Here is a 72089-nt window from a genome sequence, read left to right on the forward strand (position 1 = left end):
TCTGTTTGTCCTTAGGATAATTTAGGTTAAGTAGTGTGTAAGTATAGGGACTGATGACCTTAGCAGTTAAGTCCCATAAGATTTCACGCACATTTGAACCCATTTTTGAGACTGTTATAATGGTAAATATAACATCATTCAGTTTTTAACAAGTTCCTGAACATGGGCTTTCCATGGCAACTTACCATGGCAGCTGTCGAAACACCTAGGAATTTAAATTTTTTCAGTAACTAATACGCAATTCTGTGCATTCCAAATGTCACTTTTAATAGAATTGCGTGTTAGACACCGTATAAACAGAGTTTTACTGTGATTTAGCATCAGTTTATTTTGTACTAGCCAAAATGTTTTGTCTTGACTTTCATTATTTGATACATTGCCTACGTTGCACACAACATTCTTCACTACCAAGCTAGAGTCATCAGCAAGCAGAAATATTTTAGAATCACATGCTGTATCAAAAGGCATATAATTCAATATTTATAAGAAAAATTACCGTCCCCAGCACCCGAGCCCTGAGACACTCCCCACTGAATCGCCCCTCAGTCAAACGCTACCTCGTAGCCGCTCTCATTACAATGGAGGTCTCTTTGCTCTCTGTTCTTAAGGAAAGAGAAGAACCAATAGTGAGTCACCAACTGTGATTTATTTCTCTTTTTGCGTAGCGTCCAACTCTTGCAGTAATATTGTGAGATCAAAAGAATCAAACAGTTCAGCTAAATCAAAGAAGACACCTAATATTCGCAACTTTTTGTTGAATCGTCCAGTGCCTCACAGAGAAAAGATAATTTAGCGTTCTCAGTAGCTCAACCGCTTGATAAATCGGCTATTAAATCTCTTGTAAGGCCAAATTGTATGTTTGACAGTAAATTATGCGAATCTAAATGATCAATTTTTCGGAACACTGAATTCAGATTTTACGCCATCTGTCTGTCATCTGTTTCGATGCCAGCATAGTCACTGAGCGGGTGAATAGCTGATTTTGTTCCACTTCTGCAAACACTGATTGAACAGAAAGAGGCCTATATTGTCTCTATTATCCCCATTTTTGCAGAAATCAATTTCACTACTGAGGACTTCAGTCGTAAAATTGCAAATGTGTCTAAGCACTGGCGCAGTGGCACAGTGGCACAGTGCTTTGGCATTGTGCCCATGAGAGTCTTTGCTCTTCAACAATTCAGGAATCCACCCAAGTCTCCCCCTTGTATTATGTGTATTTCTCGTGTATTTCTCGTAGCGTCTTGGAAAGCCACTTTATAAGAGAGTAATACGATTTTCCGTAGAAACTAAGTTTTTACTTTATTCACCGGCTATATTCAGAAACTAATCTTTAAAATCTGTAAATATATCCCATAATTAACACTATATGAACTCTGCATGATTTGACATGAAAGTGAATAAACACAAAACCCCAACCACCACTTAATAAATAGCAGTTTAGAACAATCCTAGAGAATCCATAGAACAGGAAAGAAAACGTCAAGGTCGCAGAAATTAGAAAGATTGCCGTATTCCTGCAAGATATAGAAATTCACCATGCAACAAACTTCGAATTTGATTGAATGAACAAATGATTTTAAGAGTTGTCATTTTACTAATTTGTTGCTGTGGTATCTAATGCTGAAAGCACCTCCCAATTTTGGTGGTAGATATTTACACAGCACCGCATTAATTAAACGCGATCTAGGAAGCGCCTGTGTGTGAACTATGTGACATCGCAAAAATGCAGTAACAGGTTGAAAGCGTGACATAATTAATTTTCAGACTCCAAAGGATTCGTAGATTAGTCTGAAAATAGAAGTGACAGAATCAGACAATATTAATTAAGTGGGAGACATCTCATTAAGATTTTAAAAACATTTATCTCGTCCCATAGTGTGTCTCGTAGCTTTTTGTCATGACTGTATCTACAATAAATGTTATGTTTCATCTCAAGACCACGTTTTCTGTTGCACTTATGCGTGTAGTACTACTGCTGTTTATATTTAGCCTCAACTACACAATCGTTGCCTCATGTGTCTTCTGTCATTATTAACTTTCGGTATTTATTTTTTGAACAAAGTTAATGTACACAGGAAAAGAGCTGTTTCTAAAAACAAAATTCTGTATATGGGTAAGGAAATTCAACTGGAACTATCATCGTTCCCCAGAAAAGTAAAGGTGTCCTCAACACAAAAATTGGTCCGCAGTGATTTCGAAAGTTTGTCACCACTAGAGGTCGCACCCTATTTTTCCTCTACACTCCCTGAGGAAAGGGTCAGTCAATCAGTCAGAGGTTTCGTTTACAAACAAATAGATTTTTTCGTGTTCCTTGGATCGGATACGCCATGCCTCGATATGACGTGAAGCGTATCAACAGGCGCATCCATACGTTAAATTTTCTATGTGAACATGTAGCAACACGCTGAATATTTACATAAATGAATATTTTAAATTATTAACCTACAACAAAATTTGAAAAGTGTAACCCAACTATGTAATCAGAAATACATCTGTGTAGAGGAAGGAGGTCAATCAGAATTGATTTCAATTTGTTTTTGAAACTTCCGTTGTGTGGGAGTACCTTTAATCCACAAGCGAATTCATATGTTTTTATGGTTGAATTCATTGTTCCTTTCTGTGTAAGAGTAAGGACGCCATACAGATTCATAGTAAGAAGGAAATGCAATTCATCAGCGAAAGTTGTGGCTCATAAAACACTCGTTCGACCAATCCTTTATTGTTTCGTATAGATCGTTGGCATGCAGGATTAATAGGAACTATGGAGAAGATGAAACGAAGAGCGGCCCATTTGGACGCGGGATCATTTACTCGGTTTGGGAGAGTTATGGAAAACTTAAATAAACGCTACAAGAGAGGCATTGTCTTTACTGTCGAAAGCAGGGACTGCATATACTACGATCTCCAGCAGTAAAACTATTTCGCAATACTGAATTCCGTGTTTAGTCCCTCTGTCTGTCATCACTGAGCGAGTCAGTATCTGATTTTGATCAACCAAGTAATTTCTTAGCATTTCTGATTTCTTAGCTTTTTTACTTAAATCGTTTGGAAAATTTTCCTTCAGTCCTTCGTGCGTCCCTCTCCTAGCTCTAATTCTGGTTTCATTTAGCTCTTGTTTGTGTATTAGGCTTTGACTTAAATAGGAGATAAATCTCTCCTTGCTTTTACAGCAACTTGTAACACTGCATTTGACTGACGACACGTCTTTTCCATCGCTCACATACTTGTCTAAGGAATATTGCACAATACTTAGAATTTTTCCCTATTTGTGTTCTACATCTTCGTCAGAGTTGTATATATGATTCTGACTGTGTTATTTGCATCCGGTCACTTTTGCTAGCAAAAAATATTTTCGTACCTTTGTTTACATTCCTTGTAACACATGTAATAAATGATATTATCACAACCTTATGATCACTGATTCCCTCCTCGACATTAACACATTCGAAAAGTTCGCCACTTTCAGTTACTCGGAGGTAAGACGTTACCCTAACGCTTTGATTCTATAACTATCGGTTCGAATTGATTTACAGACAAGACGTTCGAAATAATTGCACACGAAACCATTTCTCTAGCACCAATTTCATGACTCTTATTCTGTCAATATCATGTTCAGGAAGTCCGCATCCGGTAGCTTAGCGTGTACGGTCGGAAGGTTAGCTGCCCTCTGTAATAAAAAACTGAGTTAATGGATGAACGATAAATTTTAACAAGCATCATGGGACGTCCGCCCCAAACAAATACAAGGAACACTAATGAACAAAACGAGAGTAAAAGAAAAAAAAAAAAAAAGTGGTCAGCGCGACAGAATGTCAATCCTAAGCGCCCGCGTTCGATTCCCGGCTGGGTCGGAGATTTTCTCCGCTGTAGGACTGTTGTGTTGTCCTAATCATCATCATTGCATCCCCATCGACGCGCAAGTCTCCGAAGTGGCGTCAAATCGAAAGACTTGCACCCGGCGAACGGTCTACCCGTCGGGAGGCCCTAGTCACATTTACATTTTATGTTCAGGAAACCTCCTCGTGATATTCTCCAAGTCCCCTCTGAAGCGCTCTGCGAGTACAGTTCCTCACGCAGTCGTGTTTGAAAGCATTCGATTCCCAAATTTGACTCACTTTAGGAATCTGTAATAATATTACTAGACATTATGAATTAATACTCAAAGGAATTACAGACATTGGCTGCGAGTGGGCACTGATTAAAATCAATGGGCTGGGTCAGAGATTTTCTCCGCAAAGGGACTGGGTGTTGTCCTCATTAGAATTCTATCATCATCAGTGGAAGGCAACGGGAAACCATCACTGGAATCACTTCCTTAGACGCTCATGCGGTGGGCCTCTCTGGCGGGGCTTCCCCCATGACAACACCTGCCGTAAGGCAGAACACAATATTTTAATAACTGCTTATAGTATTTTTGTTATGTGATATAGCACCACACAGTGGTGCTTTCCGAATGTACATGGTGTTTAAAAATATGTGTCACATATTCTTACAAATTGTAGTATTGGTCAAAACTAAAATTTAAATTATATGTACAGAAACCAGCACCCCTGTTGAGAAGTGGCCGTTTTACTTGTAACAAATGAGGCCGGATTCAAAAGAGATGGTATGGTAAATTACCACAATATGCATGTATGAGCAGATGCAAATCCTCGAGCGGTCAAGGATGTGCGGCACCAAAGTAGTTCCAGTATCGGCGAATGAACGGGTAATATAGGTAACAGTCTCATAGATCCATACACAAAAAATAATTGCTGAAAGAAAAAGGTTGTCGTATTATGCACGACGCGATACCACAACATTTTCTAAGGATCCTGCGGCACTACCCCACCGTAACGTTTTATGGACGATAGATTGATCTAGGAGGTCCCCTAGCATGCTCTCCCCCCTCCCCCCCCCCCTCTCCCCGCTCTCTCTCTCTCTCTCTCTCTCTCTCTCTCTCTCTCTCTCTCTCTCGCAGACGACAAAAAAAATGGCTCTGAGCACTATGGGACTTAACATCTGAGGAGTCCCCTAGAACTTAGAACTACTTAAACCTAACTAACCTAAAGACATCACACAACACCCAGTCATTACGAGGCAGAGAAAATCCCTGACGCCGCCGGGAATCGAACCCGGGCGCGGGAAGCAAGAACGCTACCGCACGCCCAGGAGCTGCGGACCGCAGACGATAGACCTGACTCCTGCTGTGGGGATATTTAAAGGCATCAGTGTATGCCAAACCATCGACAGTTCACAGACGTTACAGAGCGTGTGACCAATGTATGTGACACAATCCGAATGGAGCCAGGTGTATTTGAAAGAGTAGGTGATTCACCGCGAAAAAGGGCTGACGGATGTCGAAAGTTGTGTAGTAACTTACTTCACAGTATCTACTTCTACGTAACAGACTGATGGAAAGGAGGGGACAGATTGGCCCATATCCCAATAGGTACTGGTTTCCGGATGCGTTATTATATGACCTTTTGTTCTAGCTTTGATCACGGAACATATGACCCCTTTTTAGCGTTCTATATGTTTGTTCCGCGCAACATTATCAATATTAATGTATTTACCTGTCATAATGAGAATGTTTCTCTAACATTCCTCTCTTCCACTGTAGAGATACTCTAAAAATTCTTCCAAACAAAATACGCTACGTTCATCACATTATTATGTGTTTAAGCACGACAAATTACGCAGTGGTGTTTGCAGAATAAGTTGCATCATTACTGACGACATTTTAAATACCTTTTTAGCAGTTTACGTCGTAAAATAGATTTAGTCACGATCAACGTAGCGGATTTTATCCAGTTGCTGCAGAACAAATCGGAACGGTTATTTCACGCCTGAAACAAATTAGTCGACCAGAAAAATTCCAGTGTACAAGGTCTTTTTTTTTTATTCTTCCTCGGTTAGCGCATTATTCGGACAGTTATTCGCAGCAACATATAGCAACTGTAACCGCTGCTGTGTGCGTGCGAGTACGTCGTCGCCTTCATTAAGCGCGAAGTTATCCTAATTGGACTCTGCCGAACCGAAATTTGGTGGTGCTCGTACATACACGTAGCACTAAACGAAAGTTGGAATTCTCATTCTACACGGAACAATATCAACGGCTAACGAGGAGCTGCTGCAAACTGCGTACCATTTTTTTGCCGCGTTTCACGTAATACGAATGCGGTAGCAACTTTTCCACAAGCAGTGGTAGCTGAATTGCGTTTCACACTAACAAAAGCTTTAAAAGCTCTCCTACAACGTTCCCTGTTAAAGAAATTCATCCGCACTCGCTCCCGTCTCGAAAATAACCTCGTCGTCACTTTGAAAGTGATTGTCACGCGCTGGCTTTTTCATCCGAGGAGGAGGAGGAAGCAAAAGTAACAGAGCGCTATGTCAGTGGAATATGCGAGAAGAGCCAAAATTTTGTGACCCTGTGCGCTTCTGTAGCTTGTGTAGGTCGGGTGAATAGCTACAGCTGGGACTGGGGTCTCTGTCGTCTCTCCTCCTAAGAGTCTGAATTAATACAATTGTTGGAAAAGGGAAGAAATGGCTTTGTAACATGTACCAACTGTCACTGGTCTTTAGCAGAGTATTCGACTGCTGATTTTGTCCCAGGCGTTAGACTCCGTTTCTTACAGCAGGAGTTTGGTGTTTGGTCTCCAAGTAGAGAACTGATTAACAATAATTATGTGAATAAAAACTTTTTAATATCAACGTTTTTAAAACAGACTAAAAATTATAAAATTATTATTCCTGGGCCCATACAGAGTCCTAACCCCATACCCACAGTTCTGAATTTGTGCTTGTGAATTTTTTACAGACATGAAAATGCTTGTAGAATTCAAAACAGAAAACGTGAGGCGCATGCAATATATTATAGTAAGGAGGTGAACGATTCATGCATCAGTTATATGTCCCAAGCGCCTCACGTTTCTTGTTTGAAGTGCTACACGTATTATCATAAAACTAAATTCCGCCCGAACAGGCGCATAGGCGTCAGTGGATGCGGCTATGGAAGGGCATGTGGTCAGAACACCGCTCTCCCGGCCGTGTGTCAGTTTCCGAGGCCGGAGCCGCTATTTCTCAGTCAAATAGCTCCTCAGTTTGCCTGACAAGGGCAGAGTGCCCCAGCTGGCCAACAGCACTCGGCAGACCGGATAGTCACCCGTCCAAGTGCTAACGCAGCCTGACAGCGCTTAGCTTTGGTGATCTGACGGGAACCGGTGTTACCGCTGCGGTAAGGCCGTTGACACAGTTTCAACCCTACAAAAAATTCAAAATATTTGATAAGGTGAACATCTGGAACTGAGGAGCGCATTTATACACTACTGGCCATTGAAATTGCTACACCACGAAGGTGACGTGCTACAGACGCGAAATTTAACCGACAGGAGGACGATGCTGTGATATCCAAATGATAAGCTTTTCAGAGCATTCACACAAGGTTAGCGCCGGTGGCGACACCTACAACGTGCTGACATGGGGAAAGTTTCCAACCGATTTCTCATGCACAAACAGCAGTTGACCGGCGACGCCTGGTGAAACGTTGTTGCGATGCCTCGCGTAAGGATGAGAAATGCGTGCCATCACATTTCCGACTTTGATAAAGGTCGGATTGAACCCAATCGCGATTGCGGTTTATCGTATCGCGACATTGCTGCTCGCTTTGGTCGAGATCCAATGACTGTTAGCAGATATGGAATCGGTGGGTTCAGGAGGGTAATACGAAACGCCGTGCTGGATCCCAACGGCCTCGTATCACTAGCAGTCGAGGTGACAGGCATCTTATCCGCATGGATGTAACGGATCGTGCAGCCACGTCTCGATCCCTGAGTCAACCGATGGGGACGTTTGCAAGACAACAACCATCTGCACGAACAGTCCGACGACGTTTCCAGCAGCATGGACTATCAGCTCGGAAACCATGGCTGCGGTTATCCTTGACGCTGCATCACAGACAAGACCGCCTGCGAGGGTGTACCCAACGACGAACCTGGGTGCACGAATGGCAAATCGTCATTTTTTCGGATGAATCCTGGTTCTGTTTACAGCATCATGATGGTCGCATCCGTGTTTGGCGACATCGCGGTGAACGCACATTGGAAGCGTGTATTCGTCATCGCCATACTGGCGTATCACCCGGCGTGATGATCTGGGGTGCCATTGGTTAAATGTCTCGGTCATGTCTTGTTCGCGTTGACGGAACTTTGAACAGTGGACGTTACATTTCAGATGTTTTACGACTTGTGGCTCTACCCTTCATTCGATCCCTGCGAAACCCTACATTTCAGCAGGATAATACACGACCGCATGTTGCAGGTCCTGTACGGACCTTTCTGGATACAGAAAATGTTCGACTGCTGCCCTGGCCAGCACATTCTCCAGATCTCTCACCACTTGAAAACGTCTGGTCAATACGCCAGTCACTAGTCTTGATGAACTGTGGTATCGTATTGCAGCTGCATGGACAGCTGTACCTGTAGACGCCATCCAAGCTCTGTTTGACTCAATGCCCAGGCGTATCAAGACCGTTATTACGGCCAGAGGTGGTTTCTCTGGGTACTGATTTCTCGGGATCTATAAACCCAAATTGCGAAAAATATAACCACATGTCAGTTCTAGTATAATATATTTGTCCAATGAATACCCGTTTATCATCTGCATTTCTTCTTGTGTAGCAATTTTAATGGCAGTAGTGTAGAATAAAAATAAAAATCCGCTTCCGTTTCCAGAATTTTTTAAAATTATTCCACGGCTGCTTTATCTTCAGGTGAAAATTACTGGCAACTAAAGCGGATTTTTATTTATATTCTATAAATATTAAAACTTAACAAGTAAAAATTTCCAGTATTATCTGCATACCGGCAGGAATCTGTATCGGGCTAGGAAAAATTATTTTATACTTTTTGTTCCGTTTATAAAAAGTGTTTTATTCAAAATATTTTTACTTAAATAATTATGTCCTATGTTTTAGTCGTGTGTGTATCAAATTTTTCAGTCGATGTCAAACATTTTGATGAGATTACAAGAAAGACATGCGGTAACTTTCAGGATTACTTCAGATTCTGTTCACCTGAGTCAGCTTATACGAGGGATATTCACTAAGTAGATCAGATACGTCCTGAAATGGAAACGATAGTGTACATACGATGAAGGTTTGCACAGATCCGTTGGTAAGTGTCTCTAGTACCGTTGTCGATCTAGTCAGGTCGCTCTTTTCTGAGCTCACAGTGAGCACGCAAAGAGGCCTAGAAGAATAGTGCTTCCTGCCAAGCACTGTTGCACGTTGAGAGGATTCCCCTGACTTCGTGCAGCGTAACTGTCATGTATTTCTTTCTCCGTGACGGTTCTCGGCCGCACTTTGCAGGGGCAATGAGGACGTTCCAGCTGCGTTTTCGATGGGAGGTGTTTGATCACCGATCATACAGTTCAGACTTGGCTCCCTCTGATGTTCATGTCTGCTCACACGCTGGCTAGGAAGACAACTTTTTGGCACAGACAACAAACTGCAGATCGGCGTAGAGAAGTTGCGTAAAAAACAGGCGGCTGCCTTCTATGAGGAGCATATTTGAATGTTGGTACAACGCTAAGACAAATGTCTCAATCGGAGAGACGACTATGCAGAGAAGTAGATGGAAGGATTGGAAGGTGTAGCAAACTGTTGCATACGAGGTGTAGAAGTCTGTAAACGGAATTTCTCTGTGGATTGTGCTAGCCGTCAGTGTAGGGCCTTTGACACCTATTCCGCAGCGCCATCTGCTTCCTGTAACAGCTGACGACGAATGTCAGCACATCGTAACTCAAGTTCCATGCATCGGTATGTGTTTCAAACCCGCAAACATGTCGTGTTTTGTGCAGACCAATTACGATTTGCGAACAACATTAGTTTTCTGTTATCGGTTGAAGAAAACTGCCTCAGAATAGCATCGAATGCTTGTCGAAGCTTTCGGCAAACATGCCCTTTGGAAAACAGTGTTTAGAGTGGCTCAAAATGGCTCTAAGCACTATGGAACATAACATCTGAGGTTATCAGTCCCCTAAACTTAGAACTACTTAAGCCTAACTAACCTAAGGACATCACACACATCCATGCCCGAGGCAGGATTCGAACCTGCGACCGTAGCGGTCACGCGGTTCCAGACTGTAGCGCCTAGAACCGCTCGGCCACTCCGGCCGGCGTGTTTAGAGTGATTCAAAAAATTCAAAAGTGGTGATTCTGATGTGAGAAACGACGAGCGCGGGAAACCACCAAAAAAATTCGAAAACAATGAATTGGAGGCTTTATTGGATGAAGATGATATTCAAACTCAACCGAAATTTGTGGAACAATTGAATGTGACGGAGAAAGCTGTTTCCTCATCGGTTGAAATCTATGGGAAAGGTGAAGAAAGTGGGAAAATTGGTTCCGCATGAACTGAATGTCTTCGCCTTTTTGCAGCTTCATCAATGATTCGAAATAACGACATCAGCGGCGTTTCTATAGTAAATAAACGGGGAATGCCAAAATTATCCTACCCTCACCAACCGATGATCCTCTATATAAACAATATTTCGGTAGGACCACTTGCAAAAAATGGTTCAAATGGTTCTGAGCACTATGGGACTTAACAGCTATGGTCATCAGTCCCCTAGAACTTAGAACTAGTTAAACCTAACTAACCTAAGGACATCACACAACACCCAGTCATCACGAGGCAGAGAAAATCCCTGACCCCGCCGGGAATCGAACCCGGGCGCGGGAAGCGAGAACGCTACCGCACTACCACGAGCTGCGGACAGGGCACTTGCAACGTAAGCCCTCATTTCTTAGATGTATTCCAATCTCTGTTTTCCTCTACAGATTTTACCCTCTACAGCTCCCTCTAGTACCATGGAAGCTATTCCCGAAAGTCTTAACAGATGTCCTATCATCTTGTTAGTATTTTCCATAAACTCCTTTCCTCCCCGATTCTGCGCAAAACTTCCTCATTCCTAACCGTATTAGTCCACTTAATTTTCAATAATCATCTGTAGCACCACATCTCGAATGCTTCGATTTCTGTTCCGGTTTTCTCACAGTCCACATTTCACTACCATACAATGCTGCGCTTCAAACGTACAATCTCAGAAACTTACTTCTCAATTTAAGCTTTATGTTTGATACTAGTACACTTCTCTTGGCTGGGAATGCCCTTTTCTTTAGTGATAGCCTGGTTTTAATGTTCTACTTGCTCCGTCCGTCATTGGTTATTTTGCTGCTTAGTTAGTAGAATTCAATACCTTCATCTTCGTCGGGACCATCAATTCTGATACTAAGTTTCTCGCTGTTCTCATTTCTGCTACATCACTTTCGTATTTCTTCGATTTGCTCTCAATCGGTATTCTGTACACAGTAGAACGTTCTTTCCGTTCAGCAGATCATGTAATTCTTCTTCACTTTCGCTGACGATGGCACTGTCATCAGCGAATCGTGTCATTGATATCCTTTCACCTACAGTTTTAATTCCAGTCCTGAACCTTTGTTTTATTTCAATCATCGCTTCTTCCATGTATAGAGTGAACAATAGGGGCGAGAAATTACGTCCCTGTCTTACTCCCTTTTTAATTCGAGTACTTCGTTCTTGGTCTTCCACTCTTATTATTCCATCTTGGCCTTTGTACATGTTGCATACTACCCGGGTCTTCCTATAGATTACCCCTATTTTTCTGAGAATTTCGAACATCTTGCACCATTTGACACTGTCAAACGCTTACCTGGAAAAATTAGTTCAGTAGTATTAATTAATGAAGATTGGCGATTTGTCAGTCAATCAATCAACTGACCAATGTATATCCAATTTTATTGGAACTTAGAATCTGTGATCGGAATTAAAGGATAAAATTTAGTACCCTCTCTTCCTTGTGGTGAGGACTGGTCTAGACAGACGCTGTGCTTCGTTACGTCCGTCTTGTGCTTCACAAACCAGTGTGTTACACTGTACATAATGAGATCGAGCTTTGGCGTGGAGCAGAAACAGTCGCTCGGACAGTTTATCGCTACACGTCTTTACTGCTTCCCGTAGTCTCAGCAAGAGATTTTGGTAGTACACCCCGTGTGAGCAGAACCTGTTAGCACCACACCAAGGCATCACCTTGTCCGGTGATGGTTGAGTTTTCGACTTTTTCGGCGTTGATGAATCCATACCTCCACTCCTTGCTTTGCCCATTTCTCTGGACGTCATAGCAATACGTCCAGTATTTGTCCCTCGTGATCAGGCGGCTAAAGAGGTCACTTAGACTGTCCTGGGAGCTACAAGATCGCATGTCCTGTATTGGTAATTGTACACATGCCACTATGTGACATGTGGTGTAAGGTTTTTGATGTGGATTCCGTCCTAATGTAATTATGGAATGTTACGTCTGGTCTTGTATGTGTGAAAAATAAAAGATCTGATAATTAGAATATGTAATACGTGACATCACACATGTGCTTGAAAGTGACTTGTGGTAGAAATTAGCTAATCACACAAGTTCGATGAAGAATGTTTACATGACGTACTACAACGGACCATGTTTTCTTTTATAACATATGATAATTTTTTGGAATCTCAACCAAATATTCTGTAACCCACTGTGGTATAGGTATTTTATTCCTTCATCTCACAACAAATATATGTCACACCGTTCTTCATCCTTCTGTGTTCTCTTATTCCACATTTTCCCCCATTTAGGAATGATTCTAATTTCTGTGATGACCAGATAACGATCTGTGTGTAAATCACTTCCTCTATGTACTTTGGTATGTAACGAGAGGTTATAATTGAAGTGCAACTGCTCACAGAAGTCCGTTGTCGGCTGTAATTATCGTATGACAGCGAAACTTGGAAGATATTCCAGTGCGTTAATGCGGAACCGATTTACGCTGAAAAAATTAAGTTCCAGTTTTGGCTGTCAGGTCTAAATCTGGTGCTGTGAATGCAAGAAAGCCGAATAGAAATGTTTCACTATGTCGTTTATGAGGAACGGTATGTTGACAGAAAAGATCAAACAGGTGAGAAAGGTAAAACGTTGATTTTATTCTTAGCCCCTCCTTATAAAGTGAGCATCGGAGACGTAGAGGAGATGCTGTACACAGCCATACTTGCACGTGGTCACCAAAAGTGGAACTAATATTTCTCCGGCATTAGTCGGTTACTTACTAATAGATTAGGTCTGTACCAAGCTCCGCTGCCATACAGTAATTACTGCCCGCACTGGACGTCCGTGTGTAGTTGCACTTTAATTATAACCGCCTAGTACTGCATCTAGTCCCAAACTTTGATTAATATTTTTACATAATCAATACCTGACCGGTGTCCTCTTGCAGCCAATCCATATTTACGTATGTTCTTCTTCTTAAAAAGATGTCGGCGATTTTTAATTGGTTGTGGGTTTCAAATTTCTTCAATAATTTACAATTTTTATCCAATATTGGTTCACCTTGAGTTCCCATTACTTCTGCGATTGGTTTGTTCCCTACACAAGCATTCAGATTACCAGCCTCAACAATAAAATCGCTTCCGCGGATCTTACCCAATACGGATTGAAGAACTTCATAACACCGTTCTGATTCTTCCAGATCGTTCTCTCCTGGAGCATGTAAGGCATTTAAATACAAAATTCCTCTCTCTAGGTTTAATCTAATCGTTAAAATTATTTAATTTATTACGGAGTACCTTTGTTTCATTTTTCGTTTTTTTTTTATCAATTAACACAGCCACCCCTATTGCAGCTCTCTTCTGCCATAGTACTACGCCATTAGCCTAATACTTTTTCTTTTCAAATACAGTTACACAGACTTTTTTTCTTAGACATATCCCTTTTGTTTGCCATTTATGCCTCTCACATTCAGGGTTCCTAACTTAAATGAGTCTTTAGTTTCAAACCTCTTGTCCTTTGTTCTTGCCTTTTTCGTTACCGTAAGAACCGTCCTGCTGTTCTGAGGTACGTGCAGACACAGACCTCTTACTGTCGGTGTGTCATCGTGGTACCAGCAACGTATACTCGAACGAGTCGGTGGACTGGGCTTGTCGTAAGGAACGCCAGACACAGAAACAGTATCCTTGTGATTGCTAAGAAGCCCGTCCGATACATGGAGCTATGTGCAATCGTAATGGAATTCTGAGCCAATATGGGGCACCAGGATGTGCTTTGTGAACTCAAAGTGCAAATTTCCCTTTGGAACGTGATATTTGTAGTTGCTGTATGACGAGTACATTGGAAAATTCACATGGGAGGGCCTAGCACGGCAGTGGGGTAAAGGTCGAATCACCAGTGGTAGGTGCCGGCCTGGGTGACCGAGCGGTTCTAGGCGCTACAGTCTGGAACCGCGTGACCGCTACGGTCGCAGGTTCGACTCCTGCCTCGGGCATGGATGTGTGTGATGTCCTTAGGTTAGTTAGGTTTAAGTTGTTAAATAAGTTCTAGAGGACTGATGACCTCAGAAGTTAAGTCCCAAAGTGCTCAGAGCCATTTGAACCATTTTGAACCAGTGGTAGGTCGTTTTTATGGATGTTTATGAGACAATAAAGCGAAAGGGAAAAAAGGCAAAAAAAGTGTCATGGTGTGGGAGCATATGGGGGACGGTGCCATCGATGTTAGGCCAGTATGGAAGAGTTCAGAATGCAACAATAGATGATTCACAAGATAAGCTGCAAGGAGCAGGAAGTTGTGTGGTCTACCTGAAGCGGCGGAAAGCCCCTCGCCAGCGTTCACGATAGATAAGCTCTGACAATAATCATGATGATTACTGTTTTAGGCCGCTAAACGGCGAGATTATCAGCGTCCTCTTGGCATAGGGTAGAAGTAGCTGTCATCCAAGCTGTTCCATCCATTGCGAAGACAGATTACAGTTATTGTTATTGCAAGAGGTGGCATCTCCGTGTATTAATGTTTGTTTTTAGATAACTTTTCTGCTACCAGGCAGTATTTTCTTTTATTCACATTTTCTTTTATTCACATTTCACGAAGCGATTCCTATTTTCAAGTGTGTTTTCTTTTTGTACCATGCCCTTTTCGCGTAATGTTTTCGATGTTTGAGGTTCCGCTTTGTTTTCAGTTTACTGCAAATGCGAAATTTTTAGTTACTTACCGATTTTTAAAAGTAATTAACTGCCAAATTTGGAAGCACCTATACTTACAGTTTTCTTATGGTTCATTTTTGCACATCTCGCACATGTTAAACATCAAATACAACTTTCAGGGCACAATATACATCGACAATAAACTTACATAAACAAATAGTTTCAAAGATGTTTTTAGATGTAGCTAACAAAGATAATGTTATATGTCTGCCACAGAGTATGATACGCTTTTTTACAGACGGTATTTATCTTAACAGTATGGATTATAATTTGCTTACATCCATTTTACAATTGTGCTTATTTCTGTGTATTACTATTTTTAATTAAGTATACTGTCGAAGTAGAACGGACAAAATCAGACTCTGTGTACTAAATTTCGGACGCTGATATATTCCCAAATGTTTTATATGGTTAATCATGTGTTCTTCCAGTTATAGCATGTGAACATGATAAATAAAATTTCGTATTTTTGCTATTCTTCAATGTACTGCAGTTCAATGACCAGCACCGTATAGAACTTGTTCATAATTATGGGACACTTATAGATATGATTGGCAGAAAAAACAGATACAATATCGGGCTTCACTAAAAATAGCGAAGATCACAAGAAACGTAGCGCCTTCTGTTACAGGTTTTTTTAGTAACCGTGTAACTGAATGGTCGTCCAGTTCCAGTCGTAGATGTTACAAGAGAGTAGTTAGGCATCTCGATGTGGCTTACTGTCAAAATTCCGTCATCCTACTTTTCTAGTACGATGTAAGTGAGAGCTCAATGTGAAGCGCCGAAAAGAACTTGCTGTTGTCAACCTACAGTTGTGAGGACAGTTGTGCTTTGGGCAGAGGACTTGAGGACAATTGTTGTCTGTCAAAGTGATTCGTTTCAAGAAGGCCAGATATTTTCTTTTAATTAATGTTTTGCCTTTTGTAGTAAACAACCCAGCCATTACAAGTGCCTAGATTACGGACTACAGTTAAGTACAGATCTACTTTATACACATATAAAATTCAAAATTCCGTATTTTGTTCGTCACAGCTTTATCTCCGCTTCTCGAAGGTAACGTGCTATTGAACCATTGATTTTGAGGTTGTTATCACTCATTAATGTTTTGATATTTGTTGGAAAGAGGATCTTCACTTTTTCGAGGTATTCCCGCAGCTTATTTCGCTGTGGAGCATATTTGTAACATGCTAAAATGATACGGTCAAGGTCTTCAGGAGGTTCACTGCATGTGGGAGTGTCTGCCTATCCAGTCCCTTAAAGGCGTGCTTGAGGCTTGATGAGGGTGGTACTGAAACTTAAAATGGGATCGCGCCTACCCGTCATCACCGATTTCATAGAAATTTATGGGAGTTACATGGTCTGGCTAGGAATGAAAGTGGGAGCTTCAGATGGCTGAGCGCTTAGAAACGTAGCATTTTTTGTTTTGTTTTGTTTTTGTATGTCCATGCTTGTGATTGGAGGTCTGGGGTACTTCGGCCGTTCACTTATGTAATAAAATGAAATACCTACATCAGTCCTTATGATGCTATTTATTGTATGATTACCAATTTCGGTGCTTCAGTGCACCATCTTCAGGCCTTAGTTGATGCCGATGGGGTTAACATCATCCGTATACACCATGCATCAGTGGCCAAACTGGTTTTTGCAGACTATGTGTAATCTCAGTGTTGTCTCTCCAGTTAGTTGATGGTTCAATATTGCGGTTACAGGTAGCCTGGGAAAGCCAGTTATAGATGTTGGCCACCATCAGCTAAGGCATGAAGATGCTGCACTGAATCACCGGAACTGGTAGCCACATAGTAAATGGCATGGTAAGGACGGCTGTATGTGATTCATCTTCTTACAATAGCATTTTTTGTGAGAGTCGAGCCATGCGTGAGTCCTTTATGAGACTGCCGTTTCCAAGCAGCGGTGGGGCTGAGGAGACTGTAAAAATAGGTAATCTGAGGGTCGTGGATTGGAGTCCCTGTGAGGAAACCATTTTTTTTATTTTACTCTTTTTACCTTACTTCAGTTGCAAATAAACCGAAATAATGCTGAATATATCGTATTTATTAACATTAATAACAAGTTCGTGTAGACCGAGCGAGGTGGCGCAGTGGTTACCACACTGGACTCGCAATCGGGAGGACGACGGTTCAATCCCGCTTCCGGTCATCCTGATTTAGGTTTTCCGTGATTTCCCCAAATCGCTCCAGGCTAATGCCGGGATGGTTCCTTTGACAGGGCAGGGCCGACTTCCTTCCCCATCCTTCCCTAATCGTGTGAGACCGATGACCTCGCTGTTTGGTCTCTTCCACCAAACAACCCCAACCCCAACAAATGCGTGTAAAGCAAATGCCTAGGAAAATTTGTGTTAACAAACCAATTTCCAAGAAAGGATTTTACTTGCACCATCCACGGCGAATCTCAAATAACTTTCCAAGAAAGGGTTGTAAACAAGGCGTCCCCTCAATTGACATTCGTCGACGTCAATCGAAATACTCCTCTGAACGTGAGATATAATAAAGTACTTACATTCACGTATTCCCTTTCGAAGTTGCCAGCAGCTATCGATTATAACCGACCCTGGACTATCGAAGGGAAAAACTAGTTCTCATCTATATGGATACTCTGCAAATCACCCTGGAAAAGGGTTCACAGAACCACTTTCACAATAATTCATTATTATTCCAATCTCGAACAGCGCGCGATAAAAACGAACACCTGTATCTTTCCGTGACAATTCTGACTTCGCTTATTATATTATGACGATCGTTTCTCTCTCGGTAGGTTGCCGTCAGTAAAATTTTTTCCCTTCGGAGGAGAAAGTAGGTCACTGAAATTTCGAGAGAAGATTCCACCGCAACGAGAAACGCCTTTGTTTTATTGGTGTCCACCCCAAATCCTGTATCATGTCAGTGACACTCTCACCCCTATTTCGCAATAATGCGAAACTTGCTGCTGTTCTTTGAAAATTCTCGATGTACTCCGTTAGTTCTACCCTTTAAGGATCTCACACCGTGCGTGAATCTGTTACATTTTCTAAATGTTCTGCCAGTAAAACACAGTCTTTGGTTTGCCTTCCCCACAACATTTTCTGGGTGTTATTTCCAACTTAAATTGTTAGTAATTGTAATTCCTAGGTATGTAGTTGACTTTACAGCCTTTAGATTTGACTGATCTATCGTGTAATGGAAGTTTAACGGATTCCTTTTAGCACTCATCTGGATGACCTGACACTTTTCATTACTTAGGGCCAAATGCCAATTTTCCCTCCATTCAGATATCTATTCTAAATTTTTTTGCAGTTTGTTTTCATCTTATGATGAGTTTACTAGGCGATAAACGGCAGTACCACCTGCAAATAACCTAATATGGTTGCTCAGATTGTTTCCGAAGTCGTTTATAGAGGTAACGAACGGCAGATGGCCTAAAAACTGCCTTAGGGAACGCCAAAAATCTTTTCTCTTTTACTCGATGACTTTCCGTCATTTACTATGAATTGTGATCTCTCTGACTGAAAATCACGAATGCAGTCACGTAATTGAGACGATATTCCATAAGCACGCAATTTCGATACAAGCCGCTTGTGTGGTACGGTCTCAAAAGCCTTTTGGACATCTATAAATACGGAATCAATTTGAAATCCCTTGTCAATAGCACTCAGCACTTCGTGTGAATAAAGAGCTAGCTTTGTTTCACAAGAAATACGTTTTCTAAATCCGTGTTGTCAATAAACCGTTCTCTTCCAGGAAATCCATAATGTTCGAACGTAATATATGTTCCAAAGTTCTACTGCATATAGACGTTAACGATATGGGCCTGTAATTAAGCGAATTACTCCTACCACCTTTATTGGATACTGGTGTGACCGGCCGCGGTGGCCGTGCGGTTCTGGCGCTACAATCCGGAACCGCGGGACTGCTACGGTCGCAGGTTCGAATCCTGCCTCGGGCATGGGTGTGTGTGATGTCCTTAGGTTAGTTAGGTTTAAGTAGTTCTAAGTTCTAGGGGACTTATGACCTAAGATGTTGAGTCCCATAGTGCTCAGAGCCATTTGAACCATTTGAACTGGTGTGACTTGTGCTACTTTCCAATCTTTGGGTACGGATCTTTTGACGAGCGACCAGTTGTACATGATTGTTAAGTATGGAACTAATGCATCAGCATTCTCTGGAAGGAACCTGATTGGTATACAGTCTGGACCAGGTCACCTGATTTTGCTTAACTACTCCGAGGATATCTACTTCTAAGTTCTTCATGTCCGCAGTTGTTCTTGTTTCGAAATCTGAAATATTTACTTTTTTCCTTTTTGGCGAAGAAATTTCTGAAGTCTGTGTTTAGTTCAAATGGCTCTGAGCACTATGCGACTTAACTTCTGAGGTCATCAGTCGCCTAGAACTTAGAACTAATTAAACCTAACTAACCTAAGGACATCACACACATCCATGCCCGAGGCAGGATTCGAACCTGCGACCGTGGCCGTCGCTCGGTTCCAGACTGTAGCGCCTAGAACCGCACGGCCACTCCGGCCGGCTGTGTTTAGTAACTCTGCTTTCGAGGCATTGTCGTCGATAGTATTTCTATTGTTATCGCGTAGAGAAAGCGTCGGCTATGTCTTGCCGCTAGCATAACTTACATCCAACTAGAATCTCTTTGAATTTTTTGACAGGTTTCGAGACAAAGTTTTGTTGTGGAAACTATCATAAGCATCTCGCAATGACGTCCGCGCTAAATTTCTAGCTTCTGGCAAAGATCGACAATCTTGGAGATACTGCGTTCGTTTAAATTTGGTTTGATTTTTTCGTTGTTTCTGCAACAGTGTTCTGACTCACTTTGTGTACCAAGGGGGACCAGCTCCGTCGTTTGTTAATTAATTTTTTTTTTTTTTTGATCATCAGTCTACTGACTGGTTTGATGTGGCCCGCCACAAATTCCTTTCCAGTGCTAACCTCTTCATCTCAGAGTAGCACTTGCAACCTACGTCCTCAATTATTTGCTTGACGTATTCCAATCTCTGTCTTCCTCTACAGTTTTTGCCCGCTACAGCTACCTCTAGTACCATGGAAGTCATTCCCTCATGTCTTAGCAGATGTCCTATCATCCTGTCCCTTCTCCTTGTCAGTGTTTTCCACATATTCCTTTCCTCTCCGATTCTGCGTAGAACCTCCTCATTCCTTACCTTATCAGTCCACCTAACTTTCAACATTCGTCTATAGCATCACATCTCAAATGCTTCGATTCTCTTCTGTTCCGGTTTTCCCACAGTCCATGTTTCACTACCGTACAATGCTGTACTCCAGACTTGCATCCTCAGAAGTTTCTTCCTCAAATTAAGGCCGGTATTTGATATTAGTAGACTTCTCTTGGCCAGAAATGCCTTTTTTGCCATAGCGAGTCTGCTTTTGATGTCCTCCTTGCTCCGTCCGTCATTGGTTATTTTACTGCCTAGGTAGCAGAATTCTTAACTTCATTGACTTCGTGACCATCAATCCAGATGTTAAGTTTCTCGCTGTTCTCATCTCTACTACTCCTCATTATCTTCGTCTTTCTCCGATTTACTCTCAAACCATACTGTGTACTCATTAGACTGTTCATTCCGTTCAGCAGATCATTTAATTCTTCTTCACTTTCACTCAGGATAGCAATGTCATCAGCGAATCGTATCATTGATATCCTTTCACCTTGTATTTTAATTCCACTCCTGAACCTTTCTTTTATTTCCATCATTGCTTCCTCGATGTACAGATTGAAGAGTAGGGGCGAAAGGCTACAGCCTTGTCTTACACCCTTCTTAATACGAGCACTTTGTTCTTGATCGTCCACTCTTATTATTCCGTCTTGGTTGTTGTACATATTGTATATGACCCGTCTCTCCCTATAGCTTACCCCTACTTTTTTCAGAATCTCGAACAGCTTGCACCATTTTACACCGTCGAACGCTTTTTCCAGGTCGACAAATCCTATGAAAGTGTCTTGATTTTTCTTTAGCCTTACTTCCATTATTAGCCGTAACGTCAGAATTGCCTCTCTCGTCCCTTTACTTTTCCTAAAGCCAGACTGACCGTCACCTAGCGCATTCTCAATTTTCTTTTCCACTCTTCTGTATATTATTCTTGTAAGCAACTTCGATGCATGAGCTGTTAAGCTGATTGTGCGATAATTCTCGCACTTGTCAGCTCTTGCCGTCTTCGGAATTGTATGGATGATGCTTTTCCGAAAGTCAGATGGTATATCGTCAGACTCATATATTCTACACACCAACGTGAATAGTCGTTTTGTTGCCACTTCCCCCAATGATTTTAGAAATTCTGATGGAATGTTATCTATCCCTTCTGCCTTATTTGACCGTAAGTCTTCCAAAGCTCTATTAAATTCCGATTCTAATACTGGATCCCCTATCTCTTCCAAATCGACTCCTGTTTCTTCTTTTATCACATCAGACAAATCTTCACCCTCATAGAGGCTTTCAATGTATTCTTTCCACCTATCTGCTCTCTTCTCTCCATTTAACAGTGGAATTCCCGTTGCACTCTTAATGTTACCACCCTTGCTTTTAATGTCACCAAAGGTTGTTTTGACTTTCCTGTATGCTGAGTCTGTCCTTCCGACAATAATAATTTTTTCGATGTCTTCACATTTTTCCTGCAGCCATTTCGTCTTAGCTTCCTTGCACTTCCTATTTATTTCATTCCTCAGCGACTTGTATTTCTGTATTCCTGATTTTCCCGGAACATGTTTCTACTTCTTCTTTTCATCAATCAACTGAAGTATTTCTTCTGTTACCCATGGTTTCTTCGCAGCTACCTTCTTTGTACCTATGTTTTCCTCCCCAACTTCTGTGATGGCCCTTTTTAGAGATGTCCATTCCTCTTCAACTGTACTGCCTACTGCGCTTTCCCTTATTGCTGTATCTATAGCGTTAGAGAACCTCAAACGTATCTCGTCACTCCTTAGTACTTCCGTATCCCACTTCTTTGCGTATTGATTCTTCCTGACTTCAGCCTACTCTTCATCACTACTATATTGTGATCTGAGTCTATATCTGCTCCTGGGTACGCCTTACAATCCAGTATTTGATTTCGGAATCTCTGTCTGACCATTATGTAATCTAATTGAAATCTTCCCGTATCTCCCGGCCTTTTCCAAGTATACCTCCTCTTGTGATTCTTGAACAGGATATTCGCTATTACTAGCTGAAACTTGTTACAGAACTCAGTTAGTCTTTCTGCTCTTTCATTCCTTGTTCCAAGCCCATATTCTCCTGTAATCTTTTCTTCTACTCCTTCCCCTACAACTGCATTCCAGCCGCCCATGACTATTAGATTTTCGTCCCCCTTTACATACTGCATTACCCTTTCAATATCCTCATACACTTTCTCTATCTGTTCATCTTCAGCTTGCGACGTCGGCATGTATACCTGAACTATCGTTGTCGGTGTTGGTCTGCTGTCGATTCTGATTAGAACAACCCGGTCACTGAACTGTTCATAGTAACACACCCTTTGCCCTACCTTCCTATTCATAACGAGTCCTACACCTGTTATACCATTTTCTGCTGCTGTTGATATTACCCGATTCTCATCTGACCAGAAATCCTTGTCTTCCTTCCACTTCACTTCACTGACCCCTACTGTATCTAGATTAAGCCCTTGCATTTCCCTTTTCAGATTTTCTAGTTTCCCTACCACGTTCAAACTTCTGACATTCCATGCCCCGACTCGTAGAACGTTATCCTTTCGTTGATTATTCAATCTTTTTCTCATGGTAACCTCCCCCTTGGCAGTCCCCTCCCGGAGATCCGAATGGGGGACTATTCCGGAATCTTTTGCCAATGGAGAGATCATCATGACACTTCTTCAATTACAGGCCACATGTCCTGTGGATACACGTTACGTGTCTTTAATGCAGTGGTTTCCATTGCCTTCTGTATCCACATGTCGTTGATCATTGCTGATTCTTCAGCCTTAGGGGCAATTTCCCACCCCTAGGACAAGAGAGTGCCCTGAACCTCTATCCGCTCCTCCGCCCTCTTTGACAAGGCCGTTGGCAGAAAGACTCTGACTTCTTATACCGGAAGTCTTCGGCCGCCAATGCTGATTATTTATCAAAATTTAGGCAGTGGCGGGGATCGAACCCGGGACCGAAGACACGCTACCCCTAGACCACGGGAATAGTCACCTGAATCGCTATCGACACTGTTTCTTTGAATTCAAGCCACACCTGGTCGACACTTACACAGTTAATTTGGATGGAGTGGAGGTCGTCTCTCAGGAAGGCGTCAAGTGAATTATTATTTGCTTTTTTGAATAGGTATATTTTTCGTTTATTTTTGGAGTATTTTGGGGTTACAGTATTCAGTTCCGCTACGGCAACCCAGTGTTCACGAATCCCTGTATTCGCTTTGGTGTTCGTTATTAGCTCAGGATTATTTATTGCTATGAGGTCAAGTGCGTTTTTACAACCGTTTACCATTCGCGTGGGCTCATGAACTAACTGCTCGAAATAATTTTCAGAGATAGTATAATTTCGTAAGATGTTTTATGCGTATCTCCGGATTAAACATATTCTTTCGCCATAATACCAAGGGTAAATTAAAGCCGCCACCAACTTTAATTGTATGAGTCGGGCACGTGTTTGAAATCAAAGTCAAGTTTTCTTTGAACCTTTGAGCAGTTTTATCATCTGAATTGGGAAGTCGGTAAATAAATCCAATTATTATTTTATTCAGTTTGCCAAGAATGACTTTTGCCCATACTAACTTGCCCAAAATCCTCCCAGTCCACGCCACATAGTCCCTGCTACACATGCAGCCGCCTCCTGCGTATAGTGGACTCCTGACCTATTCAGTGAAATGCAGAAACGAACCACACTATGGCGGAAGTCGACGAATCTGCTACCTACAAGGTTGTAGATCAAATTGAGCTTCTGATTCAGACTCTCCACTCGGCTCTGAAGCAAAGGTCCTCGATCTATCTGTTCAACTACGCTGCAAATGGTGAGCTCTGCTTTCATTCGCGAGTAAGGCTGACATCCTTTAACAATTCCGTTAGCCGCTCGAAACCAGAGACAATCTGCTGCTGAGAATTCTTCCAGGTTGTGTGGCGGCATGACTCAGCACAACCAGGAGTACCTCCGAAGATGTCCAACACAGCCTTGGACGAAACGTCAGGGATAGAAGACTTCCATGGACCACAGCCATACAACCCAGAAGAATTCTCAGCAGCTGAAACATCTGGTCGTGGAAGCCTTCATTGTACGATCAGAGAGAATCTCTTCTGATCCACACATCATTGGTACTGGCGTGAGCCTTACCTTCAGTTGGCTGCATCCTGTGCTCTTCATGGTATCGGGAAGGAGCTTTTCCAGATCCAGAAGGACTCCACCTTTTATGCACACAGACTGCACACTGGTTTTCTTCCCCTCTGTGGCACCATGTCCCTAAGGGGTCCCCATAGCGCGCCTGACATGGGAGCTCCCAACTACCAATATTCCCACCCTCTATGATTGCCCAGATCTTGCAGGCTCAGAAGTTCCCTCTCAAATAAGACAAGCGATTGCATCTGGCTGAGATATAGTCTCAGCCACAGACAGCACCTGGAACCTGTGTGTCAGACTAACCAGGGAAGTCTTTCACTACCTGCACACCCTGAGGTGGGTGAGTGGTCAACCTCAATGCGATCAATAACTGGAGTGGTCATTGCTGCAGGCCAATCAGGGATCTCAGACGTGCTGGGCCAGCTGGAGTGGCCTAGCGGTTCTAGGCGCTACAGTTTGGAACTGCGCGACTGCTACGGTCGCAGGTTCGAATCCTGCCTCAGGCATGGACTTGTGTGATGTCCTTAGGTTAGTTAGCTTTAAGTAATTCTAAGTTCTAGGGGACTGATGACCTCAGAAGTTAATTCCCATGGTGGAAAAAAAACATGCTAGACGTATGTTGGATCCGCAAGGCCAACCCACAACAGTGATACCTATCCACTGCAGCTTCAAGATGCGTAACTGAAGACATCGCAGCCTGGAGCTGACAGCGAAGTGTCACTATCTCGGCTCGCATCTGCACACAGCTACCACAGTCTCTATCCATACTCAAGACCATGGAAAATTATACTACACAGACAAACGAGGACAATCGGCACACGCTTCAGAACTCTACCACAGACACTAAGGAAAAAGTATTAAATGTCTCCAATAAATTAGATTAATATGCAGAGATTCAAAAACTGAACTACTGAAGCACTCAGGTAAGACTAAATAATTCCCTCCTGATTAGGAACTTGTAATATGTCACAACAGAATATGAACACCATAAAACACTCATATACAGAACAGTATGCCATAACCCTTTCTGGAAAATTTTTGTCAACTCTCTACATATGCCTGCAAGGGAATACTGACTCTTTTGGATCGACGATTCAAAAAAAAAAAAAAAAAAAAAAAAAAAAAAAAAAAAAAAAAAAAAAAAAAAAAAGACGATGGATGAGTACGTGGCAAAATATACGAAAGTCTTCACTACTTAATAAAAGTCTAAGAAACTCACAATAGCCTTATACAAAACAATTTTGATATCATGAAGCCCTACATGCAGAAGAACAAATTTCTTCAGTCAGTTCACTCATGGAGAGGATAAACAAATCCACAACTACACTACGAGATTACTTTAAGTGGATTGCCATTGTGCAATATTAAAGTGATTCCCTGCAAATGCAGTCCACTATTGGAACCCTGCGATGTCTGTTTTTACGGCCAGATGATAAATTTGATCAAAAAGATTCAGAACTTCTCTTCTTTCATCACATCCCGAGAAAATTGCATCAAAATGCAATCCATTGTGCATCACCAGCTATTCTCGCCAATATCTAGTGTGGATTGCTACCAAACTGTTTGATGAGGGAAGACCTTTTATGAATATAAATCAAGTTTATTTTTCCATAGAAACTTTAAAACAGCCACGTAATAGTAAAAATGTGGCTTTATGACATGTACAAGATGCAGAGAAAGTTATTGCTTCCCCTGTATTACGAATTGGTATCACCTCAGCACGTGTAAACGATCACCTGTCAAATATTAAAACTAGCTCTGTATAGGAAGTACTCGTGGACGGCTTACAGTACCTTTCTGGAAACTTTGTTTGCAATATCTCATTTTTCTGTCCATTTCCCTTTCATTTTATGAAAATGTTAATGAATACAATATATAGAGCATTATTTCGGTTTATTTTGAGTATAAATAACGTTAAAAAGCAAATTAAACCTACAACCTGCGGATTACCGCACTGTACCCATTCCGCTGTGTCAACAGCGCCCTGGAAACCATGTGACTACAAATGTTTCATGCCTCACCCAACTTGCGCCAAAAATTCTATTTTTCTAAACGCTTAGCTATCCGGAGCTTCCACTTGTGTCAGTTCCATTTCTGGTCAGGCCCTCTATATATCAAGAATCTGGATGAAATCGGTGATGTCGAGTAGGCGCGATCCCCTTGTTAGATAAGTCTTTGGATTCAATGTGAGTGAAGGTACAGAGTCGAAAATTACTGGAGACCTGTTAAAAGAACCGTTCGTTTAAATTACATTAACGCCTTGTACTTCGCAGTTAGTCTTTTACTCCTTAAGTGTTTGATATATTTCGTGTTGTATCTGTACACCAGTGTGCTCAGTTATCTCTGCAAATTGAAGAGGCTTTCCATTTCAAGCTGATTTAATTTCTTCTTTTGTCGTTATTCTGTGAACGGAGGCTAGGCATTCCAGAAATGAGACATCAGAACATCAAAGGGAGATGATGATTCGCAGTTAGGAAAATACTTTGTCTCTCGGGGAGAGCTTTTCATAATGACGCTGGCGAGCCCTTTAATTCCAGTTCGTGGTGTTGAGTGAGATGGAGGAGGGGTGGCCTTCTAGCAGAATGAACGTGAATTTCTTTATTTAAGTGGCTAAACAAAGCGATCGAACGATTTAGAACGGATGGGGTGACTTTCTATTCACACCAGACAGTAGAGTTCGTTGCTCCCTGTCTCTGGCCTCCAGAAAGATTCACAATAGCTGTAGAGCCTACGTAATGCGGGAAGTTTTAAGAGGGCGGGGTGTCGTGAGGTCACGGCATGCTTTATGACTTTCGGCTGCCAGCCAGTACAGCGTCCGTCCATTAAGGTAACAAAGAGCGGGCCAGACAGCGAGACAAAGAATTTCCATCTCGGACCTAGGTCCGTCCGCTGCTGTGCCTTCTGCATCCAGTAGTTTTTCGCCAGGGAACAGAACTGTGAACTGGAGAGATCGTTATGTAAGTCTGCAGGCTTCCGTGGCCGTTGTCACTGAAGTTAAAATCTTCTGAGTTGTTAGGCCGCGTCATATTTCTTCAAATAATCGACGCTTTGGCCCCTCTGCTCTGATTTTCTTCAGGATCTTGTGATGTCCGCTGTAGTTGGACACTGTCAGCGTCTGTTTCTCTTCATGTCTTCGGTCGATCTACTTTAAATTAAATGGTGAATTCTATGAACAGTCTGACAGTCTTGCAATGGGGTCCCCCTTGTTGCCAGTAGCATATGGAACATTTTGAGCAATCGGCATTCAGTGGTGCTCCTTTGAAGCCTTGTTGTCGATCCCGCTAAGTGGATGACACATTTGGTATATGTATTAAGGCAGATCAGGATATCACGGGAAACATGTAGTCTTATGTCTGATGTCCCTGGATGGCTGCACACTTTGTCTTGGAATCCTAAGGAAGATCAAAGCAGAGGGGGCTGAAACACGCAGTGAAAAAATTTGAAGAATAATATTACGCAACCTAACGACTTGCACACACCACACACACACACACACACACACACACAGAGAGAGAGAGAGAGAGAGAGAGAGAGAGAAGAGAGAGAGAGAATGATACACAAACGATGAACAATGTAGTTTTGCGTCCAGAGCCTGGACAAGTCAAAAGTTACTCCTGTCCTAACGGTTTCGAGACTCCTGATATGCCACAGAGCTCTATATGTGAATGAACCTAAGTGTGAAGTCCTTTGATTATACACTCCTGGAAATTGAAATAAGAACACCGTGAATTCATTATCCCAGGAAGGGGAAACTTTATTGACACATTCCTGGGGTCAGATACATCACATGATCACACTGACAGAACCACAGGTACATAGACACAGGCAACAGAGCATGCACAATGTCGGCACTAGTACAGTGTATATCCACCTTTCGCAGCAATGCAGGCTGCTATTCTCCCATGGAGACGATCGTAGAGATGCTGGATGTAGTCCTGTGGAACGGCTTGCCATGCCATTTCCACCGGGCGCCTCAGTTGGACCAGCGTTCGTGCTGGGCGTGCAGACCGCGTGAGACGACGCTTCATCCAGTCCCAAACATGCTCAATGGGGGACAGATCCGGAGATCTTGCTGGCCAGGGTAGTTGACTTACACCTTCTAGAGCACGTTGGGTGGCACGGGATACATGCGGACGTGCATTGTCCTGTTGGAACAGCAAGTTCCCTTGCCGGTCTAGGAATGGTAGAACGATGGGTTCGATGACGGTTTGGATGTACCGTGCACTATTCAGTGTCCACTCGACGATCACCAGTGGTGTACGGCCAGTGTAGGAGATCGCTCCCCACACCATGATGCCGGGTGTTGGCCCTGTGTGCCTTGGTCGTATGCAGTCCTGATTGTGGCGCTCACCTGCACGGCGCCAAACACGCATACGACCATCATTGGCACCAAGGCAGAAGCGACTCTCATCGCTGAAGACGACACGTCTCCATTCGTCCCTCCATTCACGCCTGTCGCGACACCACTGGAGGCGGGCTGCACGATGTTGGGGCGTGAGCGGAAGACGGCTTAACGGTGTGCGGGACCGTAGCCCAGCTTCGTGGAGACGGTTGCGAATGGTCCTCGCCGATACCCCAGGAGCAACAGTGTCCCTAATTTGCTGGGAAGTGGCGGTGCGGTCCCCTACGGCACTGCGTAGGATCCTACGGTCTTGGCGTGCATCCGTGCGTCGCTGCGGTCCGGTCCCAGGTCGACGGGCACGTGCACCTTCCGCCGACCACTGGCGACAACATCGATGTACTGTGGAGACCTCATGCCCCACGTGTTGAGCAATGCGGCGGTACGTCCACCCGGCCTCCCGCATGCCCACTGAAGGCCCTCGCTCAAAGTCCGTCAACTGCACGTACGGTTCACGTCCACGCTGTCGCGGCATGCTACCAGTGTTAAAGACTGCGATGGAGCTCCGTATGCCACGGCAAACTGGCTGACACTGACAGCGGCGGTGCACAAATGCTGCGCAGCTAGCGCCATTCGACGGCCAACACCGCGGTTCCTGGTGTGTCCGCTGTGCCGTGCGTGTGATCATTGCTTGTACAGCACTCTCGCAGCGTCCGGAGCAAGTATGGTGGGTCTGACACACCGGTGTCAATGTGTTCTTTTTTCCATTTCCAGGAGTGTATAATGCAGACTTTCACAGTCTGTATTTACATCCTTTTATATTTTAGTAATATGGCCATTAAGCTTTAGTCTAAGACATTTTTTCGTTCGTCTTTCTAGCCTCTGAGGATGTCTCCAGCATTAGAATTTGAATTGTTAGGCACAGAAAAATGCCCTAGACATGTCTAAAGTCCTTATAACTAAAATCATCAAAACAAGCCTGTATTGCTCTATTAGATTTTATCCACCTCTGAATGCATATGTCACATTTATTGCACACATCTCCTGGTTGACCCTCCCCACCCCCACCCACAATCCATCTAATCCTCCTCCCTTTCTCTGTCACTTCCTCCCCCTATTGTTATCCATTCTTTCACTCTCCTCTCTCTGACCAACTACTCCTCCCTCCTCTCTCTGTCCATCTCCTCCACTTTCTGTCCATCTACTCCTCTCCCTCCCTCCCTGTCCACCCATTTCTCCCACCACTCTTTCTGTGTGTCCCTTCCTCCCCCTCTCTCTGTTTATATCCTCTTTCCCCCTCTCTCTGTCCATCTATTCCTTCCCCTTTCTTAGTCCACTTCCTAATTCACTCCCACTCCAATCGAAACTAGTGCTCTTTCCACACAATGACTGTTAGACGTACCAAGCTGAGATTATCGACATGAATCTAGAAGCTTTGAGATGTAGAAAACAAACCTACACATCCATCCATCGACCCACCCGCCAACCCGCCTACCTGCCCACCCACATGCTCACCCACCCACCCACCCACCCACCCACCCACCCACACACACACACACACACACACACACACACACACACACTCAAACACACACACACACATGTATACACTAGCGTTTTCCCCACAGCTTCACTAATGTGTGTGTTCAACACACTCAAAGAAAATACTTAGATAGTTTCTCACAATGCTCCTGATTATCCCGCTGAAACTTAGATAGATCATGTTCTTAATGCTCAATGGCTGGCCATCGCTATTTCATCTCTGCCATTCAACTGTGGGTAGTGCTGTGCTCAAGCACGACTCAAATAGCTCGAGTAGCTTATGTCAGAGCTCGAGAAACCCCATGCTTTCCTCAAGCTGTCGATCACCATGCCATCTGTTTGTGCTATGTCTACAATGCGTCTTTCTTTAATTAATATAATAGGTATTTTAATAATAGAAATAATAATGAACTATCGACATATATATGTTCTACTATGTATATTATATGAAAAAAAAACGGGAGCTAATAAATAAGTAAAAGATCACGCCAAGATTCAGGCCAATTCTCGATTTCTCTCTCATCCCACGATCTAGTGACATCTGTTGGTTTTATCTCGAAGATCCTTCCACTATAAATTATCTGCCTGATCACGATTACAGTCAGGTTATTATGATTTTTTCGTTTATTAGGCATTTAATTACTCATTAAATTTATTATTTGTTTCATATAGACTCTGCCATCTTGTTTTCGATTTCATTAAAAATTGCTAACTTTTTGTGCATTACTCCAAAATGTAGACACAGTTGGTATAGTTCATTTCCAACACAGATGGTAAATTATTATACTCTCTAATACACAAATAAAAAATTATCAATGTTTGTTACAAATTTGTTGAAATACAACAGGAGGTTGTACAGTGATTGGGTGTAATGCTTTATCTCCTATGTTTCATAACATTCAAATTTCAAGCACAATTGTACCTTGAAACTTCCTGGAACGTTAAAACTGTTTGCCAGACTGAGATTCGAATATGGGACCTTTAGCCCTTCGCAGGCAAGCACTCTAACGACTGAGATATCCAAGCACGACTCACGAGATGCGAGATAACACAGGATTCCACGTCTTGCTAAGAGGAAACCCATTGTCCCTGTTGATTAAATTATCAGACAACCTAATTTCAATCGCCTCTTTATAGACACTGTTCCAAAAACCGGAAATGTTGGCAACCACCACACTCTCCTCAAATTTCATATTGTGTCCCTCATATAGGGAGTGTTCTGCTATCGCCGATTTTTCCGGCTGTTGTAGCCTCGTATGACGGCGATGTTCCACACACCTGTCATGCACTGTGCGAATCGAACGGCCAATGTAAGCTTTCTCACATTGACACGGAATTTCGTACACACCGGGTTTCTAAACCCCGAATCATCTTTCACAGAGCCGAGCAGTGCCCTGATCTTAGAAGGTGGACGGAACACACTCTTAATATTAAAATTCCTTAAAATTCGTCCAATCTTAAACGATAAGCCTCCAGCATAGGGAAGAAAGGCCACACATCTATGTTCCTCTTCGTATACCTCCGCAGATGGTCCAAACTCCATAGCCCGACGAATCTGCTTCTCGGTGTATCCATTTTCCCTAAAAACAGTCATCAAATGCTCAAGTTCTTGGGTTAAGCTGTCTGGTACGGAGAGCATATGCCATTTCCGATGCAAAGTCCTAAGGACGCCATTGCGTTGGTGTGGTGGATGACAACTCTTAGGATGCAGATACCAATCTGTGTGTGTCAGCTTTCGGTGAACACTGTGTCCCAAAGTTGCATCTGGTTTTTTATAAACCACAACGTCTAAAAATGGAAACATCCCATCATTTTCAACCTCCATAGTAAATTTCATATGGGGATTAAGACAGTTGAAGTGGTCTAAAAATCTGTTAAGAGCATCACGTCCATGCGGCCAGACGAAGAAGGTATCGTCCACGTATCTCCAGAAGCACGTTGGTTGCAAAGCTGATGTCCTCAGTGCCATGTCCTCGAAGTCCTCCATAAATAAAGTAGCGACTATGGGTGACAAAGGACTACCCATAGCCATTCCGTCATTCTGTTCCAAAATGTTACCGTTAAATAAAAAATACGTGGAGGTCAGCACATGACGACAAAGCTTCACCAGCTCTTCAATGGCTTTCCTCTTAGCAAGACGTGGAATCCTGTATTATCTCGCATCAAAACTGAACGTTCTTCGGTGCGGCCTTGATTGCGATATATTGTTACCAGCAGTGTTTCACTAAGGGTGGCGCCACCTCCCTGTTTTGGAAGGCAGAAACCGTGATGGGCGGCGCATGCGCCGTGTACTGAACGGTGGCCTACATAGGACGTCGGTTTGCAACCTGGCGTCAGTTCTCAGCGGGACTCATCAGCAGAAGCAGCATTTTCCTGAAGATGGCGACCAGTTGGGTCGCCGAAATATCGAGTCAAGTTGATTTTACTGGGTGTCACTTCGGAATTGCACCAAAGACCTTTCGAATTCAAGTTATGTACTGACTACTATCTACAGACTAAGTGATCGAGCTTTTTTCTCTCCAGAGCGTTGTTAACAAATTTCAATTCCTACAGAGGAAAGCTTATGTCTAAAAAGTAAGTGAGCATAAGATGTGTTCCATAATTCTACAAATAACCGATGGTAGCCAGGCCTATAGCTATGACTTCCTTTCTTGGAACTGGGTTTGTTTCTCGCCTGCTTAAGGTGAATATTGTGCCTTAACCAGTTCTCCTGCTCGCTTGGTAGCTGGATAATAACTTATGAGAATATTGTCTCTTAGATATCAAGAGGAAAGAAAATTTGGAAATTTGTGGTAAGGTCTTACGGGATCAAACTGCTGAGTCATCGCCGGCCGGAGTGGCGAGCGACCGCTACGGTCGCAGGTTCGAATCCTGCCTCGTGCATGGATGTTTGTGATGTCCTTAGGTTAGTTAGGTTTAATTAGTTGTAAGTTCTAGGCGACTGATGACCTCAGAAGTTAAGTCGCATAGTGCTCAGAGCCATTTGAACTATTTTGCTGAGTCATCGGTCCCTAAGCTTACACATTACTTAATCTAACTTAAACTAACTTACGATAAGGACAACACACACACCCATGCCCGAGGGAGGAGTCGAACCTCCAACGGGAGAAGCTCTCAAGAGGAGACACAAAAAAAACACCGCGTCCAGTGAGGGGAAAAATAAGCGAAGCAAGTCTTACTGAACCATGAGTGACATAGACGAAACGGTTTGAGAAGTTAGGTGGTGAACGTAATTTCTGATGTGTTGTGACATTTACAAAAAAAATGTTAACCACTTAAACTGCTCTGCACCCTCTCATACGATGTCACACTGAGGTGACAAAAGTCGTAGGATACCTCCTGATATCGTGATGGACCTCCTTTTCCCAGGGGTAGTTCACCAGGTCGACGTGGCATGGACTCAAGTAGTTGTAAGTCCGCTGCAGAAATACTGAGCTATGTTGCCTCTGTAACCGTCCATATTTGCGGAAGTGTTCGCGGTGCAGGATTTTGTGCACGAACTGACCTCTCGATTATGTCCCATAAATATTCGATGCGATTCATGTGAGGCTATCCAGGTGACCAAATCATTCGCTCGTACTCTCCAGAATGCTCTTCAGACCAATCGCGAACCACTGTAGCCCGGTTACATGATTCACTGTCATCCTTAAAAATTCCTTCGTTGTTTGGAAACTTGAAGTCCATGAATGCCTCTAAGTAGCCGAACATAAGTATTTCCAGTCAACAATCGATGACACAGTACACGCCCTTATGGAGCCACCAGCAGCTTGCACTGTGCCTTATTGACAAGTTGAGTCCGTGTCTTCGTGGAGTCTGCGTCACACACGAACCCTAGCATTAGCTCTTACCAGCTGAAATCGGATCTCATCTGACCATCCGCCCTTACCAACTGAAATCGGGATTCATCTGTCCATGACCTGGCTTTCAAACAGATCTGAGGCTAACCGATATAGTGACCAGCCAACGGAGAGTTACTGCCAGCGATGTCGTGCTGTTAGCAAAGGCACTCGCGTGGGTCGTACGTCCCATGTTGATTTCTGCTGTTATTTCACGCGGTGTTGCTCTTGTCCGTTAGCGCTGACAACTCTGTGCACTCGGGAGGACGACGTTTCAAACCAGCGTCCGACCATCCTGATTTAGGTTTTCCGTGATTTTCCTATATCGCTTGAGGCAAATGGTTCCTCTGAAAGGTTACGATTTCCTTTCCCATCCTTCCCTAATCCTCCTCCTCCGCCAACTCTTCGTACCCTTCGCGAATGCCGCTGCTTTCGATCGTTAAGTGAAATCACGCTCTTGATACTGTGGATCTCGGAATACTGAATTCCCTTACGAGTTTCGACATGGAATGTCGCATACGTCTAGCTCCGGTTAGCATTCTGCGTTCAAAGTCTGTTACTTCCCATCGTGTGACCATAATCACGTCTGAAAAATTTTCATATGAATCACCTGATTACAAGTGACAGCTCTGGTAATGCACTGCCCTTTTGTACCTTGTGTATGTATTACTACCGTCATCTGTATACGTGTATTCTGCTGTCACATGAATTTAGTCACGTCAGTGTAGAGCTGTATACATTTACAAGTGAAGTGGCCACAATTCCTCATGCAACTAACGCCGGGCGTTGCACAACCATCCTAGAACGCATATGTGTCTTACTTAATTTCTTCCATTTTTTACAAGGACTCCGCATAAAAATGGCATATTTTACAACTACGTTCATGGAAAACCGTCAGTATCTCATGGCACAGTAGGCTTTCCTCGAAGATATTCTGTGAAGAATGCTTCCAAAAGGGCTAGCTAATAATCTACATCGACAGCTGTATCACTATATGAGGTGCATGGTACTGTTACTTCCTATCGTATTCGTATTACGGTTTCGTACCGTTCCATTGACACATGGTGCGCGGGAAAAGTCGTTGCATAAGTCTAATGTTGGCTTCGCGGTCCATACTCAGGGGGTTGTACCGTACCCCTAGCGTTCTCCCTTAATACTAGTTCTTAAAACTTTTGTAATTGAACTTCTCGCGATATAGTTGTTGTTAAAGCTTGTACCTGCTCAGGTTTTTCAGCAAAAAGATGACGCTCTCCAGTAAGCCAGAGTAACCTGTGGCTATTCGTGCTGCCTTTCTTCGTATATGTCAATAAGCTCTTTTAGTTCTTTTTGATGTGGGCACCACACACCTTAACAGTATTCTAGAATGGGTTGCAGGTGTGTTTTGTAAGCAATCTCCTTTCTACACTGAATGCATTTTTTCCACTATCTTAGCAATCAACCGAAGTCTCTCACCTGTTTTACCTATGTGCCGGTGTGGTCATTTCATTTCCTCTACTCCTTTAAATTGTTAAATCCTCGAGATTATATAAGCTGACTGATTCCAATTATGATTCATTAATATTTTAATGATAGTGTAAGAACACATAACATAGCAATAAGAATGAAGTAAACTCTTTCATTTGTTTTTGTTGTGGTCTTCAGTCCTGAGACTGGTTTGATGCAGCTCTCCATACTACTCTATCCTGTGCAAGCACCGAGCGAGGTGGCGCAGTGGTTAGCTCACTGGACTCGCATTCGGGAGGACGACGGTTCAATCCCGTCTCCGGCCATCCTGATTTAGGTTTTCCGTGATTTCCCTAAATCGCTTCAGGCAAATGCCGGGATGGTTCCTTTGAAAGGGCACGGCCGATTTCCTCCCACATCCTTCCCTCACCCGAGCTTGCGCTCCGTCTCTAATGACCTCGTTGTCGACGGGACGTTAAACACTAATCTCCTCCTCCTCCTGTGCAAGCCTCTTCATCTCCCAGTACCTACTGCAACCCACATCCATCTGAATCTGCTTAGTGTATTCATCTCTTGGTCTCCTTCTACGATTTTTACCCTCCACGCTGCCTTCCAATACTAAATTGATGATCCCTTGATGCCTCAGAACATGTCCTACCAACCGACCCCTTCTTCTAGTCAAGTTATGCCACAAACTCCTCCCAAATTCTATTTAATACCTCCTCATTAGTTATGTGATCTACCCATTTAATCTTCAGCATTCTTCTGTAGCACCACATTTCGAAAGCTTCTATTCTGTTCTTGTCCAAACTATTTATCGTCCATGTTTCCCTTGCATACGTGGCTACATTCCATACAAATACTTTCAGAAACGACTTCCTGACACTTAAATCTATACTCGATGTTAACAAATTTCTCTTCTTCAGAAATGATTTCCTTGCCAATGCCAGTCTACATTTTATATCCTCTCTACTTCGACCATCATCAGTTATTTTACTCCCCAAATAGCAAAACTCCTTTACTACTTTAAGTGTCTCATTTCCTAATCTAATTCCCTCAGCATCACCCGACTTAATTCGACTACATTCCATTTTGCTTTTGTTGATGTTCATCTTATATCCTCCTTTCAAGACACTGTCCATTCCGTTCAACTGCTCTTCCAAGTCCTCTGACAGAATTACAATGCCATCGGCGAACCTCAAAGTTCTTCTACATGGATTTTAATACCTACTTCGAATTTTTCTTTTGTTTCCTTTACTGCTTGCTCAATATACAGATTGAATAGCATCCTGGAGAGGCTACAACCCTGTCTCACTCCCTTCCCAACTAATGCTTCCCTTTCATATCCCTCGACTCTTATAACTGTCATCTGATTTCTGTACAAATTGTAAATAACCTTTCGCTCCCTGTATTTTACTCCTGCCACCTTCATAATTTGAAAGAGGGTATTCCAGACAACACTGTCAAATTGTTTCTCTGAGTCTACAAATGCTAGAAGCGTATGTTTGCCTTTCCTTAATCTAGCTTCTAAGATAAGTCGTAGGGTCAGTATTGCCTCACGTGTTCCAACATTTCTACGGAATCCGAACTGATCCTCGCCGAGGTCGGCTTCTATCAGTTTTTCCATTCGTCTGTAAAGAATTCGCATTAGTATTTTGCAGCTGTGACTTATTAAACTGATAGTTCGGTAATTTTCACGTATGTCAACACCTGCTTTCTTTGGGATTGGTATCATTATATTCCTCTTGAAGTCTGATGGAATTTCGCCTGTCTCGTACATCTTGCTCACCAGATGGTAGAGTTTTGTCAGGACTGGCTCTCCCAAGGCTGTCAGTAGTTCTAATGGAATGTTGTATACTCCCGGGGTCTTGTTTCGACTTAGGTCTTTCAGTGCTCTGTCAAACTCTTCACGCAGTACCATATCTCCCATTTCATCTTCATCTACATTCTCTTCCATTTCCATAATATTGTCCTCAAGGACATCGCCCCTGTATAGACCCTCTATATACTCCTTCCACCTTTCTGCTTTCCCTTCTTTGCTTAGAACTGGGTTTCCATCTGAGCTCTTGATATTCATGCAAGTGGTTCTCTTTTCTCCAAAGGTCTCTTTAATTTTCCCGTAGGCAGTATCTATCTTACCCCTAGTGAGATAAGCCTCTACATCCCTACATTTGTCCTCTAGCCATCCCTGCTTAGCCATTCTGCACTTCCTGTCGATCTCATTTTTGAGTCGTTTGTAATCCTTTTTGCCTGCTTCATTTACTGCATTTTTGTATTTTCTCCTTTCATCAATTAAATTCAGTATCTCTTCTGTTACCCAAGGATTTCTACGAGCCCTCGTCTTTTTACCTACTTGATCCTCTGCTGCCTTCACTATTTCATCCCTCAAAGCTACCCATTCTTCTTCTACTGTATTTCTTTCCTCCATTCGTGTCAGTTGTTCCCTTATGCTCTCCCTGAAACTCTGTACAATCTCTGGTTTAGTCAGTTTATCCAAGTCCCATCTCCTTAAATTCCCATCTTTTTGCAGTCCCTTATAACACCTTATTACTAATTTCCATAACATAGTAAGTCTAGATCCTGTCTGTTTCAACCTTTGTCAGGCCCTCTGTACCATCTACCTTTCTTTCCTTACACATCTTCATAAGTTGTGATCACATTTTTTCTGCACATTCAGTACCTACTCCAGTATACTTAGTTGGAACGTAAATCAATACGGCTTCTGTTCTACTACTTTCTGATAAATCTTAGTGACCCCATCCCCTAAGATAGTCTGTAGACAGTACGTCTCTTGACTGCCTAGACCTTCTTGGAAAAAAGGAAGCAAATACTAGCTTTTTACTTGAAGCACCAAATTGTGGCATCAAGCACAAAATTTTATGTAAATTGAAGGTGGAGGGAGGAAGAAAGGAAAGGGAAAGAACTAATGATATCAGCTGCATTGGGACTTTATGTAGAATCAACGACGATGATTGAAAATGTGTGCCGGTGCGGAACTCCAACCCAAGATCTCCTACTTACTAGGCATTAGGGTTAACCAATACGCTATCCAGACACAGCGTTAAACGCAAATGCGCGGACTACCTCGCACTCAAATTCCCAACTAGCGGCAGTTCCCACCCATGTTCCCCATGCTCGCTAATTTTAGTTTCTCGCTGGAGGTCCAATGTAAATGTGCATCCTCACCGAAGGTCGTGGATTCATTGCCCACTGAGGCGAATCTGTTACATGAATGCTTGGTGTCTGTTCTTTCTCATATGTCCTAAAGAACAGACAGCAAGCATTCATATAAATCACCTTCAATGTTATTTCATCCCTCTGTTCACAACTAGCAGTTTCGTTGTTTATTTTTACATATTTATTTCCACGAAACTTCAGTTTATATTCAAATTTGCTTATTCTGCTTTTAACTCTTCACATTAGAGCATTACATTTGTATCACAAAAACATAAACAACAAAGACGAGTTGAGAAACAATAGTCAATAATGCAGACACGCTAACAAACATCGAAACAATAATTCTCTCTTGCAAACGAAATAATAATATCTTTGAAACACAAATACTTGCTTTACTGTAGTCAACTCTTAACAAGATTGTGCAAAAGCGAGTGTGACACTTAGTTACCATGTGATACGAAAAGATTAGTAACTCACAACCTAAGGGGCAAATCTGAATAAAGAAGTGGCATTTTGTAGCTAAATAATAGGAGCATTAAGTTAGACTAAAGAAAAGGAAACATTTTTAATCCTCTTGGTGACTATGTCCTCTCAAGGACATTTTTACTTTGGCACCCGTATCCTGCCTGTAATTTAGTCAAAATTCACGAAGCTAGCAAAACAGAAATCGGGCATTGCGATTGGATTGAGGAAAGACATTGAAAAAGTTCAAGGACGTGCAGTTCATCATTAATTATCACGAAATAAGGCTAAGAATGTCAAGGATGTGTTAAAGATTTGAAGTGTCAAAAATTTAAACAGACACATTTTGTTTTGCAGTGCGATCTCTTCACGAAATTTCAGTCATCAAATTTCTCCTCCGAATGCTGTAGTATCTGTTTGACTTCCTATTACATAAAAAAATGACTATCGTGATGAGTTAAGAGTGGAACGGTAGAGAAATGGTCTAAAAGTGATTCTTTCGCCCTCGTAATTGTGAAATGCAAAGTAATCTCGTAAATGTAAATGTGTGGTCTCGTAAATGTAAATGTGTGGTTTAAAAATCGGTCACGTCCTTGTATTAAACCCTTTCGTACAGTGTAACAAACTGCCGCAAAGCGATACTGTTTTTTTGGAAGATACCAGTCTTTGCACTAGTTTGAAATCTTATCAGCATCTGACTGGATATTTGTGCAGATTTTTTACACACAGTACTTAATTGTGAAAAAGTGCACAGTGACACGCGTCTTCCCCCCTACATTGAAGGTCGTAGCTGTTAGTATATTTTATTCCTCGCTGTCTACCTCACGAGCTTTATTTTAGCTCCGAGTCTGATGAGATAAAGCTACCATTATTTGAGGGAAAGCGGATTGCAGCCGGGATTTTGGAGAGCTTGTCGAGATGTAGTCGGTTGCCTCGGGACTTGGGAGCCCATAATCAGCTCTGCCGAAACTCACTGTCCCTTTCAGGCAGCAGTCCGTCCGCGCCAGCAGCACAACACACCCACGGGCTTGTCTCCTATTCACTGCGTTATGTACGGCTCTCAATTAGGCACCCCGTAATCGCAGACGGCAAAACGGTTCTGCGCACGAATGTCATGTCGTATTACCGGCTATAGATAATATTACCGAGCATAGCACTGGTAATTATTCTGAGCGCCCGCTCATTATAACTCACGGGGATGCAGTGCATGCCCCCTTACACACCAAGGTCTGCCTGTGAGGTGCCATTTTTCTCTTTTCGCATAGGGAGAACTATTTGGAAACTCTCCTTTGATATTATTCTTTCGTTTTTGGATGTTTGTACAGTCTAAATGCAGATCTTTTCACTACACAAGAAAGATTGTAAATTTTATGTTTTTAGTTTTAAGATAAATGTTGAGAGCGAGATACTGACTCCCTTACATGCTTTTGTATTTCATAAAAACGCTAGACGCTGCACCAACTAAATCTGTGGGCTATCTTTGTCGTCCTGATGCAGAGATGACACACGGGAATGATCATGTCTGTAACTGCGCAGGCGAGATGGACTAATTTCACTGTAGTTCAGTGAGAGATGTATCTGCATTATGTTACATCGAACAATTTTAACTAAGAAATAGCCTATAGAGGAAGGAATGGTCTCAATTCATAGATGTGACAGGAACACTCATCTGAAGACACAAAAACTTCATGTGGGCGTATTCCTTATTCCGAATGGCAGCTGATGTTTAATTTATATTGTTATTTATTTTTATTTTATATTGTTATTTATGGAGATGAGGGCTTTATATGCAACTGGTTTGAATCGTACTTAATAGAACACAAAACGTAGTACCTTATAATTTAAATAATGTTGAAAAGATAATTTTTGTGACTGGAGAGAAATCCCAAAGGGAGTCTCTCAGGCTGCAATTTTAGTCTCACTCCTATTCGTATGGTAGAAAGACATCTCTAGCAAACAGACTGAGAGCAACGTGGTTGGTTGGGTTAGAATAAAACGGCAAAGACACATACGTCCACGCCACTAGCCCAAAAATAAATATACAGGGTGTTACAAAAAGGTACGGCCAAACTTTCAGGAAACATTTCTCACACACAAATAAAGAAAAGATGTTATGTGGACATGTGTCCGGAAACGCTTAATTTCCACGTTAGAGCTCATTTTAGTTTTGTCAGTATGTTCTTCCACCTACGCTCAATGGAGCACATTATCATGATTTCATACAGGATACCCTACCTGTGCTGTTAGAACATGTGCCTTTACAAGTACGACACAACATGTGGTTCATGCACGATGGAGCTCCTGCACATTTTAGTCGAAGTGTTCGTACGCTTCTCAACAACAGATTCGGTGACCGATGGATTGGTAGAGGCGGACCAATGCCATGGCCTCCACGCTCTCCTGACCTCAACCCTCTTGACTTTCATTTATGGGGGCATTTGAAAGCTCTTGTCTCCGCAACCCCGGTACCAAATGTAGAGACTCTTCGTGCTCGTATTGTGGACGGCTGTGATACAATACGCCATTCTCCAGGGCTGCATCAGCGCATCAGGGATTCCATGCGACGGAGGGTGGATGCATGTATCCTCGCTAACGGAGGACATTTTGAACATTTCCTGTAACAAAGTGTTTGAAGTCACGCTGGTACGTTCTGTTGCTGTGTGTTTCCATTCCATGATTAATGTGATTTGAAGAGACGTAATAAAATGAGCTCTAACATGGAAAGTAAGCGTTTCCGGACACATGTCCACATAACATATTTTCTTTCTTTGTGTGTGAGGAATGTTTCCTGAAAGTTTGGCCGTACCTTTTTGTAAAACCCTGTATATTAAATGTGTTCCGTCTCAGAAACCAGTCGGAAGCTTTTTGCTTCAAATGAGTGTTCCTGTCATACCGCCGAATATTGAACAAACCTCGTGGCACGTCCTGTATGAGAGAGACAGAATTCATGATGTGTCTCTCTCTCTCTCTCTCTCTCTCTCTCTCTCTCTCCCCTCCCTCCCTCCCTCCCTTCTCATTGCTCTTAATGCTAATATATGTCATTCCTTAACTTATTAACAATGAGTTGTTTGTAAAAGCTATATCAAGTGATATCAGACTTCCTTGTTTCTTTTTTAACAGGGAATGAAATAGACAGCCTATGTTTATGATAAGGTGCTCTTATTTTAGTACCTCCAACGTCATTGCTTCAAACTGTAGAAACTGCTCCAAATCAGCTGTTATCCAAATATTTAATTTAAATCGGTCAGTAAAGCTGGTGGGATACACTATAGTGTAGAATAAAGTGCTGCGTATTTCATGGGAGGTGGATATTTGTCGAAGACTTGATGTGAGCCTGTTGGATGTCAGACTTCATTTAATTTGTCTGAGGAAAGCAGATTCCAAAGAGCTCGCACGAAGTAACCATTTTTCTCCGAATACCTCTGTCGGATTTGGGGACTCGAAATTGTTGAATCGTTAATAGAGAAGGACAACAGAACAATGATAATGAACATCTTCTGTCTATCGTTATTTGTGCACTCTGACATGAAAATTCATGCCTTTTATATTGAACTGCATAAAAGCATTGGAACCTTTATATGGTTTCTTCTTTGAGAAATGGTAGCAAATTAGATCAGCTATATGAGAAACGTGTGATGTTAGGAACTACTATTTTAACAGGGAGTAATTACAGATTACTCACATAGTTGGAGGATGAACTAAATTATGACAGACACATACATACATCAAAAAAAGTTTTGCATCACACCGATTCCCAGAACTCTTGAAGACAGACGCTGACTGTGGATATTGTATCACAGACGAAGTCCCTTTGACTATTCAGAGATGTCACTAAACCATCCGAAAGACGTAAAAAAAAGAAAAAAAACATGCATGAGCTGCACCTATTAGACGGAGGGAGTCCGACAGCCGATCAGTTCGTCATTCCACCAGGAAGGAGGTACACGGCTCGTGTTGTCCGTAGTTCAACCATGCCTAGACGATCAATATCGCGATTCAATCGTGTCCGCGTTGTTACTTTGTGCCAGGAAGGGCTCTCAAGAAGGGAAGTGTCCAGGTGACTCGGACATATAGGAGATACAGACAGGAACTGTCGATGACATGCCTCGCTCGCTGCAGTGGATGACCGCTACCTACGGATTATGGTTCGGAAAAACCCTGACAGCCATCACGTTGAATAATGCTTTTCGTGCAGACACAGGACGTCGTGTTACGACTCAAACTGTGCGCAATAGCCTGCATAATGCACAACTTCACTCCCGACGTCTATAGCGAGTTCAATCTTTGCAACCACGACACCATGCAGCGCGGTACAGATGGGCCCAACAACGTGCTGAACGGACCATTCACGATTGACAACACGTTATCTTCACCGATGAATGTCGCAGACAATCGTCGGAGACATGTTTGGAGGCACCCCAGTCAGGCTGAACGCCTTAGACACACTGTCCAGCGAGTGAAGCGAGGTGGAGGTTCACTGCTGTTTTGGGGGTGTCATGTGTGCCGACGTACGCTGGTGGTGGTCATGGAAGGCTCCGTAACGGCTGTACGATACCTGAATGCCACCCTCCGACCGATAGTGCAACCATATCGGCAGCATATTGGCGAGGCACTCGTCTTCATGGAAGACAATTCACGCCCCCATCGTGCACATCTTGTGAATGACTTCCTTCAGGATAACATCCCTCGACTTGAGTGGCCAGCATGTGCTCCAGACATGAATCCTGTTTATGGACGACGTGACTCACCAGCCACATTGAGGGATCTACGCCGAATCGCCATTGCGGAGTAGGACGATCTGGACCAACAGTGCCTTGATGAACTTGTGGATAGTATGCCACGACGAATACAGGCATGCATCAATGCAAGAGGACGTCCTTCTGGATATTAGAGGTACCGTTGTGTACTGCAATCTGGACCATCGGCTCTGTATGGTCGTATAACATGCAATGTGTGGTTTTTAAGAGCAATAAAGAGGGTGGAAATGATGTTTATGTTGATTTCTATTTGAATTTTTTGCACAGGTTCCGGAACTCTCGGAACCGAGGTGATGCAAAACTTTTTTTTGATGTTTGTATAACTGCTGAAGCATGACGTTAAGTCACAGTTTTAAAAACGTCGTAGTTATGATTGATCAGGAGCGGAACTTCAGTATAATACATTATTCCGGTGGACGGCGTGAAAACTTGCTATTACGTGTTGCTTCTCGCATTGTTCGCTCGTCGGCGAATAGGGATTGGGCTCCTGTTTCCCTCCCGTTGGACGCAGGCCGCGCGGCGGCAGTTACTCGCCGGTAGCCCTCGAGTCACGTTTCGTTGGTGCGACCTGTTGTCATGTTGACCACGAACGCCGTACGCAGTGTGTTACGTTTTTGAGTGTCGCTTATGCGCTGGGAACTGATGGTCAAAGAACGAATAACTGAGTTCTTCTTTGCTGGGTGGGCGTGCAGATACCTGTCCGTACGTGCAGGTTTCCTAGTGTGCCTCGCTCCCGAGCACTACATTCGACTGAGGCAGTACAGCAAGTCTGCAGTTGGCGAACAGCGGCAAGACCGCCTACTGGCTAAGTACGGGGCTTTGATGAAACGCAAGATTAGGGAAGTCATAGAAATAATAAAACACCCTAATAACGTGAACAGAGAGGATGGAGAAAAGCTTGTCTCATTCTGGCTGCCAGCCCTCCGGGTCCAACAGGCACCACCAACAACGAGCGAAGCGTACGGTACCGGCGAGTGACTGACTCCACATGGCCTGCATCCACCAGGAGGGAAACAGGAGACCACGCCTCAGTCGCCGACGAGCACCAGTCACAGAAAACAACGCAAGGGAGCAACAGACGACACCGTGAAACTTAATATTGGAATTGGGGATCACGAAATAGACGAAGTTAAGGAATTCTGGTACCAAGGCAAGAAAATAACTTATGATAAACGGGGCAGGAAGGACATAAAAAGCAAAAAGGACTTTCCTGGCCAAGGGAAGTGTACTAGCATCAAACATAGCCCTCAATCTGAGGAAGACATTTCTGAAAATGTATCTTTAGAGTACAGAATTGTATATGCTGAAACATGGACTCTGCGAAAATAGGAACACAAGACCATCTAAGCATTTAAAATGTGATGGTACAGAAGAATATAAGGAATGAGACGGTTCTTCGCAGAACAATTGGACTATATGGGAAAAACTGACGAAAAGAAGGGACATGTGTTAGGACATCACTGAATAACTATAATAGCTTTCATGCTATTAGACTGAGTCGTAGAGCGTAAAAGCTATAGAGGAAGGCAGAGATTGGAACATATCCAGCAAATAATTGAGGTAGCAGGTTGCAAGTGTTCATCTGATATGAATAGATTGGCAAAGGAGAGGAATTATTTGCGAGTGGCATCAAACCAATCAGAAGACTGACGACTTAAACAAGAAAAGGAAGACCACTGCGTGCGAAAATTTGCAAGTCTCCTTGGTGTATCAACACTGACTGACCAACGTGTCTACAAGGAACGATATACCACTCGCCATCATGTATCATAGTGTAACAACCACTAGACATGGAAATCACAGCTTCTCATTAACAATCGGTTTCAAACCCAACAGGAATTGCTACTGTGAGGCAATGTACATCCATTTCAACTAGTTCCCTAGCGGCAATTGCGAAAAGAATTGTCTGCTTTCATTTGGAGAAGGATCTTCACATAAGGCCATTGCTCAAGCAACATATAAAGCTTCACTTTTGGACAGCAAATGATTGACTGGAGGCGTCAATTGTAGTGCTATAAGACGCAATTTAGCTTCATTTCAAATGAAGCAAGACTTAATGACCCGCTGGCCTGACAATGTGTATAACCTGACCTGTGTGCGTCGGTGTATTTATGGCAGAAGGAAGGGTTCAGTGTTGTTTTTTTTTCAAGGGGAAGAGGCTTGAGTGGAGTTTTTCGTACTATTACGAACACCCTCTCATTCAGGTTAACATGATCATGAACGAGGTTGTCAATTTCGACATGCTCGGTAACCAAGTGTTTCCCTGTCTTCTACAAAGTCCAGTCACATTAATATGACCACGGCCTATGTCTGGCTTCAACATGCAATAATCAGTCATTTATGGCAAGTGCGTTATTGTTTGATAACTATTTCGTGGCATTCCCTCAGTACTCTCGTCATTCTGGATGGCACATTGAATCAACATGGGTATGCATCTATCCTTGAGGGAACATGTCCGCCCCTACATGCATCAGGACAATGAACCATATTACACAGCTCGGATTGTAAGCCCTTGGTTCGAAGAGCACGAGGGTGAGTTTACTGTACTCCACTGACCACAAAACCCCCAGGCTTTTAACGAAGTTAAGAATCTGTGGGACCACCTCGATCGGGCCGTTCGCCTCATGGGTACTCAGCGATAAACGTAGCGCAACTGCCCACGGCACTGGGATCGGCATGGCTCCACGTCCCTGTAAATACTATACTGACTCTCTTCCTGCACATCTCGCAGCAGTCAACGCTGCAAAAGGTGATCATTCACGCTTTTGACAGGTGGTCACGTTGTCGTGACTGGGTGGTGTGTATGTTTATACTTTGTATTCCGCGGATGACAGCTGCCGTGTTTACATAACTGTACGCACACGTTCTGAAAGTTGCCTCCTCATTTGTAAATTCAGTTTCGCTCACTATGTATCGATTTTCGTAAATCGTGGTATTTATGTATGCAATATTTTGCGTGTTTCTGCTATGGTCAGCTTCGATTGATCTAAATAAGCTCTTTGAGGAATCTCTTTGCATACCCATTGAGGTATTTCGTATCTCTGGGAGGTCGGCTTGGCCATCGGTCAATGCGGAGCCTTCGCAATTTAGACAACCGTCTGGAATAAATTTTTGCTGAGCTACATTGACAGCAAGCTAATTACAAGGAATCTAAATAGTCAGCAACAAATATTCAGTGCTGAGGACGAAGATGTGAAGCAGAAATGGGAAACATTCAGAAGCTTCGTTCAATATGTCTTAGACAAGTGCGTTCCGAGCGAGGTCTTAAGCGAGGTCAAAGACCCATGTGGTGTCACCGCCAGACACCACACTTGCTAGGTGGTAGCCTTTAAATCGGCCGCGGTCCGTTAGTATACGTCGGACCCGCGTGTCGCCACTGTCAGTGATTGCAGACCGAGCGCCGCCACACGGCAGGTCTAGAGAGACTTCGCCCCAGTTGTAGAGCCGACTTTGCTAGCGATGGTTCACTGACAAATTACGCTCTCATTTGCCGAGACGATAGCATAGCCTTCAGCTACGTCATTTGCTACGACCTAGCAAGGCGCCATTATCATTTGCTATTTATCTTGTGATGCATGTACCCTCAGACCGATGTTCGCCAATTATGGATTAAAGTTAAGTATTCCAACAGCTACGTACTTTATTTGCTAGACTCAAATCCATTAACTGTTCCAGACCTCACGCCAGCCGGCGTGAGCTTAAACGCGGGCCTTTCGGCTACCCGTCACTGTGGATTTGCTGTCTTGCCAGTCCACAACAACCCATCATGGTTTAACAGCCGTGTTAGAAAACGGTTCCGTAAACGAAGAGCTTCAGGTGAGATTCAAGAGAAGTCAAAGCCTAGTTGACAAAAAAGCTGAACGATGCGAAAACGAGCGTAAGGAGAGCAATGAGAGAAACTTTCAACCAAAATAGTGTCAACCGATCTGAATAAAAGCCCGAACAGGTCTTCTTCTTACGTAATATCAGTAAGCGAATCGAAATGACCTGTTCACGCCCTCGAAGCACATACTGGCACCAAAACGGAAGATAACAGAGAGTAGGCCGAAATAGGTAATGCGGTATTACGAAATGATTTCACCGTGGAACGTCGTAACACCCTTTCTTCATTCAATCATAGTACTGCAGGAACCGAGATAACCGATAGGGAAACGGAAAGGGAACTACAATCGCTTAGTAGCGCACAGGCATCATCACCGGATTAGATACCTATATGATTCTAGCAATATTGCGCATCCCTTCTAGCAGCTGTATCGTAGATCGTTGGACCACCGAAGGATAGCTAGCGACTGGCAAAAAGCACGGATCAGTCCTGTTTTCAAGAAGAGCTGTAGAACAGATGCCCACATTTGTAGGCCTATATAGCAGATGTCAATATGTTGTAGAATTATGAAACATATTTTATACTCAAGAATTATGATGTTTTTGGAGAACTAAAAATTCTTCTATAAAAATCATCTTGAATTCCGGAAACAGAGATCTTGCGAAATTTAGCTCGCTCTGTTCCTCCATGAGATCCACAGCGCCGTAGACAGCGGCCCTCATGTTGATGGAGCGTTCCTTTATTGCAGAAAGGCATTTGACAGCGTCCCGCTCAGCCGTTTACTGAAAAAGAATACGGGCTTACCGAGTATCGAATCAGATTTGCGACTGGGTTCTAGATTTACTTGCAGACAGAGCTCAGCATGTCGTTCTTAATGAACGGAACCAACAGATGTAAAGGTAAGGAAGTGTGTTTGGACCGTTAATGTTTGCAATGTATATAGGTGAGTCAGTAGAAAGAGGACGCTCTTTAAGACTGTTCGCTGATGATGTAGGTGTGTATAAGAAAGTAGCAACGCGAGATGTGAGCAAGCACCTGCAGAATGACCTGCGGTTTGCTCTGACATCTTGCATCTTGCACATACATAGGAAAAGAAAGCCACTACTGCACGACCACACTATTGAAGAGAAATTGCCAGAAACCGAGTCTACCACAAAATATCTAGCAGTAACTATCAAGAACTACATTAAGTCGAATGATCACGTAAAACAAAGAAGTAGGAAAAGTAGATGCCACACTGAGAAACGGAAGAATCTCAAGGAAACGCAACTCACTCACGAAGGCGCTTGTTCGACCGATTCTTGAGTTTTGTTCAGAAGTCTAGGTAGAACTGATAGATGAGACAGAAAGATCCAAGGAAGAGAGATGCTTTTCGTCACGGAATCGATAGTCGACGCAGAATCATTACCGAGATGCTGAAGAAACTCCAGTGAGGAAGTTATAAGAGAGTCATTGTGTAACACGGATATGTTTTCTATCTAAATTTCGAGAAATAACTTTCCGAGAAGAATCGGACAGCATATTACTTCCTCCCACATACATCTTGATGTGTTGGCAGAAGAGCCAACACCGCGTTGCTAGAGGAGGCCGAAACGCATGCGTTTAAGCTCACGCCGACTGGCGTAAGGTCTGGAACAGTTAAGGAGTTGAGTCTACTAAATAAAGTGCGGAACTCTTGGAATACTTAACTTTAATCTATAATTGGAGAACATCGCTCTTGATGATACATAATTACAATCTCAATATAAACTGGTAATGGCGCCTTGCTAGGTCGTAGCAAATGACGTAGCTGAAGGCTATGCCAACTATCGTCTCGGCAAATGAGAGCGTATTTGTCAGTATATCATCGCTAGCAAAGTCTGCTGTACAACTGGGGCGAGTGCTAGGAAGTCTCTTTAGACCTGCCGTGTGGTGGCGCTCGGTCTGCAATCACTGACAGTGGCGACACGCGGGTCCGACTTATACTAACGGACCGCGGCCGATTTAAAGGCTACCACCTAGCAAGTGTGGTGTCTGGCGGTGACACCACACATCTAGCATAATGACCACGACGAGAAAATTCGAGAAATTAGAGCCACTACAGGGGCTTACCGACAATCATTCTTCCCACGCGTTATTTCGCGAGTGCACAGGGGGGGGGGGGGGGGGGGGGAGGGGGGGAGAATCATTCAGTGGTACCAGAAGAACCCTCTGCCACACACCATTTGATGGCTTGCGGAGTATGATGTAGATGTCAGTTCGAGCTGATTCGGAGTTTCTACAATGGTGAAGAAAACGGGTTAGCTATTTGCCGCGACGAACATTAGGCAAATACATAGGTTATTTCGAGTGTGCATTCTAAATTTCTGAACTGTTTACTTGCGATTACATCGTGTTCAGGTTTGTGATGATATCCCTCTGCAAGACGAAATGCAACGTCATAGGTTGGTTGCTCACGTTTTGTTACATGGAAGTGAACATTACATGTTTCCAATTTACCATGATGTAGATTCAGCTTTATCATCCTCTCCTGAAATATAAGAGTTGCTGTCCTGCGTAAAGCTGTGTACGGAGAACACACTATTTTGATTACACTTCGTGAGATTTACCTTTGTATTTGTTACTCTGAAAAACCATGTGGACTTGTAACTTTATTGCATTGTTTTGCTAACAATATGTACACATTAATACTATTTTCCTTGAATTATTTTCGTCCAAAAAGAATATATCAAATTGCTGCTTTACGTAATACGGTGGCATGCTGCCAAATTGCTGTGACTCGTTGACACCGACTGCGATTGTAAATGCACTGACGTGACAATTGATGGGATACCGTTATGCACATACAAATACTTACAAATTTGTACTCAGATGATTTATGGGGAAAGTTTTATGACTTGATTATGGCTGCACGATGGGAATTAACAGTCTTTGAACATGGAGTGGTGGTTGGACCTGGACGCAGGAACATTCAATTTCGGAAATCGTTAGAGAATTCAGTACTCTCATGTCCAAAATGTCAAGAGTGTGCCGAGAATACTAAATTTCGGACATTACCTTTCACTAAGAACAACGCAGACGCCTACGGCCTTCACTCAACGAGAGAGAGCAGCGGCGTTTGCGTAGAGGTGTCAGTACTAACAGATATACAACAGTACGTGAAATACCTGCTGAAATCAATGTGGGATGTACGACGAACGAATCAGTTAGGATAGTAAGTCGAAATTTGGCGGTAATGGACTATGGCAGCAGACGACCGACGCGAGTGCCTTATAACAGCAAGACATCGCTTGCAGCGCCTTCCTTGCGATCATGACCACATCATTTTTACCCTAAACTTGGTCCCGACTTCAGTCGGTAAGAGATGATGGCAGGATTCGAGTGTGGGACAGGCCCCACATAGCGACGGACTACAGTTTGTAACGTTATGTGAGCCTCATTGCCCCCCCCCCCCTTTTTTTTAAACCAATTTGTGTCTGATTTTTATTCTGAGAAGCTCAGTAATGTATGTAAATATCGTAAATGTAAATTTGAGCCCGCATCTCGTGGTCGTGCGGTAGCGTTCTCGCTTCCCACGCCCGGGTTCCCGGGTTCGATTCCCGGCGGGGTCAGGGATTTTCTCTGCCTCGTGATGGCTGGGTGTTGTGTGCTGTCCTTAGGTTAGTTAGGTTTAAGTAGTTCTAAGTTCTAGGGGACTTATGACCACAGCAGTTGAGTCCCATAGTGCTCAGAGCCATTTGAACCATTTTTTTTGTAAATTTGATTCAAAAAGTACTTGAAGTGTAGTGAAACGCAGCTGGACAGCAACAAACTCTTTATCTTTAGGGCGCAATCCCTGCAACGATAGTAGTTGTGAATCTTTGAGTATGGACTCCAAAAAAATTTTAAAAAAAAATACAATTGATTTATTAAAAAAAAAAACGAGAACTGTTAATCATTATCTTGTGGAAAGAGGACGTCTTGCTAGGCCGTCGCTCAGAACGTATTGTTACATTTACTGAAAACTCATATTTTAGTGATAAAACCGAGTAAAGTATGCGTAAGAGTTACCAAACATTTATGTACACAAATTTTCTGGAAGTGAAGAATAGAAGTATCTTGTTTTTAGAAAAGTAGGTGAACTTCATTGTCGTTGCCGTCTATCAATCGACACAATTTAATTGGATTATGTTCTTGCACAATAGTATGGTGCTGAACTCCACTGACCAATTTTGATGTAGCAGGACGTGTAGTTTGAAGGAAGCTTGTGCGCTAAGCAATCTCCGTTTCTCACGAAAAGCAGATTGCTGTTTGATCTTATTTGCTTACAACAGTGGTCCCTTAGGCATGAAAAGGTACGAAAGCTTGGGCTCACAGCTACCCGCAATACGGCCAAGTAACTAACAGAGTCGTATTTTAAACCTTAAAGAACAACAACTTCCTCCAAATTGTAATACCTCACCGACTGGTGCAGAAGCTGATCATTCAAGGAGGCAGCAACCAAAATTCAGGTAAAAATCTCAATCAAAAATCTCTCTCTCTCTGGTTCAAATGGCTCTGAGCACTATGGGACTCAACTGCTGAGGTCATTAGTCCCCTAGAACTTAGAACTACTTAAACCTAACTAACCTAAGGACATCACAAACATCCATCCCCGAGGCAGGATTCGAACCTGCGACCGTAGCGGTCTTGCGGTTCCAGACTGCAGCGCCTTTAACCGCACGGCCACTTCGGCCGGCTCTCTCTCTCTCTCTCTCTCTCTCTCTCCAAACACATATATAAATATTCATATTATTACTTAAAAAAGTCATTTTATAAGTTGTCAACGAGCCACTGTACAAGCTGGTGGTGGCCCCGTAATGGTGGGCTATGTTTACATGCAATAGAGTGGGTCCTATGGTCCAAATTAACGGTTCATTGACTGGAATCGATTATGTTCCGCTTCTCGCAGAACATTGCAGCTATACATGGACTTCATGTTTTGCTTATGACAATGCACCGTGTCATTTGACCACAATTATTGGCGCTTGGTTTGAATAACGCAATGTATAGTTGGAGCGAATCAATTGGCCACCCAGATACTTCAGTTCCATAGGACGTTTATGAGACATAATCGAGAGGTCAGTTCTTGTACGAAATCCTGCATCGGCAACGCTTTCGTAACTATGGACGGCTATAGAGGCAACAAGCCTCAACATTTCTGCCGAGGACTTCCGACTTGTTCAGTACATACCACGTTGAAATGCTTCACAATGACAGGCGAAAAGAGATCCGACAGCATATTAGGAGGTAATGCATGACTTTTGTCACTTCAGCGTTTTCTGATGTGTCAGAACCAATTAAATGCATTAAGTCCGCAGATGTAAAGCACTGGCAGCAAGTAGTACTTCTTTGCATGAAATTGAGTTTCAGATGGTTAAATATAAGTCATTAGCTGCTGTTAAGGACGAGCTCCAATTTTTAAATGTACTATCGAGTGTTCTAACATATTAGTGAGGTATATTGTGAATCACCTGACAACGAGGGGCCTGCAAACTGTGGTATTAGGCGGGAATTGTTTTTTTTTCTTAATAGCTCAAGGAAATACTAGATCAATTATATTTTTCAGACTTAGGGCCGGGATTATACACTCCTGGAAATGGAAAAAAGAACACATTGACACCGGTGTGTCAGACCCATCATACTTGCTCCGGACACTGCGAGAGGGCTGTACAAGCAATGATCACACGCACGGCACAGCGGACACACCAGGAACCGCGGTGTTGGCCGTCGAATGGCGCTAGCTGCGCAGCATTTGTGCACCGCCGCCGTCAGTGTCAGCCAGTTTGCCGTGGCATACGGAGCTCCATCGCAGTCTTTAACACTGGTAGCATGCCGCGACAGCGTGGACGTGAACCGTATGTGCAGTTGACGGACTTTGAGCGAGGGCGTATAGTGGGCATGCGGGAGGCCGGGTGGACGTACCGCCGAATTGCTCAACACGTGCGGCGTGAGGTCTCCACAGTACATCGATGTTGTCGCCAGTGGTCGGCGGAAGGTGCACGTGCCCGTCGACCTGGGACTGGACCGCAGCGACGCACGGATGCACGCCAAGACCGTAGGATCCTACGCTGTGCCGTAGGGGACCGCACCGCCACTTCCCAGCAAATTAGGGACACTGTTGCTCCTGGGGTATCGGCGAGGACCATTCGCAACCGTCTCCATGAAGCTGGGCTACGGTCCCGCACACGGTTAGGCCGTCTTCCGCTCACGCCCCAACATCGTGCAGCCCGCCTCCAGTGGTGTCGCGACAGGCGTGAATGGAGGGACGAATGGAGACGTGTCGTCTTCAGCGATGAGAGTCGCTTCTGCCTTGGTGCCAATGATGGTCGTATGCGTGTTTGGCGCCGTGCAGGTGAGCGCCATAATCAGGACTGCATACGACCGAGGCACACAGGGCCAACACCCGGCATCATGGTGTGGGGAGCGATCTCCTACACTGGCCGTACACCACTGGTGATCGTCGAGGGGACACTGAATAGTGCACGGTACATCCAAACCGTCATCGAACCCATCGTTCTACCATTCCTAGACCGGCAAGGGAACTTGCTGTTCCAACAGGACAATGCACGTCCGCATGTATCCCGTGCCACCCAACGTGCTCTAGAAGGTGTATGTCAACTACCCTGGCCAGCAAGATCTCCGGATCTGTCCCCCATTGAGCATGTTTGGGACTGGATGAAGCGTCGTCTCACGCGGTCTGCACGTCCAGCACGAACGCTGGTCCAACTGAGGCGCCAGGTGGAAATGGCATGGCAAGCCGTTCCACAGGACTACATCCAGCATCTCTACGATCGTCTCCATGGGAGAATAGCAGCCTGCATTGCTGCGGAAGGTGGATATACACTGCACTAGTGCCGGCATTGTGCATGCTCTGTTGCCTGTGTCTATGTGCCTGTGGTTCTGTCAGTGTGATCATGTGATGTATCTGACCCCAGGAATGTGTCAATAAAGTTTCCCCTTCCTGGGACAATGAATTCACGGTGTTCTTATTTCAATTTCCAGGAGTGTATATACACTGACCAGCCAAAACATTATGACCACCTGCTTAATAGCTTATTTGTCTGCCTTTGGAACGAAATACATCACTGATTCTGAGTATCGGAGACCCAACAGTTTGTTGGTAAGTTTGTGGATGTATATGGCATTAGATTTCTATACCTAGGTCACGAAATTCGCGTAAATTACATGTCGATGATCTGCGTATGCACTGATGGCGCCCTATAGCGATCCAGATAGGTTCAACAGGATTTACATCAGGTGAATTTGGTCGCCGAGACATCAATGTGAGTTCGCTATAATGCTCCTCAAACCACTGCACCACGGCTCTGGCTCCGAGGCACGGACAGTTATACTGCTTAAAGACGCCAGAGAAGAATTCAAGTGTGAAGGGGTGCAGGAGTTTTGCACCTATCAGCGTGTCTTTGATTAGTACCATAGGTCCCATGCAAACACAGTAGAATGCCTCCCGTGGCTTAATACTGCTCCCATCAGCCTCCGTCCGTGACGCTCTGCACGTTTCGAGCGACCGTTCACCGTGATGACGGTGTTTGTGGACATGACCATCGACCTAGTGCAGCACCAATGTGACTCTCCCGAAGAGCCGACACGTTTCCATTGATCGACTGTTGAATTCTCATGGTCCCGCTTCCACTGCCATCGCAACTGATGATGTCGTTGCGGCAACAAGTGAACAATAGGGGAGGTCTGCTGCAGAGCTCCGTGTTCAACAATGTACGATGAACGGTGTGCTCCAAAACCGTCCTTACCTCTCTCCATAGATACTCACGACAGTCGCGCGTCAACATTCGACCAGGTTCCTCGTTTTCCAGATACTCGTTCACAGGCTCTGCGTAATAATAATCTATACTTTGTGAGAGTAACAAATCTCAATGGATTTCCCCCATTTGCAGCTAACAGGCGGCATCCGACGTCGCAGTGGGCAGTGATCATAAATTTTTGGCTGCTCCGTGTATGAGTGCTTGGGTCCTCAACCCTGTTCTCACAGAATAATAATCACCATAATAATTATAATAATAAAAATTCAAGTTTGTATGAAGTTTCCATTTGAAGCAACAGACGTATAAACGAGTGCAATTAATGATGGAAACAATGGTTGCATATAGGCGGCTCCTAAGTTGACTGCAGCTACAAAGAGTAGTTAGAAACTTATATTGAATCCTTGATGTCGTAGACAGTGCATCAGGTCGTGTACATTAAACGGGCTATATTCTCTCAAGAAGCCAGATTACAGACTTCGTGGAAATTAAACTTGTTATATTCTCTCAAGAGGTCAGATCATTGATGTGTCTTTCGAACAAAATATCTGCTCTGTTAACGATGGTCCTTTGTGATGCATTCACGAAATAATTACAATAATAACTTCACTTTCATAAAAATGAAGCTGCAACTGGATATGTCGTCGAATATTTACAGGTGCTTGTTATACAGTTACGTTCGAGACAAGTCCCTTACTTGATTCACAACATTCGCTCCCTGCCAATGCAACGCATCGACTCTCTCTCTCTATCTTCTCTCTCTCTCTCTCTCTCTCTCTCTCTCTCTCTCTGTCTCTCCAATTCTTTCAAGAAAAAACAAAGTTAACAAAGCTGTTAAATTTCAGTAGAAGGAAGAGTATCATAGACGTCGAAATAATCATATTGTGACATCTTCTTTGTAGAAAATAATATTCGAAATACAAACATGCTTTGCAGTGAATGAATGATTTTATTATCATGAATATAATATCAGTAACGTAAATGTCATAATTAATGAATTGGCAAAAGTACGTTTATTTGATGATAACTGGCAAAAGTAACAAATATGATTTCATAAGATAATTATTTTTGTCAGAGACATAGCGAAAAATACGAAAAAACAGATTATCAAATTATAAAGGAATTAATGCAATGCAATAGATGAATAAATTTGTATTGGTAGACGTCAAATACTGTAACAGTCCAGAAAGCTTCGTTCAAATTCAAATGGCTCTGAGCACTATGGGACTTACCAAAAAATGGTTCAAATGGCTCTGAGCACTATGGGACTTAGCTTCTAAGGTCATCAGTCCCCTAGAACTTAGAACTACTTAAACCCAACTAACCTAAGGACATCACACACATCCATGCCCGAGGGAGGATTCGAACCTGCGACCGTAGCAGTCTCGCGGTTCCGGACTGAAGCGCCTAGAACCGCAGAAAGCTTCGTGTTAGAGGATAAAATATGATGCAAATTTCAAAGAAACAACGTCAGAAAAAGAATAGTATCTCGCACACGCACAAGCACGCGCACACACAGACGCCCACGCACACACAAGCCGCACGGAGATAGCCGCGAGGCATGGGGCGCCTCGCCACGGTTCGCGCGGCTCCTCCCGTCGGAGGTTCGAGTCTTCCCGGTCCTTTTAGAGCATAAGATATGCAAATTTCAATGAAACAATGTCAGAAAAGGAATGATTTCTCTCTCTCTCTCTCTCTCTCTCTCTCTCTCTCTCTCTCTCTCTCTCTCTTTCACGAACACACACACGCTCACACAAGCCGCGCGGGGTAACCGCCCGGTCTAGGGTGCCTTGTCACGGTTCGCGCGGCTTCCCACGTCGGAGGTTCGAGTCCTCCCTCAGGCAGGGATATGTGTGTTGTCCTTAGCGTAAGTTGGTTTAAGTTAGATTAAGTAGTGAGTATGCCTAGGGACCGATGACCTCAGCAATTGGGTCCCATAGGGACTTACCACCATCACAACACACACCTTGAAGTTCATAATTTGACAAACATTCAGGCCACATACCACACCTCGACTTCTCCCACTATATTTTCTTTTCCTTCTTGCTTATCTTGTGCTTTTGGCCCGCATCAGCGCAAGTTCGCTGTGGTTCGGATTTGGCGTGGTTTATTTACGGGGTGGTTCGATGCCCTTCCTATTGCCTTCCCGTTACACCAGGTTGTACAGTCAAAGTGAGCGAAAGTTTTCGAAATGTTTGCGGATCATGTGACTGAGGCGTGACTTACACACCAGCCCTGTTATCACCTAGTGGGATGTGAGAAACCGCCTAAAATCCACATCCAGGCAGATCGGCATACCGAACCTTGTCGCCAGTCCGCCAGGTGGATTCGATCTGGGTCCGTCGCAACTCGCCGCTATGGAAGTGACGCCTTATCAAGCACAACTCTCCGGGCTAGCTAGCCTCGCTAAATCACTCGATCTGAACCCCATAAAAATATGGACTATATGGAACTGCAGGTGAGACGTAGCAGTCAATTTCTCTTCACTTTTGGTAGTTTTACAGGATGTAATCAGCAGTGTATGGCTTAAGATGAATATGGCGTGCCTGTAGAAATTTATATACAGTGTTCCTCGCCGAATTTAGATTACTATCATGGCCAGAGATATTGTTATGAGAGCCAGCGGGATGTCTCTTAGGAGTGACTAATTTTTTGTTCGGCCTGCTCACGTATGTCTTTTAACCAGCAGTTGAGTTAAACCCTGCAGAGCTAATGAAAAAATCGCTGAAAGATATCGTATCGGATTTTCATTTTGGAACCTAGATTTCACCCCGCCTTTAAGTTTCTAAGCAGCCGTCATTCCTTCCTGGGACTTTGGAATGAGTCGAGGCTGGCTTTAGGAGCGAGGCGGCAGCTTACCCACGTTTACATTGTGCGCAGGCCGGGTAGATGAGTTCCGGCTCTTTCGTCATCCTGCGGAACTTTCATCGGAGTTGGCGAAAGTTATGTTAAGGTTCCCAGTCCTGCTCCGCAGTGTCGTTCCAGAGTCCCCTCCATCGTGTTTCTTCATTACTGCTCCCCATTCCCATATCTCGTCTGTACAGCCACGCAACAGTTATTGCAGGCTGCCGTTCTCATTTACCTTGTTTCTCATTTCCCTGGCATTTCCCCAGGATCGATTTAGCTGGCTCTTTGCTCACATCTCAATCATGTGTACCACACGTGCAACACATACGTTACACACACCCTGCCCATCATGTTAAATATGCAAGTGTGACAAAAAAGACGGCTCGAGAGAATTGTTTTGAAATTCGACGAAATATTTGGACTATCCATTTTTTCATTTGTACAGAGTGTTAAGCGCAAGAAAATTGATTTTATGACTTCATATTTTAGAATGTAAATCCCATGTCTACATTTTTTCAAATGAATGTATGCATAAAAATCGCCTTCATTCATAAAAAAAGAAATAAAAGAAAATTAATTTAAATCATGTGCTATGTTGTTTCTCATCCTGTCCTATCTTCAGATGCTTCTTCTCTAATAGCTTCGATATGTGTGTTCACAAATAATTCCTTACATCTGGTGTGAAGAAAACCAATGTTACAGCATACACAGTATGCTTCCTCACCTCAAAATGAATATACTTATATGGATATGGTGTCTGTTCTTTTGGACATGTCCGAAAGACGGAATAATGTAGATAGAGAGGTACAAATTGACACATATGTTTGGAATGACATGGGGTTTTATTAGAACCAAAAAAATACAAAAGTTCAAAAAATGTCCGACAGATGGCGCTTCATCTGATCAGAATAGCAATAATTAGCATAACAAAGTAAGACAAAGCGAAGCTGATGTTCTTTACAGGAAATGCTCAATATGTCCACCATCATTCCTCAACAATAGCTGTAGTCGAGGAATAATGTTGTGAACAGCACTGTAAAGCATGTCCGGAGTTATGGTGAGGCATTGGCGTCGGATGTTGTCTTTCAGCATCTCTAGAGACGTCGGCCGATCACGATACACATGCGACTTCAGGTAACCCCAAAGCCAATAATCGCACAGACTGAGGTCTGGGGACCTGGAAGGCCAAGCATGACGAAAGTGGCGGCTCAGCACACGATCATCACCAAACGACGCGCGCAAGACATCTTTTTTTTTTTTGTTCTAATAAAACCCCATATCATACCAAGCATGTGTGTCAATTTGTACCTCTCTATCTAAATTATTCCTTGATTTGTTCAGTTTTCAAATTTATACCGACTTTTTGATCACCCGGTATATAGTTCTGGCAATACCGACCATGACCTTCTTCTTCTGTGCGGATGCACACATATTCCTCGAACTCTTACGGGACTTGGTAAGAATGTCTTCCACGAATAATGAGTGTGTTGGGGTGCGACTCTATGAATGTAGTGTGTGGACATACAAGGTGGGAATGTGGGTCTCGCGGGAGGCATGTGCGAGATAGTCCCTGCAGTCGCAGTACCCTCTGTGCCCTCGGTGGCTCAGATGGATAGAGTGTCTGCCATGTAAGCAGGATATCCCAGGATCGAGTCCCGGTCGGGGCACACGTTTTCACTTGTCCCCCTTGATATGTATCAACGCCCGTCAGCAGCTGAAGGTATAAATATAATTTTAATTTAGAAATGAATATGTTGAAGAGTCTGAACGGTGCTGGCGGCAACATATGGACGCGCTTTGTCATGCAACAAAAGAAAGCCGTTTAACAATTTTTCAGTTAATATATATTAATGACTCCTGCGTGTCTCAGGAAATTGTGAGCTATTTTCCTTGGGAGGGCTGACTGTTGAATTTCTTTTCTGCTGACAATTCGGGGTTTTTACATCCCATTCATTAACGTTAGCTCACTGGTTCAAAGTGATGGACCGAAGTTTCATTTCGAGTTGTGATTCGTTTCAACAGTATTGTGCCTTCGTAAGTATGATGGTCCAGTAGCTGCTGACAGATGCGCACCATGCCACCACCCAGGATAGCAGTTTTCTTTAAACTTTAATATTGTTCCAAATGGATGAATTACACAAGACAACGAAAGTTTTCCACAAATGGAGAAGTCTGAGAATAAGTTGGAAATACAAACCAGTCACAAAATTTTTTGGAACAATGTAATTTGTCTACGGTTTTGTGAAACAGATGGAACAGTTTCTACGATGCGCCCACACAACATATGCCCCTACAGAAGCGAACTTTAAGACAAGGCCTTAACGTTGTTATCAAAAATCTAGAAAACTACTAGCCTGATTTACTACGATTTTTACGCAATACTCTAATCAATATTTGGACATATAGAGGCTTCATATTTATAATATATATTTATAATGGATATACAAGTTTTGTATCACCTCGTTTCCGAGAGTTCCGGAACCTGTGCAGAAAGTTGGACTAGAGATGAACATAAACATCATTCCCGCCCTTGTTATTGCTCACGAAAACCACACATTGCATGTTGTACCACCACACAGAGAGTTCTTTAGAGCTGGTGGTCCACACTGCTGTACACACAGGCACCTCTAATACCCGTAGCACGTATTCGTCGTGGCATAATATCCATAAGTTCATCAAGGCACTTTTGGTCTAAATTGTCCCACTCCTTACAAACGGTTCGGCGTAGATCCCTCAGAGTGGTTGGTGGGTCACGTCGTCCATAAACCCTTTTCAATCTATCCCAGGCATGTTCGATGAGGTTCATGTCTGGAGAACATGCTGGCCACTCTAGTCGAACGATGTCGCTATTTTGAAGGAAGTCATTCACAAGATGGGCACGATGGGAGAGCGAATTGTCGTCCATGGAGACGAATGCCTTACCAATATGCTGCCGATATAGTTGCACTATCGGTCGGAGGATGGCATTCACGTACTGTACAGCCGTTACGGAGCCTTCCATGACCACCAGCAGCATACGCCGGCCCCACATAATGCCCCCCAAAACATAGGGAACCTCCAACTCGCTGCACTTGCTCGACAGTGTGTCCAAGGCGTTCAGCCTGACCGGGTTGCCTCCAAAGACGTCTCCGGCAATTGTCTGATTGAAGGCATATGCGACACTCATCGGTGACAAGAGCGTGATGTCAGTCCTGAGCAGTCCATCTGTACAACGCTGCATGGTGTCGTGGTTGCAAAGATGGACTTCACCATGCATGTCGAGAGCGAAGCTGCGCATCATGCAGGCTACTCCGCACAGTTTGAATCGTAACACAACGTCCTGTGGCTGCACGAAAAGCATTATTCAACATGGTGGCGTTGGTGACAGGGTTCCTCCGAGCCATAATCCGTAGGCAGCAGTCATCTACTGCAGTAGTAGCCCTTGGACGGCCTGAGCTATACATGTCATTGACAGTTCCTGTCTCTCTGTATCCCCTCCATGTCCGAACAACATCGTTTTGGTTCACTCCGAGACGCCTGGACACTTTCCTTGTTGAGAACCATTCCTGGCACAACGTAACAATGAGGACGCGATAGAACCGCGATATTGACCGTCTAGGTATTGTTGAACTACAGACAGCACGAGCCGTGTCCCTTCTTCCTGGTGGAATGTCTGGAACTGATCGGCTGTCGGACGCCATCCGTCCAACAGGCGCTGCTCATGCAAGGTTGTTTATATCCATGACCACAGTCAATGTCTGTCTTCAGAAGTTCTGGGAACTGATGTGTGTAATACGAATATATAATAGGGAACTATTATCTCGAAATTCTCTTGACCTACTTACTTCTAATTTTTACACAACACTCGAACAAACATTCAGACGGACATAGGCCACAATGAACAGGTTTTCTGTTAGACTGACTTCGAGAAAGTAATGCTGTGCTGTGAAAATACACTACTGGCCATTAAAATTGCTACACCAGGAAGAAATGCACATGATAAACTGGTATTTATTGGACAGATATATTATACTAGAACTGATATGTGATTACATTTTCACGCAATTTGGGTGCATAGATACTGAGAAATCAGTACCCAGAACAACCACCTCTGGCCGTAATAACGGCCTTGATACGCCTGGGCTTAGAGTCAAACAGAGCTTTGATAGCGTGCACAGGTACAGCTGCCCATGAGTTGATCAGACGTTTTCAATTGGTGAGAGATCTGGAGAATGTGCTGGCCAGGGCAGCAGTCGAACTTTTTCTGTATCCAGAAAGGCCCGTACAGGGCCTGCAACATGCGATCGTGCATTATCCTGCTGAAATGCAGCCGGCCGGTGTGGCCGTGCGGTTCTAAGCGCGTCAGTTTGGAACCGCGTGACCGCTGCGTTCGCAGGTTCGAATCCTGCCTTGGGCATGGATGTGTGTGATGTCCTTAGTTTTAAGTAGTTCTAAGTTCTAGGGGACTGATGACCTCAGTAGTTAAGTCCCATAGTGCTCAGAGCCATTTTGCTGAAATGCAGGGTTTCGCAGGGATCGAATGAAGGGTAGAGCCACGGGTCGTAACACATCTGAAATGTGCCGTCAATGCGAACAAGAGGTGACCCAGACGTGTAAGCAATGGCACCCCATACCATCACGTCAGGTGATACGCCAGTACGGCGATGATGAATACACGCTTCCAATGTGCGTTCACCGCGATGTCGCCAAACACGGATGCGACCATCATGGTGCTGTGAGCAGAATCTGGATTCATTCGTGCACCCAGGTTCGTCGTTGAGTACACCATCGCAGGCACTCCTGTCTGTTATGCAGCGTCAAGGGTAACCGCAGCAATGATCTCCGAGCTGATAGTCCATGCAGCTGCAAGCGTCGTCGAACTGTTCGTGCAGATGGTTGTTGTCCTGCAAACGTCCCCATCTGTTGACTGAGAGATCGAGACGTGGCTGCACGATCCGTTACAGCCATGCGGATAAGATGCCTCTCATCTCGACTGCTAGTGATACGAGGCCGTTGGGATCCAGCACGGCGTTCCGTTTTACCCTCCTGAACCCACCAATTCCATATTCCACAAACAGTCATTAGGTTTAGGCCAACGCGATCAGCAATGTCGCGATACGATAAACCGCAATCACGATAGGCTACAATCCGACCTTTATCAAACTCGGAAACGTGATGGTACGCATTTCTCCTCCTTACACGAGGCATCACAACAACGTTTCACCAGGCAACGCCGGTCAAATGCCTTTTGTGTATAAGAAATCGGTTGGGAACTTTCCTCATGGCAGCATGTTGTATGTGTGCCACCGGCGCCAACCTTGTGTGAATGCTGTGAAAAGCTAATCATTTGCATATTACAGCATCTTCTTCCTGTCGGTTAAATTTCGCGTCTGTAGCACGTCATCTTCGTGGTGTAGCAATTTTAATGGTCAGCAGTGTATTATCTTTCTCGCAGTCAGTTTTAACAACAATAGCAGGGCATTTAAATAGTTCTTTCCCATGCATGGAAATACATACAAAAACTGTATATTTATATGTATACACCTCTTGTTTTCTTCCTCGTAGTCTTTTTTCCCTTAAAATAAGAAAGTGGTATTTAACGCTTATCAGATTATGATTTTAATCGGCGGAATATGAATCGTTCCAAACTTTGTAATTCTACCCGGTTGCAGATTTAAAATATCATTAAATAATCTACTGCCATCAAAGATCCAGCAGTTGGAGTGGCCTCTTTAATATCACGTACTCTAGTGATCCAAAAGGATTAACCCATTCAGTTTAAACGACCTCTATTCCCAATCTGGATTACGTTGGCAATAATAGTAAACAAGATTCTATGTGTGAGGGGGCAGAGAGGAGATGGACAGAGAGAGAGGGGTAGGAAATGGAGACAGAGAAGGAATGAATGGAGAGAGAGAAAAGAGATAGCTGGGAGGAGGAAACGGACAGGGAGAGAGGGAGAGGAGGTGACAGAACGAGAGAGAAGGAGGAAGAAGAGATGAACAATGAGAGGTGGGAAGAGGACACGGGCAGAGAGAGGGGGAGGAGGAGATTAGTACGTGTATAAAATTACCACACGTATTTGGCAGTTGCGAAGCTTTGCCGTATTCCTTATTAAAGAAATATACTTAAATGTTTGAGTATGAGGGCCTCCTTTTTTAGTGTCATCAAATTTCCAACTGGTCTGATGCGGCCCGCCACGAATTTCCCTCCTGTTCCAACCACTTCATCTCAGAGTAGCACTTGCAATCTGCATCGTCAATCACTTTCTGGGTGTATTTCAATCTCTATCTTCCTCTAGAGTTCTAACTCTCTACAGTTCCCTCTAGTTTCATGGAAGTTATTCTGTGATGTCTGAACAAATGTCCTAGCATCCTGTTCCTTCTTCTTGTGATGTTTTCCATATATTCCTTTCCTCACCGATCCTGTGCAGAACAACCTCAGTCCACATTATTTTCAACATTCGCCTACAGCAGCGCATCTCCATTGCTTCGATTCTCTTCTATTTCGGCTTTCCGACAGTCTATGTTTCACTACCATACAATGCTGTGCTCCAAACATGCACTCTTAGACGTTTCTTCCTCAAATTAAGGCCTATATTTGATACTACTAGACTTGTCTTCACCAGGAATATCCTTTTTCCCAGTGCTAGTATGCTTTTGATGTCATTGTTCTGTCCATCATGGGTTATTTTGCTGTCTAGGTTGAAGGAACCATAACTTCATCTACTTTGCGATGACCAATCCCGTTATTGAAGTTTCTCGTCCTCATTTCTGCAACTTCTCACTACTTTCGTCTTCCTTAGATTTACTCTCAATCATATTCTGCACTCATTAGACTGTTGCCTAAATACCTATAGCAGTAATGCCGAAAAAACGCTTTGCAATAAATAACTGAAGAGAAAGTAAAATGTGTAATGCTTGTAACATGCCATAGTCTTCTGAATCTAGACTTTGTGATTAAGGAGCGTATAAGTTCTGGAAAGATGTAGCATTCTTTCTCCACTGCTCCGTATTTGCTAGTAATAAATTTTACATTGCTTTTCTTCATTCACGCTTCTATATACTAATTATTTCTGCTTTTTCTGTAACTTCTTCCAAGTATTTCCCTGTTCCCTATTCTTTCCCAGTGCCGAAGCTATGATCAGTAGATACAAATATTAAGATAACACAAAAAATTCTATCAAACCTTATTTTAGACTTGAAGCAACAAAAATTGTACTGCATTGCATGAATTCTTTATACAATTTCGTCGTATATCACGCTCTCTGCGTTCTATCAACTTAGTTTAGGATATAAGTTATTTTTCACTACAGTACATGAAAGTGCTTTCAGAAATGCTTGTTTTGATCCATCAGTCATGGTCATGGCATGTCGGAAAGCACGCCTTCTCGATATCAGACCATAACCGTTTTCTCTTTATGTACTACGGATTCATTAAATGGCCACTGACGATTTATATACTTTTTTCAGTAAATAAAGCATATATACACTACTGGCAATGAAAATTGCTACACCACGAAGATGCGGCGCTACAGACGCGAAATTTAACCGACAGGAAGAAGATGTTGTGGTATGCAAATGATTAGCTTTTCACAGCATTCACACAAGGTTGGCGCCGGTGGTGACACCTACAACGTACCGGCGTGAGGAAAGTTTCCAACCGATTTCTCATACACAAACAGCAGTTGACCGGCGTTGCCTGGTGAAACGTTTTTGTGATGCCTCGTGTAAGGAGGAGAAATGCGTACCATCACGTTTCCGACTTTGATAAAAGTCGGATTGTTGCCTATCGCGATTGCGGTTTATCGTATCGCGACATTGCTGATCGCGTTCGTCGAGATCCAATGACTGTTAGCAGAATATGGAATCGGTGGGTTCAGGAGGGTAATATGGAACGCCGTGCTGGATCCCAATGGCCTCGTATCACTAGCAGTCGAGATGACAGGCATCTAATCCGCATGGCTGTAACTGATCGTGCAACCACGTCTCGATCCCTGAGTCAACAGATGGGGACGTTTGCAAGACAACAACCATCTGCACGAACAGTTCTACGACGTTTGCAGCAGCACAGACTATCAGCTCAGAGACCGTGGCTGCGGTTACCCGTGACGCTGCATCTCAGAGAGGAGCGCCTGCGATGGTGTACTCAACGACGAACCTGGGTGCACGAATGGCAAATCGTCATTTTTTCGGATGAATCCAGGTTCTATTTACAGCATTACGATGGTCGCATCCGTGTCTGGCAACATCACACTGAAAGCACATTGGAAGTGTGTATTCGTCATCACCATACTGCCGTATCACCCGGCGTGATGGTATGGGGTGCCATTGGTTACAGGTCTCGGTCACCTCTTGTTCGCATTGACGGCACATTGAACAGTGGACGTTACATTTCAGATGTGTTACGACCCGTGGCTCTACCCTTCATTCGATCCCTGCGAAACCCTGCATTTCAGCAGGATAATTCACGACCGCATGTTGCAGGCCCTGTACGGGCGTTTCTGGATACAGAAAATGTTCGACTGCTGCCCTGGCCAGCACATTCTCCAGATCTCTCACCAATTGAAAACGTCTGATCAATTCATGGGCAGCTGTACCTGTGCACGCTATCAAAGCTCTGTTTGGCTCTAAGCCCAGGCGCATCAAGGCCGTTATTACGGCCAGAACAGGGTACTAATTTCTCATTATCTCTGCACCCAAATCGCGTGAAAATGTAATCACATGTCAGTTCTTGTATAATATGTTTGTGCAATGAATACCCGTTTATCATCTGCATTTCTTCTTGGTGTAGCAATTTTAACGGCCAGTAGTGTATGTGAGTGACTAGCTGTGCTGTGACAATCGACTTTGTATAGCAGAAGCAACAAAAAAAAAAATTGCTCAAATGGCTCTGAGCACTATGGGACTTAACTTCTAAGGTCATCAGGCCCCTAGAACCTAGAACTACTTAAACCTAACAAACCTAAGGACATCACACACATCCATGCCCGAAGCAGGATTCGAACCTGCGATAGTAGCGGTCGCTCGGTTCCAGACTGTAGCGCCTAGAACCGCTCGGCTATAGCAGAAGCGACGACGATATCGTTGACCTTGCGATACTCAGCTGTGCTGGTCGCCACAGCGCGCTACACGCTCCTCTCTGCTCAGGTAACTAGAGAAAGTGATCATATTTTAGATATATTTTCTGATAGTAACGTAACTTAATTTTGGCTACAGAATTAATTTTGGAGTTATAACTCAAAATGTATCATCCCTCAGTTTCACTGGTTGATGCCACATACCTGCCTCTGGTCTTGAACACGTACCGAGCGAGGTGTCGCAGGGGTTAGACCCTGGACTCGCATTCGGGAGGACGACGGTTCAATCCCGCGTCCGGCCATCTTGATCTAGGTTTTCCGTGATTTCCCTAAATCGCTCGAGGTAAATGCCGGGATGGTTCCTTTCAAAGGACACGGCCAACTTCCTTCCCCGTCCTTCCCTAAACCGACGAGACCGATGACCTCGCTGTCTGGTCTCCTTCCCCAAAACAACCCAACCCAACTCTTAAACACGTACTCTCGTCAAAAGGGCCTGAGTAAGTGTTAGATGTGAAATTATATTTGTGAAAAGGTTGATTATGTCTGAAAGAGCAAGGGGCCGATCATCTAGGAACGGTGCCAAAGGTGCGCCGTGGGCGGTAGCGCATGAAAATTCCCTAGTGTGCAAAATCCCTGGAGCCGGTCGTGGTCAATATTTCTTACTTTGATTTTCTCAAGCTCTCTGTCGAAAATGAGATTCACTCGATATAGTTCTTTGACCCCTGTCGAAGTACGAAGTTTTGACGACGTTCCTCTATGGTTCTGCAAAAGTATGAGTTTGTGCATATAGTTGCAGCTTCACTATACTTCAGAGCGTCGTACGCTCGAAACGTATTTGTAGAGATGTAAAAGGACGACTACTTACATTAAGCTGTGGCAAGCCGAATTACGAGAAATATAATCAATGGAAGGATATTAAGGACGTAAACGATGGTTATGTTGCACTCGATAAGCAGCTGGATGGGCAGGTCCTGTACATGTGCACTTCAAGTACCGCCTAACAGTGGCGTAATAGCTGAAACTGAAGCTAGTGGAAAATAAACAGTAATTTGAGTCGGAGGCGGCAATTTTCTCATTTTTGTAGGACTGCGGTATCCGAGCGACCGATTCTAGAGAACGGTTCGGTTGCCTGGAACCTTACTAGATTAGGTTAGGGGGTACAATGAGTATATGAGAGAATAAGAGGGATGCTACGGAATCTGCTTTTGGCGGTGTTAGATAAAGGGTAAATTTACACTCCTAACACAGTAGTGAAGAACCCAGAAGAGAATGAGGAAACGGAATGAATCTTCGTGTGCTGAGAGAGTGTGTGGTTGTATTTCAGTGACTACAGTAATTTTTACAATAAATTTACAATTGACGGATGTGTGAGCCCACTTATAAGTAAGAAGTTGCATCCCAACTGGCCAGGACGCATGCACTGATTATGTTGGGAACGCTGTCATAAGGCCTCTCTTGAGGCAAGCTGACCAACAAGCGTTACAATGACGATTGATATGCTAGATACTGGCAACGTGACGGAGTTGACATCTGGGCTGGGGACAGGTCTACGGATCTTTCAGCCATAGGACTACCTCAACATCACGTAGACGCTTCACAGAGACACATGCCACGTCTAGACGAGCATTGTCCTGTCGAAAAAAGGCACCACCGTACTGCCACACGAAGGGATGTAGGATGTCTGTAACGTACCATTTTGCCGCTAGAGTCACCTCAATTACTATCAGCCGTGACCTGAAGTCGCACTTGATGGCTTCCCTCACCATGACACCATGTGTAACACCATTCTGCCTCTCCACAACGTTGGGAGAATGGGACCCCTCCCTGGTCACCACCTTAAACGCTGCCAATCGTCATCTGGGCTTGTGCCTTGACCCGTGATACATCGCTGAACACAATACGACGCCACTCGCCAGCTGTTCTTTCTCCGCCGTAACTGCAGCACTCCAAACAAAGACGTTTTTGTCGTGGTGCCTACACATTTGACAGTAATTCCCTAGACCAGCTGCTGATACTCTCTAACAAATGGCCCGGGAAGTTACAGAATCCCACATTGAGTCCATTACTTGTTCAGAGGTGTGGGGAGTTTATGGTGTTCTTCTTGTAAAATGTGGCGATCCTCCCCAGCGGTGGTCAGATGAGGTCCACCAGTATCGTGATGAGTGTGCCTGCTCTCACAACCCATTCAGTCCAACATCGGACAACTGTCACGTCCGAATGCCCCGCAGATTTGATGTATTATATGATTGTACGAGGTATCCAAAAGGAAGCAACTTTGAAACACTGTTAGGTGCTGTAATGCTGTCTCGCACGAGTACATGGCATCTTCGTGTCCATCACTGTGACCACGTAAACATTGACACTGTTCGCTCTCCTTATTTATCATAATAGGCCTGGTAACAACACGAAACACCTACAGCACTAATGCAGTCTGGTGGACGTTCTACCTGTCACAGAGAACTGCAAACCTAATCATTTACATACCAATCGATGGTGTGTACGTTCAAGAGGTTACATTGACGATGTCATCCTAGCGTTTAATTTCCTTTGTCACTCAGTATGATGTTAACATTTATAGAGCTACTATAGAAACATTATTTCAAATGTCAACACCTCACATAGTAAATTAGAAAAATCCGACCTCCTGCGAATGCTTAATCAACGTCCTTCATTTGTCGCACACTCCTCGAATAAAATGGGAGGGTTTAAGAATAAATTCCACGAAATTGGTCGGCAGCTCGTGGTCTAGTGGCTAGGCTTGCTGCCTCTGGATCACAGGGCCCTGCGTTCGATTCCCGGCCTGGTTGGGGACTTTCCCTGCCCTAGAACTGACTTCTTATGTTGCCTTCATTATTTTATCATCATCATCATCATCATCATCATCATCATCATTCGTGACAGTGGCTAGATTCGACTGTGAAAAAAATTGGGCTGTCCCAAAACTGGGACTTTGTACAGAAGCTAATGACCATGCATTTGAGCGCTCCACAAACCAAACATCATCATCATCATTATCATCATCTTCTTCTTCTGAATTGTAGATGGCGTCATACTGCGATTGCACCAAGATACCGGTGACTAGTGCAAGCTACCATCATATAGGTATTGGTACTTTTTACCACACAACATGGTCTCCTACACAAAAAAATTTGAGTTTTCAACTGACAGCTCGTACAAAATAGATATGTTTCAAAGTTTTACTGACCTTCAAAGTAGTCACGACCGTTGTGTATAACCCATTGCCCGTGATGTGGAAGTCGTAGGATACTCAGTTCGAGTGGCGTGGACTATTGCCAAACCAGATTGTAGCAGTTCTGAAGCGAATGCCGTGTAGTGTTTCCTTCAGTTTAGAAATCGAGTTGAACTCACGAGGGCTTAGGTCAAGGAGTGCATTAGGTGGTATAGCACTTAGCAGCCCCATCAGTAAAATAAATCAGTAAAAGCTTGCACTATATGTGCTTGAGCTTCCTCCTGGAAATGTTCAAATGTGTGTGAAATCTTATGGGACTTAACTGCTAATGTCATCAGTCCCTAAGCTTACACACTACTTAACCTAAATTATCCTAAGGACAAACACACACACCCATGCCCGAGGGAGGAGTCGAACCTCCGCCGGGACCAGCCGCACAGTCCATGACTGCAGCGCCTTAGACTTTATCCTGCAAAATTATGGTCAGGTCCTGGAGAAAGTGTCATCACTTCTGTCTCTATGCTGTTCATTTTTGGAACACAACCTACGACCAACTTAAAGACAGAAGTGGTGACACTTCTGCAGCACCTGACCATCATTTTGCAGGACAATGCTCAAGCACGTACAGTGCAACCTGTTACTGATTTGTTTGACTGATGGGGCTGCTAAAGTGCTATACCACATCGCTGGCAACGGGTTAGACACAATGCTGGTGACTACTTTGAAGGTCAGTAAAACATTGAAACACGTATCTACTTTGTACGAGCTGTAAATAAATAGTTGCCACTATTAATATTCCAACCCTTCTATATGCAATGAATCTAGATCTATATCACTTTGCAGTAGTTTCTTGTTTCGACCGTCAAATAAAATCAGAAGGTGAATCTCATATTCCCCATGAAGCTTTCACGAAACCGCAACGTCATATTACAGATTATTGTGCACTTTTAGCTGAAACATCGTGCTACTGACTGGACAAAAACTTTAACACACTTCAAACGCAATATCTGGCTGTAGCCGTGTACGTTCATTGTCTATGTGCTTCCTTTTTTGCCTAACAGAGAAAAAGATTGTGACATTTCACAATTACCAGTTCAAATTTACCTTGTAAATGGTTCAAATGGCTCTGAGCACTATGGGACTTAACTGCTGTGGTCATCAGTTCCCTAGAACTTAGAGCTACTTCAACCTAACTAACCTAAGGACATCGCACATATCCATGCCCGAGGCAGGATTCGAACCTGCGACCGTAGCGGCCACGCAGTACCAGACTGTAGCGCCTAGAACCGCTCTGCCACTCCGGCCAGCTTTACCTTGAACTGCTTAAGTGAATGTACGAGGGGCGTTCAGTAAGTAATGCAACACTTTTTACTGAAGTCACTTTGGTTCTTTTCAGCATTCCAATACACCATGTTACTCCTCACTATTTTTTATACAATACCATGTATTTCAACCTAATCTTTGTTCAGTGTGACTGCCTG

This window comes from Schistocerca americana, chromosome 6, assembly GCF_021461395.2.
Source record: "Schistocerca americana isolate TAMUIC-IGC-003095 chromosome 6, iqSchAmer2.1, whole genome shotgun sequence".
Classification (NCBI taxonomy): domain Eukaryota; kingdom Metazoa; phylum Arthropoda; class Insecta; order Orthoptera; family Acrididae; genus Schistocerca; species Schistocerca americana.